The 63,550-nt window shown below is 37.2% G+C and overlaps 2 protein-coding genes across 2 annotated transcripts; both read left to right on the top strand.

Moving 5' to 3' along the window:
* Window positions 1-4,183: 4,183 nt before the first annotated feature.
* Window positions 4,184-16,746, top strand: LOC132545114 (periostin-like). Its single transcript, XM_060208787.1, has 6 exons — window positions 4,184-4,382; window positions 5,494-5,708; window positions 6,252-6,441; window positions 6,652-6,753; window positions 14,366-14,476; window positions 16,628-16,746. Exons 1-6 carry the CDS (start codon window positions 4,184-4,186, stop codon window positions 16,744-16,746), a joined length of 936 nt encoding a protein of 311 aa, XP_060064770.1.
* Window positions 16,747-24,712: 7,966 nt separating this feature from the next.
* On the top strand, window positions 24,713-56,388 carry LOC132544858 (uncharacterized). Its single transcript, XM_060208510.1, has 23 exons — window positions 24,713-24,814; window positions 25,583-25,651; window positions 25,974-26,065; window positions 27,213-27,305; window positions 31,978-32,091; window positions 37,602-37,871; window positions 38,428-38,554; window positions 39,240-39,441; window positions 39,707-39,942; window positions 41,234-41,566; window positions 41,695-41,955; window positions 42,341-42,473; window positions 44,091-44,285; window positions 47,335-47,371; window positions 47,735-47,809; window positions 48,255-48,409; window positions 49,816-50,008; window positions 50,295-50,414; window positions 50,752-50,906; window positions 53,182-53,295; window positions 54,271-54,388; window positions 54,756-54,849; window positions 55,052-56,388. The coding sequence occupies exons 1-23, from the start codon at window positions 24,750-24,752 to the stop codon at window positions 55,188-55,190; spliced, it is 3,390 nt and encodes a 1,129-aa protein (XP_060064493.1). The 5' UTR covers window positions 24,713-24,749; the 3' UTR covers window positions 55,191-56,388.
* Window positions 56,389-63,550: the final 7,162 nt, after the last annotated feature.

Genomic DNA, 63,550 nt, shown 5'->3' with positions numbered 1-63,550 from the left:
AGTACTGGTAACGAAACGTTGAAAAAACCGGACTGAGGTTAGGCCATTTTGTTGAATCTAATTAATGTCAAAGTCTTAATAAAAGTTGAAAAAAAAATGGATGATTATCCCATAAAAGCTGAAAAATAAAGGAAAAGCGTGTTTTGAGGACAAGTTTGCTAGTATAAGACCGAGTTTTACAACAAATATGACAATCATTATTTTTATTACCAAAACAAATATTTTTGTGCAGCGTAATGCATTATATTATGCATTCTAATGATCTGAATGCGATATTTATGAATTTACTATAATTTATAATGAAATTAATCTAACAATTCTTTAAAACTGTCAAAATCTGGATTAGTAGTACACAAGTATGTATCTATATATGACCCTGGTAGTGAAAGTAATATGTTGGCATATACCTTTTGTATTAATTGTGATGTAAGCCAATAAACATTACTTCTGCACTGATTTCCATGGTTTCCATTGTAAAGTCATGACGTCATGGCGTCATATGACGTGTGATGTCACCAAAACAAGAAAATACCAACACGTCAGCGTTATCATAATCCAAACTGAAGTTCAATTAAAATAGGGTAGCATATTACCAGAAGAAGGATCTACACGGAGACTTCTGACAAAGTACAAGGAGGAAAATATGACCAGGTGTTCCGGAAGAGTCATCTACTCGTTTAGTCGACGACACCTGCCTAGGGAGAATTTAATTACCCCTCTTATCATAGAGCTTGTCGCCGTTGTTTTCGTTGTAAGAAAATGCATAAGGGACTGATATGAAAAAGGCTGTCATGTCCTTGACTTCTAGTTCAGTTGGATATAATTGATGGGCGTGGTCAATAAAACGAAAAAGTAAATAGAAAGAATGTATTAGGATGTGTTATCAGCCCAATATTATAAAAATGCTTTTGTCAAAATGAAGAGCCAAAGTATCTTATTTAAGTAATAATGATAAACAGATTCTTACAGTCGTTTTCAAATTATATGAGATTTTCGGAGTATTTTTTACCAAACAAGAAGTTCGGTAACCTGCAAAAATGTTACAAATAAGAACGACAGCTCATTCAAGATCTTCGATACTTAAGAAACAGGGTTAATGTAAAAGGATTTCTGAAATCGCACTCAAATAAAAATGTGTTGTTTAATCGTTCTCACACAACATATCAGAATATTTTTGACGTTCGTGCAGAGTTACCTCCCCGCACGGAGCTTTCCTACTTGATTTTATTTTTATGTAAGCATGGCGGGTATTACGCGCACCTCACGGAAAGAAATTGCTTACAGGGGAACTGTGGTGAGTTCTTATGCGTAAGTAATAGTTCTTTTTGTATTATATTAATATTATTTAATTGATGAAATGGTGCTTGAGCTGTAGTTTTTAGAGATCGCGTAGTATCGTTGTAGAATTTTATGGAAGCGCACTGCAACCGGTGCAAGGGAAATTTTAACCCATTTAAACATGCCAAGAGAATCATTTAGCAAAAGTAATTTTAAATGTTAATTATTAACAGGGATAATATCAATTTTATTTTTATTTATTTATATATATTTGTTTATTTTTTATTTATCGAAAAACACATGAGGAATAAATAGATTCATATATACTATCAGTCTATAACTCCCATCGTCACACACTTACAGAGTATAGTCATGCATCATTTTCACCACTAAACACACAGCATTTTGAGTTGCACACTATATCTTAACTATCATAGACACTATGTAACACAATCACTCTAAACATATATTTATAACTTGCAGCCATACTAGCACTCCAGCATTGTTTCATATACAAACAACATCAGCATCTGACATCAACGTCATCATATACAATCATCATCCTCGTCACACATTAGCATCATCACATACCATCAGCATCATTATGGTCACCTATCAACATTAGCATCATCACACTTCAGCAGCATTACACATCCGCATTATCACATACCAAATCAGCATCGTCACACCTCAACATCATCATATATACCAACATCAGCAGCATCACACAGCAGCATCACACATCCTCATTATCAGCTTCTTCACACACTTTAACTTCCATGCATAAGGATGCTGCAGATTCTTAGACACAGTCAACATCATTATCTTCATCATCAAGCACACATAGACATGCTAATTTCAGTAATTTCTCCATAAACTAGTATGGACTCATAATAAGTGAGCAACTGACAGCTGTCACTATATCACTATAAGATAAATGTTCCTAGATATAATGAAATAGACAAATAAAAAACAAAACATGTGATGATTTTTTTTATAATTCTTTAAACAGCAGACAACTATTAGCTGTTAATAATAAATGTAAATCAATATCAGAAATACTGTCAGTTCTTACCATTGCTTGTGAAGTGATTGATTCTAAGGTGACCGATAAGGCCCATGGGCCTCTTGTTTCTAATCTTAAATTAATTTTTCAATGTATTTTTATGCACAATATGCGTACCTCAAGTGATTTTGCTTATTATTTTAGATTTATGATCTTTACATTTATTTACTTCTTTTTTTTGTTTGATATTTATGTATTTTATACATCCGTCAAATGACAGGACATATTATGGTATTCTCGTCTTCCATCCGTCCATCTTCCGTCCGTATGTCCCTCTGTTCGTTAACATTTCAATGTCCCAGCGATTTTGGAATTTATTAAGCCTTAACAAATTTCTTTTAACTTTCAATGCAAGCTTAAGTACAATCAAAGCTAGATTGAGTTTGATTTCCATGATTTTTGATCCACAACTTTTAGAGTTACGGCCCATTAATGTCTGTAACCTTTTCAATGTCGGTGCAATAACTTTGCAAAGTATTACGCAATTACCATTGAAACAAATGCAATATATTATATACAGCATAAATAGTGTAGGTGATAGTCAGACAAAATCACAGGCGTATTTCGTGACCTGAAACAGGCTCTTGTTTTTTTTTTTTTTTTTCGTGTGACAAATTAAAATGATTGTTCAATATATGAATATTGTCAGCATTCCATTATACCTTCATAGATCCCTATTAGGATAAACTGACGGGACAGAGCTTGTTTGTTACACTATCAGAATAATGTAAATCACTCATACTGGTGGAGGAATTACAGTGATTCTAGCATTAAGTTGTATGGTTGCCAATTTATTTGCAGATAAGTCAATACCATTATTACTATTGCAGCCATGGTCTTTTGATGGCGTCGTTAACTTCACCTTGTCAGAATATCCTAATGGGGCAATATTTTGTACATCATGTGAGAAAAAAAAGCATATTTACAAAATTAATAACCAGAAGTAGCAAAATCACAGGGACTTTTCGAAATTATTTTTATTATCTTAATTATCTAGACAAGCCATTGTGGCTACATATAAATATGCAAGTGTTTCTGACTTCGTTTTGAATAAAAAAATAGTTGTGGAGTGATGGCTTTTGATAATGGATATATGTATATCTAGTTTTGATATATGCTTTATTTGACAAGGAATGTCAATTTATTGTTGTTAATAAAGTTACTGTTTCAATTTTGTTACTTGCTTGGAAAATTAAACATGTGTCATTGGTCCGTTTTTCCTTGGCCCGGAACTATTTCTGAAGGCGTCTATTTGCATCAACACTGCATCGTCATGCCGGTAATTACGGGCTTAAAATAGATTTTCTGTTGACCAATTTCATTTGACAGATGGGATTAAATCCCTAATGCGTCATATCGAGCGTAATAGCTTATTGGATAAATATTTATAGCAACCTATATTGAACTTGGGGAAACCCGTTCGTCCGCCATGGTGTTTCACGTTGTAATAGCAGCAAGCTGCAAGATGAACTCGAGTAATTTTACGGATGTTTCCTTTGATTGCTTTTCATTATAACTACTGGAGCATGCATAAAACATCCTTGTGTCGTTGTCACGAAATGTAATAGATGTAGCAACAACCATTTGTACCTTAACTTTAATAAAAACATGCCAAATGTCGTATCTTTCTAATGGGAAGCCTGTTACGACGGAGATGTGAAGGGGACGTAACTCTTGGCGAACGACTACTATGTTCTGATATGAGTAGAAATGGAGTCTTCGCTTTGGTAACACTTCTTATCAGTCATACTTAAACTAGGTTATCTTTCTTGAGATGGGCTGATGAGCGATTGGTGACTGTAAAACTTGACTCAGAAAGCGACGTTGTTTTAACAAGAAATGTCAGGACAACGAGTAGAACGTATGGTAGTTTTGTCACTTGTTTTGCTTGTGATGAGATTAACTGGCGCACATGATGTAACCTCACCTGTGCGTAGAGTGACTGGTGATATCGTGACATCAGCACGGGCTCTGGGTGCGACAAAGTTTGTATCGTACCTGGTAGCCACAGGGCTAGACAAGACACTCGCAGGACCGGGTAAATATACCTCACACTGTTTTAATTAGCATAATTAAGGTAAAGGCAGAAGAGACATATGAAGGTAATGTCATAACATTAACATCCAAATTGTACCTAAGCCGGTAGATGCAGAAATAAGAGAGCTAGATATTTTATATACACCAACGATAATGGTTAATTCATTAATGTAAATATGTTTCCCATCTAAGGTATGACAGATGTGCTTTGGGTAACGATGTCTCTAATTAGTAGACATTTGGACCGAGTTGTAGAAAATTATACAAAAACAGATGTATTGTTGATTTCTAGAAGTTTCCTTTCCACTGTTTTTTTTTTATCTTGTTTAGCTTATGAGATCACGAGATCAAATGCAGAACGCGGTTAATATTGTAAACTTATACAAAACAAAATGTTAATACTGCAACTTACTATATTTTCTTCTAACAGTGACACCATTCAAAGAGTCTGATACAACTCTTGTGCATTCTACGTTCAAAAGGATTTCGACGTCATATATTAATCCACATAGTCATTCATTAAATCCGTAGACTGATAGGTAAACACTGCCAAATTTCTTCATGACAACTATAAAGAAGTTACTACATTTAAACTATGTCATTTACATAAGATAAATTTTACTACAATATTTTCCTATTCAATTGCTTATTTCTATGAAACTGAGGTATTGGTGCAAAATATTAATGCATTAAAAGGCATATAGAGAGTTGGTGATCCTGGTCACGTTGTGCATTCAAGTTATTTCGAAATAATTCGATTGTAAATTCAGAAACAATGAATTATAAATATATCACATGTGCCTTATTCATACTCTTTTAAGCGCTAAATAATTGAAGGATGAACAGGAAAAATACAACACACATTTGAATCAAAAATTAGAATTCAATACATTAGAGCTAAAAAACAAATTTAAGCCAATAACAAGTCTTTCGTTTGATAGATCCACGATTGATCTCTAATTTTGTCCTTCATTCCGTTTTCTACTTAATATTTTCATATCATTTTAGTGTAACATTTGGCCTTTCAAAAATGACTCGGGCATAGTGAATGTTACTGATATGATGAATGCCCTCCTATAACTACTAAGTGAATGAATTGTTACTATAACCAGGAACATTTACCGTTTTCCTGCCAACAAACGACGCCTTTGGCAATCTTTCTGATGATATGAAAAACAACTTTAACGATACGGAATTCGCCAGGTCGACACTTCTTTATCATATGACGTCAGGTCGACATTATATGTCCGACTTTCAAGACGAAGATGTTCTGATCAGCCTCGATCAGGATTTGCCAATCAGAATAAATATCTATCGAGGAGGCGAGGTAATTTTGATTCTTGCTTGGAAAATTAAACATGATATCCAGTACAGAGAATAGCTATAAAACTAATTTGTGAAATACTCACAACAATACGTCTGACTATGTCTCTATAAGAGATTGTGTGTTGATTAAAATGACTATATCTATCATATGAACATTTTGAAGTTCGATGTTTGCAATGCTTGTTTTAATCTATGTTTAGTACTTAATGCAATGCTATTTTTCGTCTTTCAAAAGCAGCAATTTCAAAACTTATCTAGATTTACAGCTATGGGTTCTCCCGACGAAGATAAATAAGTCATTTTAAATGATTTTATTATTTTGCGAGTTTCTTTTTCAAATGTACCTGTTGGAATATTTCATATACTCTGATTTGTGCATGTTTTTAGTTTTAAATTATCTGCTGCTCACATGACCTTGTTTCATTTCCCAGTAAAACCATTCGAGTCCGCATTCAACAATTTATCTTTTCAAACTATTCAGTTTAAAAGGTTAGGTAAGTTAACGTTAAATTAGTTTCTTTTGCCGTGTTGAATTGAACTTTAGGTTTTGACAGCTTCCGGAAGCGCTGTTGTCCATAGCAACATCAATGCCAGTAACGGAGTTTTACATGTTGTTGACCGCGTCATGGTGATGACCCCAGAGTTTGGCAGCGTTGCTGGTCTTCTAGGCTTTCCCATATTCCGCTATATGTATTACGGAATGATTGATGGGAATATGACTGGGCTTCTTTCAGGTTTGAATGCACTTTTACAAATAAATAAATGGAATTATTTCTAAAGATCGCAAATAAATAACATGCTAAAGCATTGTCTTTGAATTTGATTTTTTCATTCCTCTTTACACATCGCCTTCATAACATAAAATAATGCAAGGTATGTTTAAAAATATTATCAGAAATTCAAATATTCATCATATCTTTCGTTATAACCTGTTTCATTTAAAGGTGATGATCCTGTCACAGTGTTTGCTCCTAATGATGCAGCGTTCCAGAACCTGAAACCTGACCAAATGAAGAAATTATACAAGAATGCCACCGCAATCAGACGTGTGTAAAAATGAAAGCACAGAAGTATTCAAATTTTTAAATTATGCTGTGGTTGTTGTGGTGCTTGTGTGATCAGTCAGTGGTTGTTTTGGTGATTGTTTGATCAGTCAATGGTTGTTGTGGTGATTGTTTGATCAGTCAGTGGTTGTTGTGGTGATTGTTTGATCAGTCAGTGGTTGTTGTGGTGATCAGACAGTGGTTGTTGTGGTGATTGTTTGATCAGTCAGTGGTTGTTGTGGTGATTGTTTGATCAGACAGTGGTTGTTTTGGTGATTGTTTGATCAGTCAGTGGTTGTTTTGGTGCTTGTTTGATCAGACAGTGGTTGTTTTGGTGATTGTTTGATCAGTCAGTGGTTGTTTTGGTGATCAGACAGTGGTTGTTGTGGTGATTGTTTGATCAGTCAGTGGTTGTTTTGGTGATTGTTTGATCAGACAGTGATTGTTTTGGTGATCAGACAGTGGTTGTTGTGGTGATTGTTTGATCAGACAGTGGTTTTTTTGGTGCTTGTTTGATCAGTCAGTGGTTGTTTTGGTGATTGTTTGATCAGTCAGTGGTTGTTTTGGTGCTTGTTTGATCAGACAGTGGTTGTTGTGGTGATTGTTTGATCAGACAGTGGTTGTTGTGGTGATTGTTTGATCAGTCAGTGGTTGTTTTGGTGCTTGTTTGATCAGTCAGTGGTTGTTATGGTGATTGTTTGATCAGTCAGTGGTTGTTTTGGTGCTTGTTTGATCAGACAGTGGTTGTTTTGGTGATTGTTTGATCAGTCAGTGGTTGTTTTGGTGCTTGTTTGATCAGACAGTGATTGTTTTGGTGCTTGTTTGATCAGTCAGTGATTGTTTTGGTGATTGTTTGATCAGTCAGTGGTTGTTGTGGTGATTGTTTGATCAGACAGTGGTTGTTTTGGTGTGGTTGTTTTGGTGATTGTTTGATCAGTCAGTGGTTGTTTTGGTGCTTGTTTGATCAGTCAGTGGTTGTTGTGGTGCTTGTTTGATCAGTCAGTGGTTGTTGTGGTGCTTGTTTGATCAGTCAGTGGTTGTTGTGGTGATTGTTTGATCAGACAGTGGTTGTTTTGGTGATTGTTTGATCAGTCAGTGGTTGTTGTGGTGATTGTTTGATCAGTCAGTGGTTGTTTTGGTGATTGTTTGATGGTGATTGTTTGATCAGACAGTGGTTGTTGTGGTGATTGTTTGATCAGTCAGTGGTTTGTGGTGCTTGTTTGATCAGTCAGTGGTTGTTTTGGTGATTGTTTGATCAGTCAGTGGTTGTTTTGGTGCTTGTTTGATCAGACAGTGGTTGTTGTGGTGATTGTTTGATCAGACAGTGGTTGTTGTGGTGATTGTTTGATCAGTCAGTGGTTGTTTTGGTGCTTGTTTGATCAGTCAGTGGTTGTTATGGTGATTGTTTGATCAGTCAGTGGTTGTTTTGGTGCTTGTTTGATCAGTCAGTGGTTGTTTTGGTGCTTGTTTGATCAGACAGTGGTTGTTGTGGTGATTGTTTGATCAGACAGTGGTTGTTTTGGTGCTTGTTTGTTCAGTCAGTGGTTGTTGTGGTGATTGTTTGATCAGTCAGTGGTTGTTGTGGTGATTGTTTGATCAGTCAGTGGTTGTTGTGGTGATTGTTTGATCAGTCAGTGGTTGTTTTGGTGATTGTTTGATCAGTCAGTGATTGTTTTGGTAATTGTTTGATCAGTCAGTGGTTGTTTTGGTGATTGTTTGATCAGTCAGTGATTGTTTTGGTAATTGTTTGATCAGTCAGTGGTTGTTGTGGTGATTGTTTGATCAGTCAGTGGTTGTTGTGGTGATTGTTTGATCAGTCAGTGGTTGTTTTGGTGATTGTTTGATCAGTCAGTGGTTATTGTGGTGATTGTTTGATCAGACAGTGGTTGTTTTGGTGATTGTTTGATCAGTCAGTGGTTGTTTTGGTGATCAGACAGTGGTTGTTGTGGTGATTGTTTGATCAGTCAGTGGTTGTTTTGGTGATTGTTTGATCAGACAGTGGTTGTTTTGGTGATTGTTTGATCAGACAGTGGTTGTTTTGGTGCTTGTTTGATCAGTCAGTGATTGTTTTGGTGATTGTTTGATCAGTCAGTGGTTGTTTTGGTGATTGTTTGATCAGTCAGTGGTTGTTTTGGTGATTGTTTGATCAGTCAGTGGTTGTTGTGGTGATTGTTTGATCAGTCAGTGGTTGTTTTGGTGATTGTTTGATCAGTCAGTGGTTGTTTTGGTGATTGTTTGATCAGACAGTGATTGTTTTGGTGATTGTTTGATCAGTCAGTGGTTGTTTTGGTGCTTGTTTGATCAGTCAGTGATTGTTTTGGTGATTGTTTGATCAGACAGTGGTTGTTGTGGTGCTTGTTTGATCAGTCAGTGGTTGTTTTGGTGATTGTTTGATCAGTCAATGGTTGTTTTGGTGATTGTTTGATCAGACAGTGGTTGTTTTGGTGATTGTTTGATCAGTCAGTGGTTGTTGTGGTGATTGTTTGATCAGTCAGTGGTTGTTTTGGTGATTGTTTGATCAGTCAGTGGTTGTTTTGGTGATTGTTTGATCAGACAGTTGTTTTGGTGCTTGTTTGATCAGACAGTGGTTGTTTTGGTGCTTGTTTGATCAGTCAGTGGTTGTTTTGGTGATTGTTTGATCAGTCAGTGGTTGTTTTGGTGCTTGTTTGATCAGTCAGTGATTGTTTTGGTGATTGTTTGATCAGTCAGTGGTTGTTGTGGTGGTTGTTTGATCAGTCAGTGGTTGTTTTGGTGATTGTTTGATCAGTCAGTGATTGTTTTGGTGATTGTTTGATCAGTCAGTGGTTGTTGTGGTGATTGTTTGATCAGTCAGTGGTTGTTTTGGTGATTGTTTGATCAGACAGTGGTTGTTTTGGTAATTGTTTGATCAATGAATGGTTGTTTTGTTGATGGTTTGATGCGATCTTGGTTGACACAGACTTCAAATGCATATGAAAAGGCTTTAAATGTTTTTCTTCTTTGCTTACCTGTCTAAATTATCATTCTGTTCATACCCGAAATGTCTTATTTCTGTGTATGAATGGTAAAGGTAGTTGTTCACCAAAGTCCGTCAGTAAAACCACGGACATTGGGGAGAAGCATTGACACATGACGGGAGACTCCTCCAGTATCAGTATGTTTCTTTGAAATGGAGATGTACACTTATGTATTATTCTGTATATAATTATAGGGAAAGGCAGGAAATAATACCATGGGGCATTTGATGTATTTAGCTTCGAAATTATAATGGAAGGTGATATTCTTTATCGTCTTTCTGACATTACCGACAAACTCACTTAAAGCACAGGAGAGTAAATAGGAATATTCCACAAAGATCATCATATCGTAACACCAACACACACCCCGCCCTCTCCCCCACTCTCCCCCTCCCCCCACCCTTCACATTTCGATGACACATTTGATAATATTGATATCGATTATTTGTCTCCACAGGTAAGAGGGCCGTCATCTCTGGGTAAACGTCAGAATTCGTTTGCATATCGGGGATTAGATCATGAAAGTTATCTAATAAAAATGCGTTACATAACTATTATTTTAGAATATCACAGATTGCAGCATATATTCCATTTCTTTGTGCGATATGAAGCTGGACATGCTTAATACTCGTTAGTTTGCCTGTTAATTTCGTTGTTGTATACCTCGTTCTCATTTGAGAACGCGACTTGAATTGATCAAGGTTTACATGACGGGTGTCGTCGATGAAGCAGAAGACGCTTCCTCATCCGGACCACATGGTCTTATTTTTCTTTTACTTTCTGTATTTCATGTTTTAGTGTAGTTTGTTTTTTGATTATGATTATGTTGACATGTTGGTGTTGCTGTTTGTTTGGATGTTATATACTTATGATATACTTAGCTTGGGGTTTCATCGGTTTGTGCTTATTAGGCGGTTGTGGTTGATTGGTTAAGCGGTTGTTTGATGGTTTGTGGTTGTCTAGGCGGTTGTCTGATGGGTTGTGGTTGTCTAGGCGGTTGTTTGATGGGTTGTGGTTGTCTAGGCGGTTGTTTGATGGGTTGTGGTTGTCCAGGCGGTTGTTTGATTGGTTGTGGTTGTCTAGGCGGTTGTTTGATGGGTTGTGGTTGTCTAGGCGGTTGTTTGATTGGTTGTGGTTGTCTAGGCGGTTGTTTGATGGGTTGTGGTTGTCTAGGCGGTTGTTTGATGGGTTGTGGTTGTCTAGGCTGTTGTTTGATGGGTTGTGGTTGTCTAGGCGGTTGTTTGATTGGTTGCGGTTGTCTAGGCGGTTGTTTGATGGGTTGTGGTTGTCTAGGCGGCTGTTTGATTGGTTGTGGTTGACTAGGCAGTTGTTTGATGGGTTGTGGTTGTCTAGGCGGTTGTTTGATGGGTTGTGGTTGTCTATGCGGTTGTTTGATTGGTTGTGGTTGTCTAGGCGGCTGTTTGATTGGTTGTGGTTGACTAGGCAGTTGTTTGATTGGTTGTGGTTGACTAGGCGGTTGTTTGATTTGTTGTGGTTATCTAGGCGATTGTTTGATTGGTTGTGGTTGTCTAGGCGGTTGTTTGATTGGTTGTGGTTGTCTAGGCGGCTGTTTGATGGGTTGTGGTTGTCTAGGCGGTTGTTTGATTGGTTGTGGTTGTCTAGGCGGTTGTTTGATTGGTTGTGGTTGTCTAGGCGGCTGTTTGATGGGTTGTGGTTGTCTAGGCGGTTGTTTGATGGGTTGTGGTTGTCTAGGCGGTTGTTTGATGGGTTGTGGTTGTCTAGGCGGTTGTTTGATGGGTTGTGGTTGTCTAGGCGGCTGTTTGATGGGTTGTGGTTGTCTAGGCGGTTGTTTGATGGGTTGTGGTTGTCTAGGCGGTTGTTTGATGGGTTGTGGTTGTCTAGGCGGTTGTTTGATGGGTTGTGGTTGTCTAGGCGGTTGTTTGATTGGTTGTGGTTGTCTAGGCGGTTGTTTGATGGGTTGTGGTTGTCTAGGCGGTTGTTTGATGGGTTGTGGTTGTCTAGGCGGTTGTTTGATGGGTTGTGGTTGTCTAGGCGGTTGTTTGATGGGTTGTGGTTGTCTAGGCTGTTGTTTGATGGGTTGTGGTTGTCTAGGCGGTTGTTTGATTGGTTGTGGTTGTCTAGGCGGTTGTTTGATGGGTTGTTTGTCTAGGCGGCTGTTTGATTGGTTGTGGTTGACTAGGCAGTTGTTTGATGGGTTGTGGTTGTCTAGGCGGTTGTTTGATGGGTTGTGGTTGTCTAGGCGGTTGTTTGATGGGTTGTGGTTGTCTAGGCGGTTGTTTGATGGGTTGTGGTTGTCTAGGCGGTTGTTTGATGGGTTGTGGTTGTCTAGGCGGTTGTTTGATGGGTTGTGGTTGTGTAGGCTGTTGTTTGATGGGTTGTGGTTGTCTAGGCGGTTGTTTGATGGGTTGTGGTTATCTAGGCGGTTGTTTGATTGGTTGTGGTTGTCTAGGCGGTTGTTTGATGGGTTGTGGTTGTCTAGGCGGTTGTTTGATGGGTTGTGGTTGTCTAGGCGGCTGTTTGATTGGTTGTGGTTGAGTAGTCAGTTGTTTGATGGGTTGTGGTTGTCAGTTGTTTGATGGGTTGTGGTTGTCTAGGCGGTTGTTTGATTGGTTGTGGTTGTCTAGGCGGTTGTTTGATTTGGGTTGTCTAGTTGATGGGTTGTGGTTGTCTAGGCGGTGGTTGATCTAGGCGGTTGTTTGATTGGTTGTGGTTGTCTAGGCAGGTTGTTTGATATGGGTTGTGGTTGTCTAGGCGGTTGTTTGATTGGTTGTGGTTGTCTAGGCGGTTGTTTGATGGGTTGTGGTTGTCTAGGCGGTTGTTTGATGGGTTGTGGTTGTCTAGGCGGTTGTTTGATTGGTTGTGGTTGTCTAGGCGGTTGTTTGATGGGTTGTGGTTGTCTAGGCGGTTGTTTGATGGGTTGTGGTTGTCTAGGCGGTTGTTTGATGGGTTGTGGTTGACTAGGCTATTGTTTGATGGGTTGTGGTTGTCTAGGCGGTTGTTTGATGGGTTTTGGTTGTCTATGCGGTTGTTTGATTGGTTGTGGTTGTCTAGGCGGTTGTTTGATTGGTTGTGGTTGTCTAGGCGGCTGTTTGATTGGTTGTGGTTGACTAGGCAGTTGTTTGATTGGTTGTGGTTGTCTAGGCGGTTGTTTGATTGGTTGCGGTTGTCTAGGCGGTTGTTTGATGGGTTGTGGTTGTCTAGGCGGTTGTTTGATGGGTTGTGGTTGTCTAGGCGGTTGTTTGATGGGTTGTGGTTGTCTAGGCGGTTGTTTGATGGGTTGTGGTTGTCTAGGCGGTTGTTTGATGGGTTGTGGTTGTCTAGGCGGTTGTTTGATGGGTTGTGGTTGTCTAGGCGGTTGTTTGATTGGTTGTGGTTGTCTAGGCAGTTGTTTGATTGGTTGTGGTTGTCTAGGCGGTTGTTTGATTGGTTGTGGTTGTCTAGGCGGTTGTTTGATTGGTTGTGGTTGATGGGTTGTGGTTGTCAGTTGTTTGATTGGTTGTGGTTGTCTAGGCTGTTTGATTGGTTGTGGTTGACTAGGCAGTTGTTTGATGGGTTGTGGTTGTCTAGGCGGTTGTTTGATGGGTTGTGGTTGTCTAGGCGGTTGTTTGATGGGTTGTGGTTGTCTAGGCGGTTGTTTGATGGGTTGTGGTTGTCTAGGCGGTTGTTTGATGGGTTGTGGTTGTCTAGGCGGTTGTTTGATGGGTTGTGGTTGTCTAGGCGGTTGTTTGATGGGTTGTGGTTGTCTAGGCGGCTGTTTGATTGGTTGTGGTTGTCTAGGCGGTTGTTTGATTGGTTGTGGTTGTCTAGGCGGTTGTTTGATTTGTTGTGGTTGTCTAGGCGGTTGTTTGATTGGTTGTGGTTGTCTAGGCGGCTGTTTGATTGGTTGTGGTTGTCTAGGCGGTTGTTTGATGGGTTGTGGTTGTCTAGGCGGTTGTTTGATGGGTTGTGGTTGTCTAGGCGGCTGTTTGATGGGTTGTGGTTGTCTAGGCGGCTGTTTGATTGGTTGTGGTTGTCTAGGCAGTTGTTTGATGGGTTGTGGTTGTCTAGGCGGTTGTTTGATTGGTTGTGGTTGTCTAGGCGGCTGTTTGATTGGTTTTGGTTGTCTAGGCGATTGACTACATAGGTTTATTAGCCGGTTGTTTGACTGGATATGATTGACTATGTATTTTCATTGATCCCTGTATAACTTATACTCTGAGCTCTGGACTTGTTGATTGGGTTTGTTGTTAATTGTACTAGGTGATTGTTTCTCTGGGCAAATATTTTCATGGACCCTTCTTTATTTGGCGGATATTTGGTTGTCAGTGTGGCTTAGTTTCTGTGTTGGAGATGGTAATGACATTAACTATTTTGACAGTGGGATACGTGATAAACGCATTTGCTCCTCACTGTGACAATATCAGGATTTTTTGTTCTATTTAGGTTGGAGAAGCGAGCTTTGTTATTTACTATTTAAATCATACAGATAAATATTTTTGAAGTTTGACATCGTTTTGATACAAACATAAGATGTTTAATTACCGTAATCTGTCCGACAAATAAAGTGCTGATTACACTTATGACAACTAGGATCTTCCAATGTTTATTTCAATAATGTGTGATTTGATAATGCTTTTCTCGTGCCACTTTTTTCTAAGGAATGGTGAGGAACCATATTGTTCGTGGGACCTTCTTTACTGCAGGCATGTACGTGGGGGAACCATTGACAACCCTAGATGGACAAACGCTTCACGTAACAGTGGACAAAGGTATGTAAATTAATGTAACAGATGAACTTATCACACATCATCACATGTCGTAAGTTACAATTATGTATTACATGTACAAGTATATATACCTGATGATGAGGAAGGGAAAAGAACAAAGAAATGTTGAATATTACATAAGTAAAACTAAAGGTATATTGATTCATCGTTAAACTACTCCAATACCACCGATCACAAATACACCGGGGCCTCACGATGTTCACCGATCACAAAGAGACCGGGGCCTCGCGATGTTCACCGATCACAAATACAACGGGGCCTCGCGATGTTCACCGATCACAAATACAACGGGGCCTCGCGATGTTCACCGATCACAAATACAACAGAGCCTCGTGATGTTGTCCGACCACAAGATACCGCGGCCTTGTTATGTTGACCGACCACAAATACACTGGGGCCTCGCGATGTTCACAGATCACAAATACAACGGGGCCTAGCGATGTTCACCGACCACAAATACACTGGGGCCTCGCGATGTTCACAGATCACAAATACACCGGGGCCTCGCGATGTTCACCGACCACAAATACACTGGGGACTCGCGATGTTCACCGATCACAAATACACCGGGGCCTCGCGATGTTCACCGATCACAAGATACCGCGGCCTCGTGATGTTGACCGATCACAATTACACTGGGGCCTCCCGATGTTGACAGATCACAAATACAACAGAACCTCGTGATGTTGACCGATCACAAGATACCGCGGCCTTGTTATGTTCACCGACCACAAATACACTGGGGCCTCGCGATGTTTACAGATCACAAATACACTGGGGCCTCGCGATGTTCACCGATCACAAATACAACAGAACCTCGTGATGTTGACCGATCACAAGATACCGCGGCCTTGTTATGTTGACCGACCACAAATACACCAGGCCCTCGTGATGTTGGCCGATCACAAATACACTGGGGCCTCGCGATGTTGACAGATCACAAATACAACAGAACCTCGTGATGTTGACCGATCACAAATACACTGGGGCCTCGCGATGTTGATAGATCACAAATACAACAGAGCCTCGTGATGTTGGCCGATCACAAGATACCGCGGCCTTGTTATGTTGACCGACCACTAATACACTGGGGCCTCGCGATGTTTACAGATCACAAATACAACGGGGCCTTGCGATGTTCACCGATCACAAATACAACGAGGCCTCGCGATGTTCACCGATCACAAATACAACGGGGCCTCGCGATGTTCACCGATCACAAATACAACGGGGCCTCGCGATGTTCACCGATCACAAATACACCGGGGCCTCGCGATGTTCACCGATCACAAATACAACAGAACCTCGTGATGTTGACCGATCACAAATACACTGGGGCCTCGCGATGTTGATAGATCACAAATACAACAGAGCCTCGTGATGTTGATCGACCACAAATACACTGGGGCCTCGCGATGTTCACCGATCACAAATACAATGGGGCCTCGCGATGTTCACCAATCACAAATACAACGAGGCCTCGCGATGTTGATAGATCACAAATACAACGGGGCCTCGCGATGTTCACCGATCACAAATACAACGGGGCCTAGCGATGTTCACCGATCACAAGATACCGCGGCCTCGTGATGTTGACCGATCACCAGACACCAGGGCCTCGTGATGTTGACAGATCAAAAAGACACCGGGGCCTCGCGATGTTCACCGATCACAAGATACCAGGGCCTCGCGATGTTCACCGATCACAAAGGCACCGGGGCCACGCGAGGTTGGGTAATGTCTATTTCGTCAGCAGTTTCATATTCCAAACTCTGATTGGCTCTTACATTTTCATTCTTATGATGAATAAACGTTTTATGCTTTCACTTACCATAAAATGACGGGAAAACAAATGAACAACAATGCTCAGCTCTTCTCTATACTTATCCTTAAACAAAAACGTTGTTGACTTATGTTATATATAGGAAAGTGAGGAATCTCTTTGTTTCATTTCTGGGTGGATAGTCGAAACACAGAAATATAATGCTAATATCATTTCATACCAAAATTACATTTTCTGCTGACAATTTGTTTCACATGAATTTCATTACCAACTAACCACATAACAAAAACTAAAGTAGTAAGGAGATCCTTTTTAATTGGCTGTTATACTCCTCTCTGTTGTCCTGTCAGGAAACATCACCGTTGATGATGCTGCATTGGTCATACCTGACTGGACATGTACTAATGGAGTGGTTCACGTGACAGCGACTGTTTTTATGCCCCCTGGACTTCTGGAGTCTGACAGATAACGTTGTTAGTGTCAACCAATACACGTCCATAATAAAGCATTGGGATTACTTTTTTAGTTGTTTTTTTTTATTACATTGGAATAATTTAGTTATATGCCAAATCTATATTCAAGTTTTGATTTGTTTTTAATGCAATCTTTCATTGTCAGCAGGAAAGCACTACTAGCATGTTATCACGGACAAGAGTACAAAAATAATTTTGTGTAGAAACATCAGTATGACAAGTGCAGTTAATGAAATATGCTTAACCATTTGGAAAACATGCTCTTACTACCTTTTCACGTTTTCTAAAGGTATTTGTATTTTTTTTTTTATTATTTTGAATTAGTCCCGGCTGAATCAATATTGAGGTAGAATGATTACATATTTACATGCTGGCAATATATGGACGCTTTTGTTGCCACTGTGATTCTCCGATTGTTGTGATTTCTCCAGAGGATGTAGATCTACATCGGCGTTTCCTCTCAACAAGGGCAATGATCAACGGGCATTCCTAATGGCCCTAATGCAGCACGTATATGAACGCACTTCTTAAGAAAGCGGAAATTCAATATCATTGCATACTTCAAACCTCTCACAAATGAACTTATCTCAGCACTCATACCTGGACTTCTAAAATGACTTTTCTGTCTAATTAACCTGTAACCGTATGAGTGAGTGTACCGCGGAACTCTTGGTTTATCTATTTTAATGGAAAAACAGTTGTTTTCTTGTTTTCACATGAAGATGATTTGCTTTTGACAAAACAACCAGCTTAAGATAGGTACGATTTTATGTATTGCTTTTCCACATAAAAACTGTAAAGCTATTTCCTTTATCATAAAATCTCATTTAATACGGGCATGGTTTTGAAACAAAACCATTTAACAATTTAGTCATCATCATCATCATCATCATCATCATCATCATCAACGACAGCAACAGTCTCCTTATCGCTATCATTGATCTAATTATCGTCATTATACTATCATTCTGTGGATATATAAACAGAAAAGGTTCTGAGAGGATCTGGTTTACATGAATGTATGAATGCTTATTAATCGGACGACTCAAAAATTCCAGCGTCAGTGATAGAACAAAATATCAGATATAAGGAGAAGGGGTGGAGGTTCGGGGTAGGGGAGAGATCTCTTTTAGAGACAAGTGGGTGAAAACTGAACCTTTTTTAACACATGAGGCATTTTCACTCTCTAAAAAATCCAGATATGGTATATTTGCAGGAAAGGAGGGATAAGATGTTTTAAATTCTAGTGAAAAGGATGTGAAACTAAGTGGAAATAAATAAATTATAAATACATTGTTTTTATATTAAGTATGATTAAAAGTCATTATTTCATTTGTCTAATCGACTAAAACATTGATCACCTATTTGTTATTTTATTATCTCTTCTTTTCTGAAAGGTTTGTTACCATAGACCACTGTCCCTTTTATAGTAACATGAAAACCCATAAAGGGGTTTAGGTGTACAGTGGACTGTGAAAGCAAGTGATTTCTTACACCACACTTATTCATAGTGAGAGGTGTGCAATGGACTGTGACAGAAAGTGATTTCTTACCCCACACTTATTCACAGTGAGAGGTGTGCAGTGGACTGTGACAACAAGCGATATCTTACCCCCACTTATTCATAGTGAGAGGTGTGCAGTAAACTGTGACAGAAAGTGATTTCTTACCCCACACTTATTCATAGTGAGAGGTGTGCAGTGGACTGTGACAACAAGCGATATCTTACCCCACACTTATTCATAGCGAGAGGTGTGCAGTAAACTGTGACAGAAAGTGATTTCTTACCCCACACTTATTCATAGTGAGAGGTGTGCAATGGACTGTGAAAGCAAGAGATTTCTTACCCCATACTTATTCACAGTGAGAGGTGTGCAGTGGACTGTGACAACAAGCGATATCTTACCCCCCACTTATTCACAGTGAGAGGTGTGCAATGGACTGTGAAAGCAAGAGATTTCTTACCCCATACTTATTCACAGTGAGAGGTGTGCAGTGGACTGTGACAACAAGCGATATCTTACCCCACACTTATTCATAGCGAGAGGTGTGCAGTAAACTGTGACAGAAAGTGATTTCTTATCCCACACTTATTCATAGTGAGAGGTGTGCAATGGACTGTGAAAGCAAGTGATTTCTTACCCCATACTTATTCATAGGGAGAGGTGTGCAGTGGACTGTGACAGCAAGCGATTTCTTATCCCACGCTTATTCCTGGTGAGAGGTTTGAAATAAGCAGTAAGGTAAGTTTCTTTCTGTTTGTTTGATGTGAGAAGTTTCCAATCAGCCATGACATAATTTCCAGCTTCTAACCTATACTTAGTGTGACCTGTCCACATATACAGTCTTTGGGACTGAAACCTCTGTCTAAGGCTGGTCATACTCTCGATATTGCTAATCTGTGATCATACTTATTGTTGCTTTGCTAAAATGATTTGATATTTCCATACACATTTTTGTTTCGCCTGAGCTGATGGTCTTTGCTTTTTAGATATGGGACGTAAGATGAAAAACTTTGCATTGTTTTATTTGCCAGTTTCTCGTCGTCTTAATTTGCACATGCTCAAAAGAGTTACAAGGTTTATACCATAGCAAACAAATTGATGTCAAACTATATCAGAGACTTTAGTTGAACATGACTTTTGGCTATAGCATGTGATCTTGTGAGAATCTAAATAATTACATTGTATCGGTGACTTGTGCGCTTGTCTTCTGACATGATTCTCTACTTTTTAAATATTTAAACTGCGTGTTAATCAAACCAATGGGCAGTAAAATATTTCACACATCCATGTGAACGTATTTTGTGTAAATACATTTCACAGTATTCAACTTGGTAATTGGATGATAAACCAAATGATGTTTAAAGCAATGTCATTATTTTGAAAACAGTACCTGGTGGGTTTCAAAAAGAGATTTCATTTGACGGAACAGGGACTGAAAACAAGATTTACTTCCCTTTGACTGGTATAAGGCACAGCTACACCTGCAGTTGTTAAACATTAGCCTTTCAAAATATAATTTCAGGGTGCCATTTCTTATTATTTCACAGGTTGACATTATTATTATTAAAAGTGATACTTGGTCAATGTTCGACTTTTATTATAAGTTTATACAAGACATACCCGTGAAAAGCATTTTTCAATACATAGCCAGAGTACATTTAACTGCATCATTCAGCTGTTTCGTCTTTCTATGGGTGATCATACGGATTGTTGAAAGCTAAGAAACATCAGAACCGGTCGATATGAATGTTTAGAACCAGATGGGGACATTCACTAACTGATAAATTCTATAAACATCATTCGTTATATAATTTTCTCTATAAAGACATGTCAGGTAAATGTGTATATTCTGACCTGTGACACTATTCAAACGAAAATCATTTAGTTTTTGTTTAAGCTCGCATCTGCAACGTCATAAGCGTGATATACAAAAGTTTGTGGTTAAAACCATTGTCTTAGATTGGCCATAATCTGGGCTTGCTGCACTGTGATCTTACATAGTGTTGTTTTGCTACACTTATTTTATATTTCCATACATATGTTTGTAATAAAAGCTCACATGAGCTGATGTTCTTTGATTTTTCCATATGCGACTTTAGATAAAGTAACTTTTGTGTTACATGGCTGGTGTCGTCAATGAAACAGAAGACGCTTATTCTTCCGGGACAACTGGTCTTATTTTTTTATAATTTGTTTGTTAATGTTTTGCCGCATTCTTATTGAATCAGTTTATGCTTTTATTGCAATGTTGGTATTTTTCATGCCTTTTTTTGTTGTTGTTTTGCCTTTTGTTTTGTTTTTATTTTTAGTTTGTTTGTTTTATAATTATAGAAGTTTTATGTCAGTATCAGTGCGTTACATAAGTTTGAATATAAGTTTAAGACGTCACGCCATTTCTACATAAATGTTTTCTAAAATTCCTGTAATTCTGAACTTAATACCTTTGAAGTAAAGGTCACCACGCGTACTCATTGTCAATGCTCAATATTTATAATCAGTAAAAAACATAGCACATGCCAAGACAATGAAACTTTTCTAACGGTATACGTTTAATGTCAAATGCCATTAACATGATTCTTGTTAACTATGACGACCTATTCCATGCTTTCCAAAAATCAGGATGACGTGCAAGATCAGGGTTGTTGGTACCGCCCAATGTACGTTTCTTGCTTAAGCTGTCCCTCATCTATTTAACAGTGTCACTGGTTGGTTGAAAAGCAGATGTTACAAGGAAATAATTCATCGTATTTCCCATGTGGGCTGCGTGACTCCCTTGTGAGTCTGTGTCATATTTCCGCCAGACTTGTGGTTTTTCTTTTTTTTTAGCATCAACGACACATGGCCAAACAAAGAAACGATATCAGTTTATAAAGTCGCTGGAATTGATGTCATTAAGAGAATAGATTCAACAATTATCAATAAATGTGTCAGTAAACGTAACCTGTTTCAAAGAATTTCAGAACAAAATTGGCGAGAACCAAGTCGCAAAGCTGCCATATTTCCCGAAGGCCTTGTGAGTTGATATACCAGATAATCATTTTTAATGAATACTTATACACTGACACGAGTGGAAGATACATATGATGTATAAAGATTATATATATGTTGAAATTTCTAAGAAGGCTATGTGTGCATAACTGTACCCGGTATAGATACGCTGAACCTAGTTATTTATGCAGAAATAGTGTTTACATCATATTAGACAACACACTTTCATTCTGCCTGCAACCTTATTTGTTTGTTCCGATGAATAGAACTTGATAATTAGTGGATATTGTTTAATGTGTTTTGAAACTAGGGTTCAAACTATCTGTACTGTGTTCCTGGTAAGTGGTATATTAGCAAACGTTATTCTGTGTAATATTAAGATATTTAAAATGAAAAATGAAAACACTTGTTGATTTTTCATTACGACGATACTTACGTGCACTAAGGATCACGTGTCCTTAAGTGTCCTTAGCTAGCAGAGTCAGGACATCTATGGTGTATGAAAGTACCGAACACTTGATATCATTACAACATCCGTCCGTGTCAATTTCGTTATCATTTTATTTCTACACGCACAGCCTTTTCTCAAACATGTATACTCAATATTTAACTTTTGTTTTACACAAGCACAGACCGGAAATCATGAAATGTGGGATGACGGGTCCGTTATTGGAATAACCAAGCTGCTAAACACAAACACACCTACATACCTAGTAGACACAAACATACAGCTGTTTCGTCCTTCTAGGACTAATTAGCGACCAAGAAGTCAATAGAGGAATATCAAAAGTGATTGAAAGAAATGTCAAAATGTGTCGCCTCTGTATATCAGCAATCATTGCCAAGTAGAGAAACATTTTCCGAATGCTTTAGTATTTGACTGTGTAGTAGATAGAAAAAACTTCAAAGCAAATTTCAATAAATATCATGATTTTAGATTTTACATCCTGGAAAGATTAAGATCGTGTTCTTTTGATCAATGTCTTAAATAGGGTTAACTTACAATTACCTGACAGTGTTGACCGAAACTTGTAAGTTGACTGCGACTGAAATGTCATTTGTCATTTGTAAACAAACACGAACACTTAGGATACTAATCTGGTGGTTGTGGACTTTAAACCTGCCTAGTTTTCTTCCTGTTTTATGATAAATAGATGTTAGCAAACACTATATAGGATGATATTGTCCATCCCACTTTAATATTACATACACCTTGTAGACGATATATCCTAAAACTGTAACACTGAGATAACAGTCTTTATTTTGAATTCGTGTGTACAGCAGTTGCATTCGTTACTACGATACATTTTTGTTTATGTGTTATTTCTGTCCAAGATTTAAAAAGGAGTTAAGCAAATGGTACAGTTTGATACAATCAAATACAGTAGAGCCACACAATGAATTAAAATCTATAGCGGTTTCGTCCAAGGACTTAAAACATTTTGAAACCTCTGCGGCGAATAAGAATAATCAAGAAAATTATCGAAAGAAAACACTGTGTTGAGATGTGTCCAAGTGCCATTTTGCAATAGATGTTGCAAATTTCATATATCTGTTAATTTCAGTAGAACATTCAATACATGTACATTTATATATTCTGACCGTACCAACCATTCGAAAGGATTTGTGTAGCATTACATTCAAGGTCCCTTTTGAACTTATTCTTGTCAGAATCATGAAGTAACATAATTACCACCCAAACTGGTAGTATCTATTCTGTCATAAATATTTCTCTAATATTCCAATAGCTTTCACATTTTTAATTCATTACCTGACTGATGTTTATAATTGCTTATAATAGCATGGAGAGGTTTTCATATGCTAATTCTGTAGCATTTGTTTGGAAAATAACAATAAAATATTTTGAAATGGAAAGAAGGAACATGCAGGAAATGGCTAAACTCGTGGCACAATTCAGAATACACACAGATACTGGAGGTTCTCCGAACACCATCGCTGAAATGTCAACTAACAGTATCTACCAGCTACAATAATACATAATCTGTAGTCTTCCTTAATCAATGCCTATACAGTTTTGCTATTAAGAATCTAATACCAGGATACATTTTCAAGTTTGTGATACTCATAGAAATAGGTACTAATCCAATCGTATTGAAACGGAAGAGAAAAAGCAGGATAGAACAGTAACATGCCAGTGACATTCGATTTGCTCATTGCAACTTGACCCTGCTGTTCACTTATTCCCAGCTTGGGTAATGTTAGCCAACGGTTAATGAAAAAGTTCAAGTACAGAAAAGGCACTGAAAAGAGAGGACTTTCAAAGCAGAATTAACAGCCAATAAATATCCTTTTGACATGTCACTAACTGCTAATTATCTGCAATCACGTAGATGTTCAGTCACTTGCTAAAGATTCGACATTATCTAACCTACATAGCATCTTATTTTAGTATAAACATCGGCTGAAAGAATGAAAGGTCGTGTTACATGTAGTGGACGCAATACCCGTTAAATAAATAGATATTGAAAATTAAGAAATTAATTGAATTTTTGAGTAACTTGTAAGTAAGTACACCTCCCCATTTTTTTCTTTTTCCCCTCGTTTCAACCAATTTGTATTTTCTCAGTCGCCTCAAAAATGTAGTTTTGTGTAAGCTGATTTCGTGAGAAATAAGTCCCGTACAAAGGAGGGTAATATTATAAGGTTAATCGAATTTCTGGTTGACAATGTACTCAAGTGCGGCGGTTAGATCTTCCAAAAGAATTGTTGGCATATCTATGGAAGCGAACATTGACCCATTCTTGTTTTCCAATTAGGCTGAATTTATGAAGAAACTTATCAAAACAAGTAACAAAGACCTCTTATTTTTCATGCTTCTCATGTTTCCGAAAATCTAGAATATGTGATGAAGTAGGGCACACCAACAGAATACTGTATAATGCAATGTTACTATTCATCAATAGACATTTACTGTATCAGCACAGAATGATGTCGCCAAAAGTGTGAAAATACCATTCACTTGCGTGTACTATCGTCACCATCCAATTACGATGAAAGCTATACATGACCAACTACTAACCTTAAAGATATTAAAAACACCGTTGTAAGCCATTTTGTCTGCAAACTGTATTCATAACACTAGAAGTTTATCTGAAATGCCGGTTGTTGTTTAAATTAATTCATCTATATGGAGGTTGTCATAATTTGTACATTCTTGACAAAGGTGTTTTATAAACCAAGGTTTAAAATGGAAAACTCACTGAAAATCCATCGGTTTATGTGTCCGGTTTCACTTTTATAGCACGCATACTGATATCTGAATTGCGGTCGAGAGTTTAAGGAAAGCACTTAGGGAACAGGGAAACTTTATCATGTGACTTATCAAGTAAAAAAATCTTAAAAGGAGGCAACAGACTGCAGTCTGTCATTGTTACGTCGGCTGCGTTTTCACTGACGTTCAGTCGTTCATTGCTGCTCTAACCGTATTTCGACTGACCTGCACACTTTGATTGGTGTTCAAACAGCGCTTCTGTTTAACTCACAAGATGAGACTAGCCACAGTTTGCCTTGCTCTGGCAATCTTGGCTAAAGTAACCTATGCTTTAAGCGGGTAAGTTTATACTGACCGTTCGTGTTTGATTTTTACTTTAACTGCAAAAACGAAATTGATTATTACATATTTTCTTTTTTTCGGCAAATCATTTATGTCAGTAGTTACTTAAAGAACGTGATCATATTTGCCCTGTGAATAGACCGCCAGGATAGGGCACTTATTTCTTCTCATAAGCACTTTAAACAGCAAAAGACGGTTGGATTCAAACTGGCAATTCCTAGATGAATTAAGAATTAATCAGAGGATATATTTATGACGTCATTGTAACCTCAACGAGAACAAATAGATTTGATTGTAATATGATATAAAAGGAACTTCTTATTGTTCTTGAAATGAAAAAAAAATTCATTGTGGGGTGGCAATGATTGCTTTTCAAAATCAGTCGTGCATTACCAACTCATAATCTTCCAACGACGAAAAAATATCTGCATTGAACTGCATTTTATTAGCATTTCTTGACATCAGGCTTTGTTACACTTCTATCAGTATTCGCTTTGATGTTGTCATACGACCAAAAGATTATACTTTTGTCATGAACTCTTTATAGCATAAGGATGTATTGAACGTTTCTGTCTTTTTTACGAGGTAATCTTGTATAACTGTTTTATTTTCAATAACGCACCTTTTACCTCATTTACTAAAGAGTCATATTGTTTGTAAGACTGAGAACCTCTGCAACATATATTCTATTATCGAATTTACGTCATATGTATTGTAAAGCCTTCACTTATTTTCATCGTTGTTGATACGTTTTTTTCTCTACAGGCCTAATGTGTGCTCAAGGACTACTGTCCGTACCCGTAGCACGAAATACTGCTGCTTCTGGTTTCTCGGGTAAGACTTTTCGTTTTTTCAATCTACAATGTATTCTGTTGTGGGATTTATTACAGTCTCTTAATCGACGACTTGAATGCACTGCTTTAACGCATTCACTCGATTTGAATCTGTATAACTATATCAATAATATGGAGTAAAAACATTACCGCATGTTTATATAGTGACTTTTTAATGTTCGAACTAATAGATATCTTTATGTCAATGTCAGTAGTAAGCGATTCAGGTATAGTTTTCTAAATTGAATTAACTGTTGCTCATTTAAGCTTATCTCTGTTAAAATCAGAACCGTCAGATTTATCAAATATTTTCGTGATAAAAGGTGCTGGTTTTGGGAAACTCGTTCGATAAAGACATACCACAGAAAAGAGTACTGCTGTACTGGGTACCAAAGCTCCGGTGGACGATGTAAACGTGAGTATTTAATAAAAACATATCATCATGGTAAACCCATATGTTTAAGGGTTTTCTTTTTTTCTTGGGTTTTATGTTTATTTTCTGTCCTGGCAACAGCTAGTGTAATTTTAGTCTGTATATAAATCCGGAGTGATTCCATGTGTTGTGTGCGTTTACAGAAAACTGCGGCATGTCGGTGTAAGTCTCTTAGTGATAGTTTTGAACTGATTACCATAGAACCCCAGTAGGACACCCTACCATTTCTAAATACTACGGTATGTCTAATCAAAGGGAGATAATGCAAAGCCTTAAATGAAAAGTCGACAAAAATGCCAAAGAAGACTTAAGAAAAAAATTTCGGAAGGAAAACATCCTTCATGCAATATGGAGAGGCGATTACAATGTGAAAAAAATATCGGTACAACTCCAAGCTATTGTTAATGTAGACTATTGATGGGATTTCTATAAGATATTTATAGATATCCTGTGTGGATTTTATCAGAGGATCGACAAAGGATTGTTGGGTTGTTTTGTATTACACAGTTTTCCCCGGTACTTTCTACCTAATCTAGCAAGACACGTATATATATAGGGTGTTTTGTGTACGCTCATACGACGCCAGCAAAACTCTGCACGGTAGAAAAGGAAGAGGCGCTAGACATGACAATACAATGACGTAATCTTACATTAACGGGCAATCCTGACTGTTTTTATCATATTAGGACGTCTAACGCAACAACTCTGAATTGAAAAAAAAATCTGCTTGTTAACGGTGTCGGGTGCATCGGTTTGATTATATGTAATCCTAATTTTACCTAAATAAACATTGTCTTTTTTATACATTGACGTCCCGGAAATATTTACGGTTGTATTTTACTAATTATGTGTAGGTTAATTTGTTTTGTCAATTTTCGCAACTTTGATTAAATTCATAGGCATCATCATCATCATCATCATCATCATCATCATCATCATCATCATCATCATCATCATTATTTTTATTAATTTGTCCTGACGTGTCTGCGAGTACTAATCATAAAGTGTGTGTAATATTTAAGGATTTATCCTTCTGTGCCAACGAAATTCGGTTGATAGTTGCGACATTGCACACACACACACACATATATAAATATCTTACTAGAAGCAATTACATTACTTTTTTCAGCGTATTGTCCTGATGGGTGTGGAATGGGCACTTGTGTTGGCCCCTCACATTGTAACTGTGGTTCAGCGTACACAGGAAAGAACTGTGGAACACGTGAGTATTATTCTTTTTTTTTAAATGTAAGTCCAATGGTGTTTTATAGTGTTATAAACGTGTTGGATGTTTCTTCGTCCTTTAGTTACAACAGCTTTGAATCATAAGTTTCGTTATATACTAATAAGTTAACCAGACTGATGGATTATATTTGTTTCTTGTTTTCTCCTGCCAACCGTATTTATAGTACAACTTTGATGAAATGAAGTTGACATTGATAGGCTTAAAATTTTAAACCTATAATCTGTCCTTGTGACCTACCGTCACTGTCTTTAATGAGACAAAACATTTCATTAAATAACACTTTCTGTGTTAGCATGGTAACCCAGCTCAGAGACTGCAGCTTGTTATTTGTTGTACATGTCTTATAAACAAAAAACAACAGGGAAAAGAAATGTTGTCAAATGGTCATTTATTAAATGACAGGAACATTTCAAATACAACCATAATATCAATCACTGTTGTTATATAATATATAGATCTGAATGACATTAACTTCAGTCTATATGTACAACAAAAAGATGGGGTACAAATTATCGGGATACAAACATAAGTTTGAATTAAAAAAAAACCATGGATATATAAGCTGGCTCAAGACAAAATGTGGGAGTGTGGCATGGGTGGGACTTCGAAAGATATTAAACGTTATCACATCAGCAGAAAAATTATGAGGAGTGATGAAAATATGACGTGGTCAAAATCACGAAGAGGTGCGCGCCTCGCTGATTGGTCAATCCAGGCCCTGACCGCATAGCATCACGGCTACTGCCGCTGGTCACGTGAACAGCCCCTCTGACTGGTCAAGCTAAAACCGTGACCGCATAGCGAGTTGCCCTACACGGCCCTCTTAGCTAACACGTGCGCACACATAACATCCAAATAACAAGAGATACAAACTACATAGGGTAACAGATGGTCACCAGGTGGTCAGAGTTCAAGATCTTATTCCAAATAACAAAATCATGCAAGAGCCAACTTACGTAACATTATAATGTGAAGAACATCTGTAGGATTATGACAATTATACATATATATATATATACATGAATATATAAAGTAACCATCTAACACAAATGTATTTATTTCATGAAATAAATTTTATTTCACTTTGATACAAATTTACGTTAGCTTTTACGTTCCCTATTTGATAGTATGTTTCTTACATGTACACATGTGAGTAAGCTATGTGATGCATCCGCACGCTTCAAGGACGGATATATGCGATCATGTCAGAAGTATCACACTACTCTCTGCAACGGTCTGATAAAGACAGATTGCAAGTGACGAATAAGATATGCACTTCTAAGCTCGTTAAAATAAATTAAAACATGAGAAAAAGGATGCGAAAATAACAAAAATGTCTGTTATTCTGGAAAAAAATTACAGGATGTGAAAAGAAATTATCGTCTGTTACACATATGCTGACGAAGTGTCAGTATCGGTAATTTCAGTGATATAGTGCAAGCAGTGGATAGATGTACCAATGTTGATCTACTTACAACAACACAATTTTATCAGTCTCTAAACACATATCAGGGGAACGCACTTATCAGGATAAATACATTAATAAAAGCCGATGCACATGCTATACCACACGAGCATATGAAATGCAGGAAGGAGTAAAATCTGCTGACTAGTTGACATGCTGTGTCTTGGCATTATTATCAGCGATTAATAGCCAATTCTACAATCTTATCCTGCTTTGATAAGGGTTAGCTTAAAACATAAGGAAATTCAATAAAAAAGATCAATAAAGCTTTTCAAAGTATTTGGTCCAATGATATAGCTGTCACTGTGGAGCTTTATATATAGTCAGGGAATACATTTGTTAATATCTCCAAAGCGGATCAATATATGCTTACCAAATCGTATCCAATTAAAAAAAACAAACATAACAAAACAAACTATACATATATTTTTGCCCATCAATTGATTGTTAACATTGCTTATGAAATTAATTTTCTTTTGAAGGTACTTTATAAAAAATAGTATATCGATAACTTATTATAATTCTGTAATCTATATACAAAGTCATGTACTTGTTTTGTAATTATCAGATAAATATATATTGCTGTATTCATTCAATTATGATGCTTCTGTTCCTTCCCGTCTAGATTTTGATATTTCATAATATGTCAATATTGGTTCTCCTCGGTCGTTTTTAAATTTCAAACTTTAGGACCCTAGCATCACTATCGAATCCTAGAAGGACGAAACAGCTGTATGATGTAGCATCACTGTCGAATCCTAGAAGGACGAAACAGCTGTATGATGTAGCATCACTGTCGAATCCTAGAAGGACAAAACAGCTGTATGATGTAGCATCACTGTCAAATCCTAGAAGGACAAAACAGCTGTATGATGTAGCATCACTGTCGAATCCTAGAAGGACAAAACAGCTGTATGATGTAGCATCACTGTCAAATCCTAGAAGGACAAAACAGCTGTATGATGTAGCATCACTGTCGAATCCTAGAAGGACAAAACAGCTGTATGATGTAGCATCACTGTCAAATCCTAGAAGGACAAAACAGCTGTATGATGTAGCATCACTGTCGAATCCTAGAAGGACAAAACAGCTGTATGATGTAGCATTACTGTCAAATCCTAGAAGGACAAAACAGCTGTATGATGTAGCATCACTGTCGAATCCTAGAAGGACGAAACAGCTGTATGATGTAGCATCACTGTCGAATCCTAGAAGGACAAAACAGCTGTATGATTTAGCATTACTGTCGATTCCTAGAAGGACAAAACAGCTGTATGTTGTAGCATCACTGTCGAATCCTAGAAGGACAAAAAAGCTGTATGATGTAGCATCACTGTCGAATCCTAGAAGGACAAAACAGCTGTATGATGTAGCATCACTGTCGAATCCTAGAAGGACAAAACAGCTGTATGATGTAGCATCACTGTCGAATCCTAGAAGGACAAAACAGCTGTATGATGTAGCATCACTGTCAAATCCTAGAAGGACGAAACAGCTGTCTGATGTAGCATCACTGTCGAATCCTAGAAGGACAAAACAGCTGTATGATGTAGCATTACTGTCAAATCCTAGAAGGACAAAACAGCTGTATGATGTAGCATCACTGTCGAATCCTAGAAGGACGAAACAGCTGTATGATGTAGCATCACTGTCGAATCCTAGAAGGACGAAACAGCTGTCTGATGTAGCATCACTGTCGAATCCTAGAAGGACAAAACAGCTGTATGATGTAGCATCACTGTCAAATCCTAGAAGGACAAAACAGCTGTATGATGTAGCATCACTGTCGAATCCTAGAAGGACAAAACAGCTGTATGATGTAGCATCACTGTCGAATCCTAGAAGGACAAAACAGCTGTAAGATGTAGTTTACTTCATTGTTTGGCTCTACTGTATCTAGCCAAGAGTAATTTAATCAATTAATTGTCAGTTAGGATAATATATCATGTGACTGTATTAAATAGTTACGATTAACGTTGTAAGAGTTGTCCCATTTAAAAGAAGGGAAGTGGTGTTAAAAAGTTTTATTTTACAAATCGGTGTCTTGGCTGTGATAATGCAGTTGCTGGGCGGTTGCTTTGTTTCATTTACAACAAATTCCTTGTCTTTCGGGAGTATCAGCTGTAACACAGAAGAATCAAATATCGATATCAGATACATTAAAAACATCTCAATGAGAATCACACATTCAGCAGAGCCCCTTCAGGATGCAAGAAGTCGAAATTTCTAAAATACATCTTTTGGGGATGATGTTTTGAAAAAGTGCTTAAAAACAGAAGGAGAAATCTAGGAACCAATGGTAACCTTCTTATGAAAAGCTTTATAACTTTCTGATTCGACAGAGAAATATTAAAGGATAGTTTTGATAACCAGAAAAGAGGTTGTTGCTGAAAACAAAGTGTGATTTTCATAGTAGAACTCAACGGAAAGTGATCCATCAAGTCGGAGTGTATCTATTATCAATGGTTGTGGTGATAATTTGTGCAAACGTTTGTTGGAATATAACTACGAAGGTTTTTTTTTTTTTTTTTTTTTTGTTTTTTTTATATATATATTTTTAACATTGTTGTCGTTATTGACCAAATCACTACGTCAACAAAAAATACATGTTATTCAGGAAAAATAGGAATAGCATACCAATTATAACGGAAAAAGCAATGAAGCAACATATTGCTACAAATTACTTCCTGAAATCTGACCTTTCAAGAAAACATGACAAGAGACATCAACGAAATACCAACATGTCACGAAATCATAATTCAAACTCATATTCCATAACACTAGGGCTAAATTTAACTAAAGAAAGATTTACATGGTGACACATGAAAAAGTACGAGGAGAATAACACTAGGTGTTCCGGAAAAGTAAGCGTTTTCTGCTTCATCGACGCCCTCGTGATGTAAATCAATTCTAGTGTGTATATACGATGGGTGTGGTCAATAACAAAGGTTAGAATTCTGAAATATTCGCCATCGGACCTTCATACATCATAAAGTACATTATTTCTAGTCGTGATAATCTGCTAGGGTTAAACGTTAAATGAACTTGCCATAGAAACTTATCTTCATCTACTCTTAGACGTTGCTTGCCCCACAAGTTTTAGTGTGTGTATTTTGATGTCAGTTGTATTTGTTGTATCTTGGTTCTAACGCACTAACAAGCTTGTATCTATCTTTTGTAAAGCGCAATGTTCTTCCCGGTTCCCATGTTATCCTGGGATATGTTCCTACCCCAGTAATTGTCAATGTGCGGCAGCCTTTGGGAAGACACATGCCAACAGCAAAAAATGTCAGGAAAGTAAGTTTAAAGCAATCAAACATGTTTTTTTTATAATGATATATTGTTTACTCGTAAGAATGCAAATGATTGAGAAACAACGGCTTTAGTTAGTATTATTTTTATATATACGATACAAATAGATTTATCTCGAGTAAAGTGAAGGAATTTAATTATAATTAAATAACGTTTTGTGAACGGCATGGTAACTGTTTAATTTGTTTTCTATTTGCTGCATACAAGAAGGAAATATGAATAAGTTTAAATGTAGTCTGACGCAGTTTGTATTTAAGAAATAACCTATAGTAATACAGCTTTATTGTTATTGAGAGTCTATAATAATGAAAAGCATGTTAGTGGATTTCTCTGTAATGATTAAGATTTTAGACTGCGTGTTTGTCGCTGAGTGTTTATAATTATCAGTAGTGTGTGAGTGGTACATCTCTGTGATGATAATAGTGTGTAGACTAAGTGTTACTAGGTGGTATACTCTGTAATGATAATTGTGTGTAGGCTTAGTGTTACTAGGTGGTATACTCTGTAATGATAATAGTGTGTAGATTTAGTCCTTGTTACTAGGTGGTATACTCTGTAATGATAATAGTGTGTAGACTAAGTGTTACTAGGTGGTATACTCTGTAATGATAACAGTGTGTAGACTAAGTGTTGTAGACTAAGTGTTACTACTAGGTGGTATACTCTGTAATGATAACAGTGTGTAGACTAAGTGTTACTAGGTGGTATACTCTGTAATGATAACAGTGTGTAGACTAAGTGTTACTAGGTGGTATACTCTGTAATGATAACAGTGTGTAGACTAAGTGTTACTAGGTGGTATACTCTGTAATGATAACAGTGTGTAGACTAAGTGTTACTAGGTGGTATACTCTGTAATGATAACAGTGTGTAGACTAAGTGTTACTAGGTGGTATACTCTGTAATGATAACAGTGTGTAGACTAAGTGTTATAACAGTGTGTAGGTGGTATACTCTGTAATGATAACAGTGTGTAGACTAAGTGTTACTAGGTGTGTGTACTCTGTAATGATAACAGTGTGTAGACTAAGTGTTACTAGGTGTGTATACTCTGTAATGATAACAGTGTGTAGACTAATTGTTACTAGGTGGTATACTCTGTAATGATAACAGTGTGTAGACTAAGTGTTACTAGGTGGTATACTCTGTAATGATAACAGTGTGTAGACTAAGTGTTACTAGGTGGTATACTCTGTAATGATAACAGTGTGTAGACTAAGTGTTACTAGGTGGTATACTCTGTAATGATAACAGTGTGTAGACTAAGTGTTACTAGGTGGTATACTCTGTAATGATAACAGTGTGTAGACTAAGTGTTACTAGGTGGTATACTCTGTAATGATAACAGTGTGTAGACTAAGTGTTACTAGGTGGTATACTGTGTAATGATAACAGTGTGTAGACTTAGTCGGTCGTACTAGGGGGTATACTCTGTAATGATAACAGTGTGTAGACTTAGTGTTACTAGGTGGTATACTCTGTAATGATAACAGTGTGTAGACTTAGTGTTACTAGGTGGTATACTCTGTAATGATAATAGTGTGTAGTCTTAGTCCTTGTTACTAGGTGGTATACTCTGTAATGATAACAGTGTGTAGACTAAGTGTTACTAGGTGGTATACTCTGTAATGATAACAGTGTGTAGACTAAGTGTTACTAGGTGGTATACTCTGTAATGATAACAGTGTGTAGACTAAGTGTTACTAGGTGGTATACTCTGTAATGATAACAGGTGGTATACTCTGGAATGATAACAGTGTGTAGACTAAGTGTTACTAGGTGGTATACTCTGTAATGATAACAGTGTGTAGACTAAGTGTTACTAGGTGGTATACTCTGTAATGATAACAGTGTGTAGACTAAGTGTTACTAGGTGGTATACTCTGTAATGATAACAGTGTGTAGACTAAGTGTTACTAGGTGGTATACTCTGTAATGATAATAGTGTGTAGTCTTAGTCCTTGTTACTAGGTGGTATACTCTGTAATGATAATAGTGTGTAGACTAAGTGTTACTAGGTGGTAAACTCTGTAATGATAATAGTGTGTAGACTAAGTGTTATACTCTGTAATGATAACAGTGTGTAGACTAGGTGTTACTAATGATAACAGTGTGTAGTATACTCTTGTAATGATAACAGTGCAAGACTAAGTGTTACTAGGTGGTATACTCTGTAATGATAATAGTGTGTAGACTAAGTGTTACTAGGTGGTAAACTCTGTAATGATAATAGTGTGTAGACTTAGTCCTTGTTACTAGGTGGTATACTCTGTAATGATAATAGTGTAGACTAAGTGTTACTAGGTGGTATACTCTGTAATGATAACAGTGTGTAGACTAAGTGTTACTAGGTGGTATACTCTGTAATGATAACAGTGTGTAGACTAAGTGTTACTAGGTGGTATACTCTGTAATGATAACAGTGTGTAGACTAAGTGTTACTAGGTGGTATACTCTGTAATGATAACAGTGTGTAGACTAAGTGTTACTAGGTGGTATACTCTGTAATGATAACTAGTGTTACTAGGTGGTATACTCTGTAATGATAACAGTGTGTGTAGACTAAGTGTTACTAGGTGGTATACTCTGTAATGATAACAGTGTGTAGACTAGGTGGTATACTCTGTAATGATAACAGTGTGTAGACTAAGTGTTACTTGTTACTAGGTGGTATACTCTGTAATGATAACAGTGTGTAGACTAAGTGTTACTAGGTGGTATACTCTGTAATGATAACAGTGTGTAGACTAAGTGTTACTAGGTGGTATACTCTGTAATGATAACAGTGTGTAGACTAAGTGTTACTAGGTGGTATACTCTGTAATGATAACAGTGTGTAGACTAAGTGTTACTAGGTGGTATACTCTGTAATGATAATAGTGTGTAGACAGTGTGTAGACTAAGTGTTACTAGGTGGTATACTCTGTAATGATAATAGTGTGTAGACTTAGTCCTTGTTACTAGGTGGTATACTCTGTAATGATAACAGTGTGTAGACTAAGTGTTACTAGGTGGTATACTCTGTAATGATAACAGTGTGTAGACTAAGTGTTACTAGGTGTGTATACTCTGTAATGATAACAGTGTGTAGTGTGTTACTAGGTGGTATACTCTGTAATGATAACAGTGTGTAGACTAAGTGTTACTAGGTGGTATACTCTGTAATGATAACAGTGTGTAGTGTGTTAGACTCTGTAGATAACAGTGTGTAGACTAAGTGTTACTAGGTGGTATACTCTGTAATGATAACAGTGTGTAGACTAAGTGTTACTAGGTGGTATACTCTGTATGTGTACTCTGTAATGGTATACTCTGTAATGATAACAGTGTGTAGACTAAGTGTTACTAGGTGGTATACTCTGTAATGATAACAGTGTGTAGACTAAGTGTTACTAGGTGGTATACTCTGTAATGATAACAGTGTGTAGACTAAGTGTTACTAGTATACTCTGTAATGATAACAGTGTGTAGACTAAGTGTTACTAGGTGGTATACTCTGTAATGATAACAGTGTGTAGTGTGTGTGTAGGTGGTATACTCTGTAATGATAACAGTGTGTAGACTAAGTGTTACTAGGTGGTATACTCTGTAATGATAACAGTGTGTAGACTAAGTGTTACTAGGTGGTATACTCTGTAATGATAACAGTGTGTACTAACAGTGTGTAGGTGGTATACTCTGTAATGATAACAGTGTGTAGACTAAGTGTTACTAGGTGGTATACTCTGTAATGATAACAGTGTGTAGACTAAGTGTTACTAGGTGGTATACTCTGTAATGATAACAGTGTGTAGACTAAGTGTTACTAGGTGGTATACTCTGTAATGATAACAGTGTGTAGACTAAGTGTTACTAGGTGGTATACTCTGTAATGATAACAGTGTGTAGACTAAGTGTTACTAGGTGGTATACTCTGTAATGATAACAGTGTGTAGACTAAGTGTTACTAGGTGGTATACTCTGTAATGATAACAGTGTGTAGACTAAGTGTTACTAGGTGGTATACTCTGTAATGATAATAGTGTGTAGACTTAGTCCTTGTTACTAGGTGGTATACTCTGTAATGATAACAGTGTGTAGACTAAGTGTTACTAGGTGGTATACTCTGTAATGATAACAGTGTGTAGACTAAGTGTTACTAGGTGGTATACTCTCTAATGATAATTGTGTGTAGATTTAGTCCTTGTTACTAGGTGGTATACTCTGTAATGATAACAGTGTGTAGACTAAGTGTTACTAGGTGGTATACTCTGTAATGATAACAGTGTGTAGACTAAGTGTTACTAGGTGGTATACTCTGTAATGATAACAGTGTGTAGACTTAGTCCTTGTTACTAGGTGGTATACTCTGTAATGATAACAGTGTGTAGACTAAGTGTTACTAGGTGGTATACTCTGTAATGATAACAGTGTGTAGACTAAGTGTTACTAGGTGGTATACTCTGTAATGATAACAGTGTGTAGACTAAGTGTTACTAGGTGGTATACTCTGTAATGATAACAGTGTGTAGACTAGTTACTAGGTGGTATACTCTGTAATGATAACAGTGTGTAGACTAAGTGTTACTAGGTGGTATACTCTGTAATGATAACAGTGTGTAGACTAAGTGTTACTAGGTGGTATACTCTGTAATGATAACAGTGTGTAGACTAAGTGTTACTAGGTGGTATACTCTGTAATGATAATAGTGTGTAGACTAAGTGTTACTAGGTGGTATACTCTGTAATGATAACAGTGTGTAGACTAAGTGTTACTAGGTGGTATACTCTGTAATGATAACAGTGTGTAGACTAAGTGTTACTAGGTGGTATACTCTGTAATGATAACAGTGTGTACTAGGTGGTATACTCTGTAATGATAACAGTGTGTAGACTAAGTGTTACTAGGTGGTATACTCTGTAATGATAACAGTGTGTAGACTAAGTGTTACTAGGTGGTATACTCTGTAATGATAACAGTGTGTAGACTAAGTGTTACTAGGTGGTATACTCTAGTGGTAATGAATGAACAGTGTGTAGACTAAGTGTTACTAGGTGGTATACTCTGTAATGATAACAGTGTGTAGACTAAGTGTTACTAGGTGGTATACTCTGTAATGATAACAGTGTGTAGACTAAGTGTTACTAGGTGGTATACTCTGTAATGATAACAGTGTGTAGACTAAGTGTTACTAGGTGGTATACTCTGTAATGATAACAGTGTGTAGACTAAGTGTTACTAGGTGGTATACTCTGTAATGATAATAGTGTGTAGACTAAGTGTTACTAGGTGGTATACTCTGTAATGATAATAGTGTGTAGACTAAGTGTTACTAGGTGGTAAACTCTGTAATGATAATAGTGTGTAGACTAAGTGTTACTAGGTGGTGGTAACATATGTAACAATTAAACAAGTATTAATACTAAATAATGAAAAAGTTCTTAGAATATTATTATAGAAACATAAGATAAGTGATGCCCCATTGTTTATGTTATAATATTTGTTTACTTACTAGTTATCCCACGGCCGTCGGTGATGACAGGGAATGCTTTATTTGAATTTTATGACAAAGACCGAAAAGACATCATATACTCGTTGAGTTTGTTTGCTCCTGACAACGGCACAAACATTCTGACTTGGTGGTCAAACATCAGAAAGTTCAACAGATTCGAGTTAGAAATGGAAGCCTTTCTGGACCTTGGGAAGCTTCCTGAAAGGCCGTCATATGTGCTATCAAGCCATTTCGGAATCCTGAGTGCCGGTATCACCTACACACTTACTAAAGGTTAGCATATTACATGTTACACGTTACATATTTCCATTCATTATATTCTATATATCAAGGACAAAACCAAACAAATTACAATGTCCAGAGCCTGAAAGTTACCTATAAAAACAATGTCGGAACTAGAAATATGTCATGTTATATGTATCATTTCTACATAAAGAGATATAAATACACGGTTGATTTTGAAGTTGAACCATGATGTGAAACAACACGAAAATATCAATACATCAACATCATAATCCTAACGAAATTCAACAAAACTAGGGCGAAATATAAACAAAATTTCCAGAAAAAAGTACAAGGAGAATAAGGTCATGTGTTCCCGAAGAGTAAGCGTCTCCTACTTCATCAATCACATCCGTTAGGTAAATATTGACAAATAATCCAAGTAATTTATGTTACGTTCTCAAGGTATATAAGAAAGAAACCAACAAGCAAACTAAGTAACAACAAAGACGTCCAACTTCATATTGCGTACAGAAATAGAATATCAAAACATACCATTTCTTCATCATTGATGTCATCTGTTTACAATAATGTTTATGCTTTTCAGCAAGTGGTGTTGGAAACCAAACAGAACAGCTTCATTGTCGCACAGCAAATCAAGGGGTAGAATCCGGTGTACTGAGTTGTTCTATACCCGTGAAGTCCTTTTTATATCGCTTGGACAATGGCGATGTGTGAGTATCATACATGTAACAATATATTTGTTGTTAGTACTTTCAATCCTAATGTTAGAGTAAAGTAATGTAGAGACGGAAAATGAATTTAACTGCATTATATCGTCGTTTAGACCTTTTAGGGCTCGTCATTGATGTCAGGGCCGAAATCGTGAAACCTTGTCTTGCAGAGCTGCAAAAAGAGTCGCTTATACTTATCCCAGTTAAATTTAGCTCTTTCTGATATGTTACCTTATGTAAGACAATTGAATCACAAATTAAATTTCAATTCGCGCGTTTGAGTTACAATTTAATACCGAAATCGTTTGTACTGTTTTTTCTCCTTGATTTACAGATATTTTAAGACTAACATAGTCGATAATCAATGATAGTAGTAAGTTGCTCCTTGGTTTACAGATATTTTAAGACTAACATAGTCGATAATCAGTGACAGTAGAAATTTGCACCTTGATTTACAGATATTTTAAGACTAACATAGTCGATAATCAATGATAGTAGTAAGTTGCTCCTTGGTTTACAGATATTCTAAGAACAATATAGTCGATAATCAGTGATAGTAGAAACTTGCTCCTCGATTTACAGATATTCTAAGAATAATATAGTCGATAGTCAATGACAGAAGAAATTTACCGCTGAAGTGTGGCTGCTGCTAGAATTACGGATTGTTGTCTTGTTCTGTATTAAGGTTTACCGCGAGGTTTGAGGTGGAAAGTGGAGGATACATGAGACTTAAAGGTGGATCTAAAGACAACTTTGATGGCAAGACTGGTTTTAAGGAAATCAGAGTATTATTTGATTTCATACCGCCAGTCCACTGTCGGGATAATCATACATGTGGGACTGTCCATCACAAGCCGCCATTAGAGGTGGTCAAGGACATTACTAGGGTACATGTATTCATTAGTTGCTTTGTCGAGGAAAACTGGTTATTGCAACAGCCTCTACTGTGTTATGATATGGAATTTCTCAATCGTATGTATCGCTTCTTCGGCAGCATATAATATTGTAAGCAACTTCTTATTAACATTTTGTCAATAATTTAATTAAGATAGATATATCATAATAGATTTTATTACTTAAAATGCACGGAGATCCTTTCACTAATTAAAATGTCATATTACAACCTTTGTTTTGTGTATGTGTTATTAACAGGATCCAGTTACGCTGAAATGGTCGGGATGGGGTGACAGCCTTTCTAATTTGGATTCGTACATTCTTGAGGTGTTCAAACTGAGTGGTGGAGGTGTGTTCTTGTTGGAAAAGTTTCCGATGAAACCAACATTTGTAACAAAATTATCTTCATCCACAAATCAGTACACATACAAACCAGAGGAACCAGGAATGTACTCAGCAATCCTCGGTGTAAAGGATAGAGCTAACAACACTAGGTAAGAACAGAGTCAACACCACTTGGTAAGGAACCAGTCTACACCACTAGGTTAGGGCCCTGTCAACACCACTAGGTAAGGAACCAGTCAACACCACTAGGTAAGGACCCAGTCTACACCACTAGGTTAGGACCCTGTCAACACCACTAGGTTAGGGCCCTGTCAACACCACTAGGTAAGACCCCAGTCTACACCACTAGGTAAGGAACCAGTCAACACCACTAGGTTAGGGCCCTGTCAACACCACTAGGTAAGGAACCAGTCAACACCACTAGGTAAGGACCCAGTCTACACCACTAGGTTAGGACCCTGTCAACACCACTAGGTTAGGGCCCTGTCAACACCACTAGGTAAGACCCCAGTCAACACCACTAGGTTAGGACCCTGTCAACACCACTAGGTAAGGAACCAGTCAACATCACTAGGTAAGGAACCAGTCAACACCACTAGGTTAGGACCCAGTCTACACCACTAGGTTAGGACCCTGTCAACACCACTAGGTTAGGGCCCTGTCAACACCACTAGGTAAGACCCCAGTCTACACCACTAGGTAAGGAACCAGTCTACACCACTAGGTAAGGAACCAGTCTACACCACTAGGTAAGGACCTAGTTAACAGCGCTAGGTAGAGTTCTAATTGTTTCATATTCTATTACTGAAGATAAACTAAATCTGAATATTCACTTGGTGGTATTACCACATATATAACAATGAGTTATCAATAATTGACACAAGATACAGATCTCCATGTGTTATTCTTAATTTCAAGGACAACACTATAACATATCACTTTACTCGGTGCTATATACATTTTATTGCTACCAATATTTTTCTGAGCTTCCACAAATAAGTTAAATACATACAGTATCAACAACAAAAAACATGCAGTTTCAACAAAAACGTCTTCACAGTCGAGACATTGTGTGAATTTTAAGTCCGAGATGTGTCTTTCAAAATCTTGAAAACCAAAATTGGGTTTTTATATCGCATAACATATGCATGATGACATGAACATGACTAATAAGACAAATGAAAATTACGAAAATTATTGAATTATAAGGCTAGAGCACTTCCCTATTTTAATTATCACTTTTCATTCGATCACTTTAGACTCTAGGTGTCAAAACTTAGGCCCTTAACACCACTGACTAGCCCTCGAAGGACGAAACAGCTATATGGTGAAGTTTAATCCGTTGTATCTTGCTCTGAATTTTACATTTCACAAGCCATGCTAAGTAATGAACATTTTATACTTAATTTCTAAAACCCATTGTTTTATTGAAAATTACAGATATGTCCGTGAACTTTTTTTGTATGACGCCTCTTCAAATATCTCTTTGGAAACATCGTCTCCAGTGCACGTAGCAAGTGCATCACCGGAGTCAAATTACCAGTGGCAGATTCCAAACACACAAGGGAAGACTGCTATCGAGATTAATTGGAAAGGGCACTTTATCAACAAGGTTCATAGGGATGGTGGACTTTTGGCCGCAGTTAGAGATTACCCGCCTCAACTGAAGAACAAATACCTGGATACAGTCGAGAAGGCGGTCAGTAAAGAGCTAAAGAACCCTGACGCTAATAGAACCAGTGAGGCGATACCAAATATCGACAGCATTGTCAGGTAGTGAAATGTTTCACGTGCTTATTTATAAATTCTTTTATAAATTGATTTCAAGGCAATAATATTCTGGCGATTGTTGACGACACATGACTTCGATAAAGAGATTATATATAAGATTCTTGTTTTAGATTTGAAGTGAAGGTGGAGTCTTTTATAGAGGGTGCTGACCTGATACCCCCAACAGAGAACTGGCGAGACCTGAAGTTGGTAGATTCCATTGCCGTCAACGAGAGTGTTTCACAAGGGGATTGCGTCATCGCATGGGTACGAGCTTACGACACCATCGGCAACAACGCCACTAACTACGGAATGGTTTGTTTCGACGCGTCAGCTCCTTCTATCAGAGTGGATTCATTTGAACGGGATTTTGAGAATGAATTCTTCAGCAGGTACGGGTATTTTTTATTAATAGATTTCAAAGTCATATCTATGATTAGGAAATATACTATTCAAATTTGATAATGGAAAAACGTCAACAAGAGAGATAATTATCCATAAACATTTAAATTTTATTTCAAATGGATTTATAATCATGTTATGTTTAAAAGACAACACCATACAAAGGATCAATCATTTATATCACACAATGAAGTCCGCTTCTCTACAGTTGTGGAAAGAAAAGACACATCAGAAGATATAAAGAAATGGAGAGAAACGAAATATGGTTTAGAGTTCATTATTATGTACTTTTGCCAATAAGATAATGTTGTTGAAATTAACAGTGTAGCCAAAATCCTATTACCAATTAGTATATATATTTTCTTTATCGTGTAGATTAAAGTTCCGATCACTTGATCGTGACAGCGGCGTTGCTATGGTAAAATGGTCTTTCCAAGACAATGTAACACGTCAGAATGTAGAGATACCATACCGTGATAACATTCCAATTCCTGGAAAATTAGTAAACGTGAGTATTTGAGTTCAGCTTGTTCTTGGAAATGACAAGTTATCTGTTAACATTGTCATTATAGTGTTAATATTGCCAAGATGCATGTTAGCATTACCAAGATGCATGTTGACATTGCCAAGATGCATGTCAACATTGCCAAGATGCATGTGAACATTGCCAAGATGCATTTTCACACTGCCAAGATACCTGTTGACATTGCCAAGATGCCTGTTACCATTGCCAAGATGCCTGTTGACATTGCCAAAATGCCTGTTACCATGGCCAAGATACCTGTTGACATTGCCAAGATGCATGTGAGCATTGCCAAGATACCTGTTGACATTGCCAAGGTGCCTGTTAACATTGCCAAGGTGCCTGTTAACATTGCCAAGATACCTGTTGACATTGCCAAGGTGCATGTTAACATTGCCAAGATACCTGTTCACATTGCCAAGATGCATGTGAACATTACCAGGATGCATGTTGACATTGCAAAGATGCATGTGAACATTGTCATGATGCATGTGAACATTGTCAAGATGCCTGTTGACATTGCAAAGATGCATGTGAACATTGCCATGATGCATGTGAACATTGTCAAGATACCTGTTGACATTGCAAAGGTGCCTGTTAACATTGCCAAAATACCTGTTGACGTTGCCAAGATGCATGTGAACATTGCCAGGATGCATGTTGACATTGCAAAGATGCGTGTGAACATTGCTAAGATACCTGTTGACATTGCCAAGATGTATGTTAACATTGCCAAGACACCTGTTATAATTGCCACCTGCTGTTGGTGAGATATTGTAGCTTTCCTTAACGGCCATTATACATGTTACAATTACTACATATCATTGGGAAGTACGTTTCTCTTAAATACCAACACTGAAAATTCGTGGGAAAGATCCGAAATGATTATTGGTTGGTTGGTGATATAGGGGTTACGAGCTGATCATCTTCATAACTTCATTGCATCATCCAACAAGAGGCGAAACGGATAGGGAGTTTATGAGTCTTCAAACTACTTGCTCTAAAAGAGTGTTAATGAAACAAAAATGTGACAGGGCCATTCAATTGCTTACCTTACACTTTCGTTCCATTGTCACGAGACTTAATCATGTTCACATTTTTCTTGGCAATTAACAGACGATTTCGAAGCTCAATAATACCGATTTCAATCGTTGTTATTGTAAAAAAAGCATTGATACCAAACTGATGCATCTCTTTATACGTATCGTTAGGTCGTTTTGGGTCCGGGTGGAACAACTTTTGTAATTTATTAGTTCAAAATAGTTAATGTAAAATTTACATACATTAATTCTTAATCGCACTCTACTTACCTCGCCCAGTGATACCAGCCAATAAAAGGATTAAAATTGTTTACCAAGCGCTGCAGGGCGTATTAGATAGATGTATTTTTAAATGTCCGCACCAGGGGACTTCAATCATTGAGTAGTTTATCTTTTTAGTGAAGTATCTTGAGTCGTAAATATAATCACAATAGTCATACTAGTCATGCTTACAACATTTAAAATAACGAGCAGAAAAATATAGAAATATTGATAATATTCATAATCTATAAAAAAAAATGTTCAATATTGTTGAATAAAATGCATCTGTTTGTTACCGTAGAGCACGAGAGACAAATGCGACTTATCTGGAGACTGTAACTGCATCGAGACAGGAGAGTGTTTTTCTTCGGACTACCAATTTGATGTCGATCACTGTGTGCTATACAATCCTAGTATGGAGGATACGGAAACACATTACGTCATGATATTGACCGTCTTTAACCAAGCGATGCTCAATGCATCGACTGAATTTTTGGTGAGTTTTATTACGTTAATATACCCGCTTATGCTTAAAACGTTTGTGCAGAACATTTCATTTCCGGTAATGGATTGATTTGCTATACATTTTTCTGTGTGGATTTGCTTGTTTATAAACTTCAAAATAAATCTATAATCAAATAAGCTTGTATAAGCTTTTCATTAACATCATTTAAGTATTCGAGTTGGGTGATTCCCGATTTGCGAGTCGATTGTAAAAGCTTAAGCGCAGGAACTTGCTCGTGGATTAGGTTTTAGAACTTCGCTTTAAATGGTTTCATCGATATTTTTATCATTAATTTATTATGATGTACTTAAGCGAATAAGATAAAAAAAACTTTATATATATATATATTTTATGTATACATATATATTTATTGATACACTAATTACAACTAGTTATTACTAGAAATTGTTGTTAACAATTTTGCGGGCTTTTCACTTCTTTGGCGACAAGTTGACCGGAAGTTGACATCTATCCTGATACCAATACATTAGAAAGTTTCCTTGTTTGTTAATCTCTACAACATATCCAAAGATGAACTTTGAATCTTGAAACGTTAAGGAGATATAACTACATAATAACGAAGAAATACACTTTTTAAAGGTTCAAACTTATTTGACCCCTGTGAACTTGAATGTCGGTCAAGGTTATTCATATTTGCAAGCCTTATAATGTAACATCTGATGATCAATACATCCCCAATATTAGTTTTCTAGACCTTGTGAAACTTTACAAGAAGATTGTTGAACACTGGTACCCTATTTTGTATATTTGAATTTTGACCCCTTTCGGAAACCGGAAGTTGACATTTTGAGGTAAGTTTTTCTTATGACGATCAACAGGAAGTCTCCACAGAAGGTTTAAAATTAATTTTCATCATTGTATGCCTTCTAGAAATTGAGAAACTGTCATTTAACGATTTTGAAAGTGGGTCAAGGTCATTTATATTGTCAAACTTTGTTGCCAGTTACATATGCTTCATATATGTGAAATATAGAGCCTCTAGGCCTTTCAGAACTTGAGAAGAAGTTTTTCAAAGATTAGAACCCTTAATAGCACTTTTCAACTTTGACCCCTTACCGCAAACAACAAGTTGAATTTTGAGGTACGTTTCTCTTATATCAATCGACAGGAAATGTCCACAGAATATTTAACTTTGGACAGCTTAACAATGGAGAAATTACCATTTAACGATTTTTACATAATTGACCCCTGCGACCTTGAAAATGGGTCAAGGTCATTTATATGAACAAACTTGATAGATATTTAAACAGACAACTTACACATGAAATATGAAGACTCAAGGCTTTGCAGAACTTGAGAACAAGTTTGTCAAAGTTGGTAACTGAAAATAACACTTTTGAACTTTGACCCCTACCGAAAACCGGAAGTTGACCTTTGATCCCAGTTTTTTACTTGTGAAAAGTGTTTTTTTTTAAATTTACATAATATGATTAAAACTGAGGTCACTAGCTTAAACAGTTCTTGAGTTACGGCATTTTAGGTAAAATCGGAAATGACGTCATGGCGGCCATTTTGTTTTTCCGATGAATTTGTAAATGTCACTTAATGGTAGAAGACATCTGGGGAAATCTTCTCAGTATCAATTTGATAAAATATAGCCCATCAATATTGATCTAGAACGAGTTTTTCCTTTTTGTCGGCATTTTTCAAAGATCAAAGAAAATTTTCGCGTACAGCGGAAATGGCAAACGTTTCAGAAGAACTGAAAACACTAAATTTATTGGAAGGACATTCTGAATCGATCTGAAGAAGAAAATTTCAAGAAAATTCAAAATTGACAAAAAAAAAAAAAAAAAAAATCAAATTTTGAAATTTTTACCCCACAGCGAGCTTTTTTATTTGACATATTTTGTATTAATATGGCATGGAAAAAAGTTAGATATGGAAATTCTTTACAAATAATAATATTGTACAAACTCTGTACAATCAATGGTTTTCCAGATATTGCCGTTTTTAAGTTTTTAACTTATGACGTCATGGCGGCCATATTGGATTTTTGACCTACTTAAAAAAACGGCATCGACAACTTCATATATGTATCTAAAAACAGGTGACTAGACAGTATGTCTAGCTTTTACAATTTAAAAGATTACGAACCCACAAAATTGGAAGAAGAATAATAAGAATAAGAAACATAACAAAAACAATAGGTCTTTTCACCAGTTAGTGGAAAGCCCTAATAATTATGTTAACTAGTACGTAATATCGACGGTATGATCAAATATTGGTACTGGATCTTCTATATATATAATCTAGTACGTAATATCGACGGTATGGTCCAATAGTGGTAGTGGATCTTCTATATATAGAATCTACTACGTAATGTTGACGGTATAGTTCAATAGTGGTACTGGATCCGAACAAACAAATGTTCGTTGGATGCGTATTACTGGGATAGATATATGATCAATGAAGTAATAGCAACAGTACGGACAAGTGAATTGTCAAATTTTCGAGGCAACCTGCCCCTGCAACCTGCAACCAACCCTGCTTGTCCGTACTGTCGTTATACGTCATTAATCATATGTGTGTAGAGATAAAATCAACACGGTCATCCTCTAATGTTTATCTAACCGAGGCCTATTTACTAGTTAAACATCCACTTATAAATGTATATAATTCGTCTGTTTCGGTTATAACGAGAAAGTTTATGTTTTACTCGAACTCGATATATGATGAGTTTATTGTAGTTTTATTTGTTATATTTTGTTGGCACTACGTTATTACTTACAACGGTTGAAGACATCCTAATTAACTATGAAATCTTATTAATATCAATTTCTGAGGTTTTTTTTCAATAAATTAACTGGACGGTCGGATTGCGCAGTTGTCTTTCACCTAGTCGTTCGAAGTTCGATTTCGTGTGGGTTTTCCCCGAGTACTCTGGTTTCCTCCCACAGGAAGACCCTTCACGCACTTTCATCCGGGCCAACGAGAGGGATTAATATAAGTAGTAAACATTTGTTTACCATTTTTAAAAAATGATATTAAGTTCAACTTGTTACAAAATGTTTTGCAGATTGAGAACATTCAGGACCTCCGTGGCATGGACTTTTGTGAGTATCCAGTAACTCCATCCACGAAGTAGATATTCAAACAACATTTTTTTAACAGCACTATTAATTTGCTTAATCAAACATTATGTGTTAAAACTTCACGAACCACTACTTTGAAAAAATGGTTATTTTAATACCATTTATCAATCTATAAGTCAGGTATGTGGAAATAGTTCAAGATCTTAACGCTATCTTCTAATACTTAAATCAGATGCGAGGAATTTCTCAAGATCTTATTACTAACTGTTAATTTATAAATCAGGTGCTAGGAAATTGAAGATCTTATTACTATATGTTAAAAGATATAAATCATTTGCGAGGAATTCTCAAGATTGTAATACTATCTATTTTTTTATAAATCAGGTGCGAGGAAGTTTAAAACGCAAATTGTAGACTCCGGAGCACTCACAGCTGGGGGAATATCCGGGATTGCTATATGTAAGTTTTTTTTTTATTTTGCTTCCTCGACAGGAAAAAAATCAACACATTTTCATTCTTGTATCTGCATGAAGCAAATCAAATACTTGTGTGAATGAATATGCAAAGTCATTTTGTTTTGTATATATATTTTTTTGGGAGGACCTGATCAGAAAAAAATTGGCTGACAGTGGACCACCTTATTTATTGTTTAAATCAAATTTCACCTGTAGGCCCAAACTGTCTTGTCATACTGTTCGATTGATTTGAAAGACAACATTGCAAGAAGGTCCCGTTTTATTTTTAGAGAATTAGAAATAATCACAATTATTTTCCAAATGATTTTATTTCTTTATTTTTCAATTTTCAAAAGATGGAAACATATTTGTTTGTTTGTTTGGTTTTTTTTTTGTAAATATATATATATCAGGAGAGAGGGAATAAGCGTATTATATGTTCTCAACAGGTGCCGTCCTTGTTCTCGTTATTATAATCGCTGGGCTAATATTGCACAAGACTGGGCGTTTGCAATTAGTGAAAGAACGGAGCCAAGATACCATGCGTAATATTCGTCAGTCTGTCCGTCGAGGGCACAACTTTGATGTACTAAACAGCTACAAGGTACATGATCATTCAGTATCAGTTAGAAAGTTGTACAAACAACATACAAGTTAATTTCACCTTTTAATACCAATTTAGTTATATTTAGTTGTGATAAGCAATGAGTTAAACTGTGCCATACAGTTGTTTCATCCATCTAGAAATTTTGAACCTAGGGGTCGATTGACAGAGGGTTGATGAGGATGACATATATATGTATGGTCACCAGACTTACATAACTATTGTCTATGTAGACAGAGGGTTGATGAGGATGACATATATATGTATGGTCACCAGACTTACTTAACTATTGTCTATGTAGACAGAGGGTTGATGAGGATGACATATATATGTATGGTCACCAGACTTACATAACTATTGTCTATGTAGACAGGGGGTTGATGAGGATGACATATATATGTATGGTCACCAGACTTACATAACTATTGTCTATGTAGACAGGGGGTTGATGAGGATGACATATATATGTATGGTCACCAGACTTACTTAACTATTGTCTATGTAGACAGAGGGTTGATGAGGATGACATATATATGTATGGTCACCAGACTTACATAACTATTGTCTATGTAGACAGAGGGTTGATGTATGTATGAGGATGACATATATATGTATGGTCACCAAACTTACTTAACTATTGTCTATGTAGACAGAGGGTTGATGAGGATGGTATGGTTGTTTATGAGGTATGGTCACCAGACTTACTATATTGTTTATGTAGACATGGGTTGATGGATGACATATATATGTATGGTCACCAGACTTACTTAACTATTGTCTATGTAGACAGAGGGTTGATGAGGATGACATATATATGTATGGTCACCAGACTTACATAACTATTGTCTATGTAGACATAGGGTTGATGAGGATGACATATATATATGTATGGTCACCAGACTTACTTAACTATTGTCTATGTAGACAGGGGGATTTGATCAGGATGACATATATATGTATGGTCACCAGACTTACTTAACTATTGTCTATGTAGACAGGGGGTTGATGAGGATGACATATATATGTATGGTCACCAGACTTACTTAACTATTGTCTATGTAGACAGAGGGTTGATGAGGATGACATATATATGTATGGTCACCAGACTTACTTAACTATTGTTTATGCAGACAGGGGGATTTGATCAGGATGACATATATATGTATGGTCACCAAACTTACTTAACTATTGTCTATGTAGACAGAGGGTTGATGAGGATGACATATATATGTATGGTCACCAGGCTTACTTAACTATTGTTTATGCAGACAGGGGGATTTGATCAGGATGACATATATATGTATGGTCACCAGACTTACTTAACTATTGTTTATGTAGACAGGGGGTTGATGAGGATGACATATATATGTATGGTCACCAGACTTACTTAACTATTGTTTATGTAGACAGGGGGATTTGATCAGGATGACATATATATGTATGGCCATCAGACTTACGAACAACCCCCTGAGTGGGACATTCATCCAGCAGATTTGACAATCAACAATTTGATTTCCGTTGGAAAGTTTGCAAAGATATATGAGGCCGATCTCATTCAACGTGGGCAATTGATGAAAGTGGTTGCGAAAACGTTGAAAGGTTTGTTACAATCAGTACTTTATTATCGAGAATCTATGGTGTTATTTAACTGATACTGATGCGTCGGAGAAAAACACTTTTATAACATTTAATGTTTCATGACAAATCTATTAACGAGTCTGAATATCAAATATTTGGTAACTTTGAATACAAAATGGTTGTCATTGTTTTCATAACCCTCTGATGTTTTATGTTTTGATAAAATATTACGTATGAGGTAATGAAGGTGCACGAATTCTGTAAGAAATCAATATTACGTGAAGAAGATATATTTTATGTTCTCTAGACAATTACACCGAAGAAGACTCGGTCTTGATGGCTGCAAAGATAAACTTCTTCGGCACAAAGGTTGGACGGCATTCATGCATCCTAGAAATGATCGGAGCAATCATCAGTGATGATAAGAGTATGGTCATTTGAATTAAATATCAGAAAAAGACTGGTAGATTGTTAAACGAAGGATATATGTTATATCGTATTTATCTTTTACATATGGTACCTGGTGAAGGTTTAAAATACGTCTGCAGATAATTTCTCGCCAATATGAGAATAACGAAAATGATGTGTGTCGGATTTGATATAATATTGATTAAGATAAGTTACGCATGTATTTAAGGAAGCTGCCTACAAATCGTGGGTAAATAGTAAAGTTTCTAGTGATATTGTAACAACTACAAGCATTATTTAGTCTTAACTTATTATATCAAGTGTCTTTTGCTGAAATCGCTTACTCTTTATTCCAGTGGGACCAGTTATGGTATTGGAGCGCTGTGGTTACGGCTCGGTGAAAGACTGGCTCACAAATAACAAAGATCGCCCATCTGACTCTAGCATTGATTTCCTCTTCCGGTTTGTTTATTCCATTATACAGGGAATGGAGTATCTCGCCAGTCGAGAGGTATATAACTAATGATATATTTGCAATTTAAATGTATTTTTTGATAACGAAAATGAATAATTGCGACGTAACTGTTCATCTACTACTTTTTACATTTTAAAGAAAAAAAAAGGTGAATGATAGTGTAGTCTTATATGTGACCTCGTGATAGAACAGCTGTAGTCTTATCTGCGACATCGCGATATACCAAGTGTAGTCTTATCTGTGACATCGCGATAGAACAAGTGTATTTTATCTGTGACATCGCGATAGAACAAGTGTAGTCTTATCTGTGACATCGCGATAGAACAAGTGTAGTTTTATCTGTGACATCGCGATAGAACAAGTGTAGTCTTATATGTGACATCACGATAGAACAAGTGTAGTCTTATATGTGACATCGTGATAGAACAAGTGTAGTCTTATCTGTGACATCGCGATAGAACAAGTGTAGTCTTATCTGTGACATCGCGATAGAACAAGTGTAGTCTTATATGTGACATCACGATAGAACAAGTGTAGTCTTATATGTGACATCGTGATAGAACAAGTGTAGTCTTATCTGTGACATCGCGATAGAAAAGTTTAGTCTTATCTGTGACATCGCGATATCTGTGACATCGCGATAGAACAAGTGTAGTCTTATCTGTGACATCGCGATAGAACAAGTGTAGTCTTATCTGTGACATCGCGATATACCAAGTGTAGTCTTATCTGTGACATCGCGATATACCAAGTGTTGTCTTATCTGTGACATCGCGATATATCAAGTGTAGTCTTATCTGTGACATCGCGTTAGAACAGCTGTAGTCTTATCTGTGACATCGCGATATACCAAGTGTAGTTTTATCTGTGACATCGCGATAGAACAAGTGTAGTCTTATATGTGACATCACGATAGAACAAGTGTAGTCTTATATGTGACATCGTGATAGAACAGCTGTAGTCTTATCTGCGACATCGCGATATACCAAGTGTAGTCTTATCTGTGACATCGCGATATACCAAGTGTTGTCTTATCTGTGACATCGCGATAGAACAAGTGTTGTCTTATCTGTGACATCGCAGTATAACAAGTGTAGTTTTATCTGTGACATCGCGATAGAACAATTGTTGTCTTATCTGTGACATCGCGATAGAACAAGTGTAGTCTTATATGTGACATCGTGATAGAACAAGTGTAGTCTTATCTGTGACATCGCGTTAGAAAAAGTTTAGTCTTATCTGTGACATCGCGATATACCAAGTGTTGTCTTATCTGTGACATCGCGATATACCAAGTGTTGTCTTATCTGTGACATCGCGATATACCAAGTGTAGTCTTATCTGTGACATCGCGATAGAACAAGTGTAGTCTTATCTGTGACATCGCGATAGAACAAGTGTTGTCTTATCTGTGACATCGCGTTAGAACAGTATCTGTGACATCGCGATATACCAAGTGTAGTCTTATCTGTGACATCGCGATAGAACAAGTGTAGTCTTATATGTGACATCACGATAGAACAAGTGTAGTCTTATATGTGACATCGTGATAGAACAAGTGTAGTCTTATCTGTGACATCGCGTTAGAAAAAGTTTAGTCTTATCTGTGACATCGCGATATACCAAGTGTTGTCTTATCTGTGACATCGCGATATACCAAGTGTTGTCTTATCTGTGACATCGCGATATACCAAGTGTTGTCTTATCTGTGACATCGCGATATATCAAGTGTAGTCTTATCTGTGACATCACGATAGAACAAGTGTAGTCTTATATGTGACATCGTGATAGAACAAGTGTAGTCTTATATGTGACATCGCGATAGAACAAGTGTAGTCTTATCTGTGACATCGCGTTAGAAAAAGTTTAGTCTTATCTGTGACATCGCGATAGAACAAGTGTAGTCTGATCTGTGACATCGCGATAGAACAAGTGTTGTCTTATCTGTGACATCGCGATAGAACAAGTGTTGTCTTATCTGTGACATCGCTATAGAACAAGTGAAGTCTTATCTGTGATATCGCGATATAGAAAGTGAAGTCTTATCTGTGACATCGCGATATAGAAAGTGTAGTCTTATTGCGTCAAAGTATATTAGGTGCAACTTACTAAGTATACTTTTACAATAATCGGTACAATACTCGCGAGATGAGTATTTCCTGAACATAATTGTGATATTCTTTCATGCAAAAGAATGTATACTCCCTTCACTCTTATATTGTGTTCTGAAAGGTTAAGGTAAAGTTTAAATACTACATGTTATCAGTTTGGAATGACTCTACCAAAACTTTAATGGATGGCTTTCCGACAGATAATTCATATGCGCCTGGCAGCGAGAAACGTCTTGTTAACTGATAAACTAGAGCCCAAGATTGCCGGTTTTGGTCCACGCCATGGGGATGACGAAGAAGACGGCGACAAGAAAGTTTGTATATAGATGTATTTCTATTTGGGTTTTTGTTTGGTTTTTTTATCTACTTTTTATCTAAATATTTATTCTAGTTCAATGTAGCTTTATATTTTGGTGACTTAGTTCGCATTTTCCCCATCAATCTTCTGTAATGTTTGATGTAAACGTTTACTTCTGTAGATATCGTGCAGCTATAGAGTTGTAATAATTACCTATAAATAAGTTATATTTTGTTGTTTGCACTCAAAATTATGCTTTCCAATTCATCGTTTTCATTTCTTGATGAAAATATATCTAGCTCCGCCCACCTGATAATGATTGAAGGAGTCTATTGCAACACACCTCCTTGCAGCGGGTCTATCGAGACACCTTTCGTTACGAATGGAATCGTTCATTATTCTACAAACATACATCTAATGTGTATAGATCGCAGTCATTCCATAATGTTAACAAAAAAGGACTACAATAATATAAATATTAAAATTACTTACAATATTGATGCCGAAAAAGTTTTTTGAATACATGGAAATCTAGATAACAAGGATCACCTAGGAGTACCAATCATGTTGCATTTCATCCAGTCATCCCTTTAAAAAATCGCTACTCGCTATAATTCCACAGTACTGGTTCTAACTAATGATGTTAACTAACCACCTGCCAAGTATATGTTTTCGGAGCCCCTCCGTCCACTGTCTTACACTATACATTTTCATAAGGAATATGATGGGTCCTCTCATGAACAATTTTTAAGCGACTGAATGGTGCGCGAATTATCTGTTGATGATGTCACGCCACGCAAGCTTTAATGCGTAGCGATTCGTAAGAAAATAATTCTTCATTAAGTTATAAAATGTTTATATAATTATAAGCTTTGTAAAGCGTATATTTAGTCTCCATATCATAAATTCTTGCCAGTATGAAACTAAATGATATTTCCATCAAAGTTCAAGTAAATATACAGTCACATTAAAAACGTTCTATTTTTTCCAGGAACGCATTCCGGTTAAGTGGATAGCTCCGGAATGCCTTAGCTCCAGCAAAAATAAGGCGACGGAGAAATCTGATGTCTGGTCAAACGGTATCGTCATGTGGGAGATCTTTTCATTTGGTAAAAGATTTTTTTCATTCACTGAAATATTCTTCGTAACACCTGTCCTGTTTATTTCTATGTTACTGGATAAATATATTCTTTTCTATACATTTTGAGTATGATTATATTATCAAGTTGTTCTCAGGTTCCATTCGTAAAACATTAAAACAAATAACACTTTGTCGTGAATGTGCGATCCGATCAAAAAAGGGATATACTTGTATTGGCAAACAGCAAAAAATGTTTTCCACACATTTACAGCATCGAGAAAAGGTTTAGCAAACTGGAGTTAAAGTAACAGTGCCTGCGTAAAACGCAAATATAACGATTTGTTACTGTGGACATGCAGGCACCAAATATGGCCTTGATGAAATATATATTACAGGAGAAACCCCCTATCCTAAGATTAGATCGGCAGACCTGTCCCGTGCCCTTAAGAGAGGAGAGAGACTTGGCCGACCTGAATTCTGTGATGACACGTAAGTTAATTCTTATTTAAATTCATTTCATTTCTACAGATATAAATTCTCATTACTCAAAGCGTCTGAATATCATATTTTGTCAAAATTCCATGACTAAATAGAGCACTGGACTTTGAATTCAGATTATGACGTAGTATACAGATTTCATATTTCGTTTCCGCAAGCATCTTCCTAAAATAAACACCATATTCTATTTCAGCCATTACAAGATCATGCAAAATTCGTGGAAAATGAAACCTACAGAACGGCCGACTTTCCAAGAAATAAGGGAAGATATTGAAAAGATGTTCAGCGGCTCCGGTGATGATTACTATTATTCCAATTTCGCCAAACAATAAAAACTGTGGGGTTAGAATTTCGCCACTAGAACATTGTCACCTAGATGAATTATATGTGGAATGGGTTCCAAGAATATCAGACACAAGTGCATCATGTAACAATAAGAAAACGTACTGTATACTGGAATCATTTACTTTTTGTTGAATCCTCAGATTGCTGTAATAGATTTTAACTTTTTGTTATAGTTGTTAAACAGAAAAGAGGATAAGATAGGTATAATTCTGCTTTTTAATATTTCGTTTTAAAATGTTAAGCAAAAGGTTATAAATGTGTGTGTTATTGTATATCACCAGTCAAATGAGTGTCATAAACTTTCCTTCTAAGTTATATCCAATAATTGACCCTACCTGTTGGTGTTCAAATATCTGTATATGACCCTATATTATGGATTTCATTTGTCTGAGTGTAACCCTACCTGTTGGTGTTCAGTAATCTGAGTAAAACCCTACCTGTTGGTGTTCAGTTATCTGTATATGACCCTATATTATGGATTTCATTTGTCTGAGTGTAACCCTACCTGTTGGTGTTCAGTTATCTGCATATGACCCTATATCATGGATTTCATTTGTCTGAGTGTAACCCTACCTGTTGGTGTTCAGTAATCTGAGTGTAACCCTACCTGTTGGTGTTCAGTTATCTGAGTAAAACCCTACCTGTTGGTGTTCAGTAATCTGAGTAAAACCCTACCTGTTGGTGTTCAGTTATCTGTATATGACCCTATATCATGGATTTCATTTGTCTGAGTGTAACCCTACCTGTTGGTGTTCAGTTATCTGTATATGACCCTATATCATGGATTTCATTTGTCTGAGTGTAACCCTACCTGTTGGTGTTCAGTTATCTGAGTAAAACCCTACCTGTTGGTGTTCAGTTATCTGAGTAAAACCCTACCTGTTGGTGTTCAGTTATCTGAGTGTAACCCTACCTGTTGGTGTTCAGTTATCTGCATATGACCCTATATTATGGATTTCATTTGTCTGAGTGTAACCCTACCTGTTGGTGTTCAGTAATCTGAGTAAAACCCTACCTGTTGGTGTTCAGTTATCTGCATATGACCTTATATCATGGATTTCATTTGTCTGAGTGTAACCCTACCTGTTGGTGTTCAGTTATCTGCATATGACCTTATATTATGGCTTTCAGTTGTCTGAGTGTAACCCTACCTGTTGGTGTTCAGTAATCTGAGTAAAACCCTACCTGTTGGTGTTCCCTATATCTGGCTTAAAACCCTACCTGTTGGTGTTCAGTCTGAGTACCTGTTGGTGTTCAGTTATCTGTATATGACCCTATATCAAGGAGTTCATTTGTCTGAGTGAAAACCTTCCTGTTGGTGTTCAGTTATCTGAAAACCCTCTGAGTGTATATCAACCCTACCTGTTGGTGTTCAGTAATCTGAGTAAAACCCTACCTGTTGGTGTTCAGTTATCTGCATATGACCCTATATCATGGATTTCATTTGTCTGAGTGTAACCCTACCTGTTGGTGTTCAGTAATCTGAGTAAAACCCTACCTGTTGGTGTTCAGTTATCTGAGTAATTATGGATTTCATTTGTCTGAGTGTAACCCTACCTGTTGGTGTTCAGTTATCTGAGTAAAACCCTACCTGTTGGTGTTCAGTAATCTGAGTAAAACCCTACCTGTTGGTGTTCAAATATCTGTATATGACCTTATATTAGGGATTTCAGTTGTCTGAGTAAAACCCTACCTGTTGGTGTTCAGTAATCTGAGTAAAACCCTACCTGTTGGTGTTCAGTATACTGAGTAAAACCCTGCCTGTTGGTGTTCAGTTATCTGAGTAAAACCCTACCTGTTGGTGTTCAAATATCTGTATATGACCCTATATCATGGATTTCATTTGTCTGAGTAAAACCCTACCTGTTGGTGTTCAGTAATCTGAGTAAAACCCTACCTGTTGGTGTTCAGTTATCTGAGTAAAACCCTACCTGTTGGTGTTTGGTTATCTGAGTAAAACCCTACCTGTTGGTGTTTGGTTATCTGAGTAAAACCCTACCTGTTGGTGTTCAGTAATCTGAGTAAAACCCTACCTGTTGGTGTTCAAATATCTGTATATGACCTTATATTAGGGATTTCAGTTGTCTGAGTAAAACCCTACCTGTTGCCGTTCAACTGTTTGTTTGTGACCCTATATGTTGGCATTTATTTCTATGCATGTGACTTTACATGTTTGCGTTCAGTTGTTTGCTTGTGGCAAAACCTGTTAGCGTTCAGTTGTCCGCTCGTCGCCCTACCTGTTGGCGTTCAATTTTCTGAGTGTGACCTTACCACTTTGCGTTCATTTGTCTGTATGTGTCCCTACCTGTTGGCGTTCATTTCTATGCATGTGACTTTACATGTTTGCGTTCAATTGTTTACATGTGACCCTACCTGTTTACGTTCAATTGTTTACATGTGACCCTACCTGTTTACGTTCAATTGTTTACATGTGACCCTACCTGTTTACGTTCAATTGTTTACATGTGACCCTACCTGTTTACGTTCAATTGATACCTTCTTTGATGTTATTTTTGTTTCATTCTTTTTTTTTACCCTAAAAGTTTATTGCTCTAATAATAGTATATAATTGACAACTGAGATTTATTGTCTTGATTGTTCAGAATTAATGTTGATTTAAAATGGATCTTTTTTTCAACTTACACATATAACGATATGCTACCAATGTAACCCTACCTGTTGCATGTTTATAAAACTTCTGAGATCATGAACGCTTTTATTTCTTTAAAATTTTTCCAAAAAACTCGAAATAACGTTAATCGTAAATAAAATATTACCCAAAACGTCAAAGTCTGAAAGCAAAATATTTTACTACTATTGTAAGATCTTTATTTGAGAGATGCAGGGCGCGATCCCTGATGGATTTGGTAGGGCATGACATTTGTACCAGAGGTCATGGACGCGATTCCTGATGGATCTGGTGTAGCTTAAGATTAGTCCCAGAGGTCAAGGGCGTGATCTCTGATGGTAGAGCATATAATTAGTACCAGAGATCAAGAGCGTGACTCGTCACGAATCAGTTATTGTGAGATTAGTATCAGACATCAGGGCACGATCCCGTATGTATCTGGTATATCATGACATTAATACCAGAGATCCACGGCGCGATCCCTCACGGATCTGGAAGAGCATGTCGGTGAATGTATTAAGGAAGGTATTGATTAACATGAGTGTTATCTTCATAATGCAACAGACTGGGCATCTGTATGTCTACACATCTTTAGACCAAGAGTCTCGACTTCGCCCCCTCCTCTGTAAATCTGACTGATCCTTTTTATTCATGTAGGCCGAGTCTCGACTTCGCCCCCTCCTCTGTAAACCTGACTGACCCTTTTTATTTGTGTAGGCCGAGTCTCAACTTCGCCCCCTCCTCTGCAAAACTGACTGACCCTTTTTATTCATGTAGACTGAGTCTCGACTTTGTCCCCTCCTCTGTAAACCTGACTGACCCTTTTTATTCATGTAAACCAAGTCTCAGCTACGCCCCCTCCTCTGTAAATCTGACTGGCTCTCTTTATTCATGTAGGCCGAGTCTCGACTTCGCCCCCTCCTCTGTAAATCTGACTGGCCCTCTATATTCTTGTAGGCCGAGTCTCTACTTCGCCCCCTCCTCTGTAAATCTGACTGGCCCTTTTTATTCATGTAAACCAAGTCTCAACTACATCCCCTCCTCTGTAAATCTGACTGACCCTCTTTATTCAAGTAGGCCGAGTCTCGACTACGCCCCCTCCTCTGTAAATCTGACTGGCCCTCTTTATTCAAGTAGGCCGAGTCTTGACTTCGCGCCCTCCTCTGTAAATCTGACTGGCCTTCTATATTCTTGTAGGCCGAGTCTCGACTTCGCCCCCTCCTTTGTAAACCTAACTGACCCTTTTTATTCATGTAGGCCGAGTCTCGACTTCGCCCCCTCCTCTGTAAATCTGACTGACCCTTTTATCATTGTAGACCAGCAGTCTTGATTTCGTCACCTCCTCTGTAAATCTGAGTGACCCTCTATATTCTTGTAGGCCGAGTCTCGACTTCGCCCCCTCCTCTGTAAACCTGACTGACCCTTTTATCATTGTAGACCAGCAGTCTTGATTTCGTCACCTCCTCTGTAAATCTGAGTGACCCTCTATATTCTTGTAGGCCGAGTCTCGACTTCGCCCCCTCCTCTGTAAACCTGACTGACCCTTTTATCATTGTAGACCAGCAGTCTTGATTTCGTCACCTCCTCTGTAAATCTGAGTGACCCTCTATATTCTTGTAGGCCGAGTCTCGACTTCGTCACCTCCTCTGTAAACCTGACTGACCCTTTTATCATTGTAGACCAGCAGTCTTGATTTCGTCACCTCCTCTGTAAACCTGACTGACCCATCTGTATTTCCTCAGACTGACAGTCTCGTCTTAGCCTCGTCAACTTTAAACCTTACCGATCTATACATTTCCATAGATCGACTGTTTTAATCCCAAATATTTCAATATCCAGTTTTATCTTCCTTGTTTACTGCTGAGTTGATAAAGTTTAAAACAGATCATTTATCTATCTGTCTTCTGATATTTAAACCAGATAGACATTCTATAATGGAAACAAATTGAATAAAGTTGAAGAAAATGCATTGGAAATATTTTCGAACGAGCTCTTTGATTTGCATTGGTTTATGATTTCGAATACTTCAATATTCCCCATACATTAATTGAGTTTATTTTTCTCCGTTACTGGATTTTTGGTAATTATGTTATAACATTATTTCATTTTTTGCATAATAATATGTTATTGAAGCAGAAATTCTACCTTATACTGTCAAAGCTTTACTTTGTATTTGCTCAAATATATGCTTAAATCTAAATGATGTACATATATATTCCAATAAATATATTTCTTCTGAAACAGAAATCTAGTGTTTTCTATGAACATTCATTAATAAAGTATATAAGCTGTTGGGTTTCTATCTTCGTTTAAGTAACACGTCGTAGAAAGACATTTGAAATGTAAATGTGTTCTTTTTTTTTTTTTAGAATTTCCTGTTTCATTTAAAGCGATATTTCATATATTGCATTCACTGAAGGAATGTATCATTGTTTCCATTGATAATATGCATTAAACTGTATCACACAGCTGTTTTGTTTGCATTAAATTGTTGTAACAAAGTCATGGGCATTTAACTGATTATGTAGTGGACTAATTGACTTCTAATAATTATTGGGGTTATTTGGTTTTAGAAGTAATGCTATGTTAGAAACCTGTATATTTATGTTCGGGAATAGGGCAATGTTATCGTGGGGGAGGATTAACGTTACGGCTGTGCTATCTCACATTATCAATAGTCTTGCCGGTAGACTATTGATAGGGGAGGTACAAGCTGGAAGAGAGAATTACCGAACAGATTGGAATTATACCATAAGGATCTCAGGTAAACACTAACACAAGATAATCAGGTACCCGACACACGGGGCAGTTAGTGATTGGATACATCTAGTTTACAGAGAGGATAAAAGACAGGGTTTTATAGTACAGAGGGGGGAGTGGAGAAGAGTAACAGTAAGAGGAGAGTCGAGTAAGGTACGAGTTGGGAGTTGGGGAGTTATCACTACCAGCTAAGAGTTGGGCTGTGATGAGAAACCCTGAGTGCCTATGATGGTGCCTCGGGACAGACGACGCCAAGAGGCCAGTAATGTCAGACATTAGAAAGTTGTACTTGATTAACTTACAGAGAGTACTAGGCCATTGTAACAGAAGACACTATACGATCACGATGCGTTTGTATATAGAACTTTGATGCTGTTGATAAACTATGTTATCAAATATGAAGCAAGAGTTCACGCCTTGTTGTGTTACAATTGTATCACACAGCTGTTTCGTCATTAAAGGCTTCGTCAATTATGCTAAGGGTCTAAATCGTTATAAATAAAGAGTAAACTTGGAAAAATCTAAATTCGTTAAAATGCATATCAAAACCCAGAAGGGGATATATTAAACGATTTATTAGAATTTGTAATTATAAGCATGAAATGTCACTGAATATTTGATGTTTTTTGGAGTTTAGTTTGCAAACTTAATCACTAATTCTGTCATATTTTTCATACAAGTATATTCTACTCAACAACAAGCCTAAGTATCATTGCTTGTGTCTTCAACACTTATATGATAATTTCATACAAGTTTGAGAATACATAACAGGTGTTGAAATAGATATATCCTTAATAAACTGACTTTTTCTCTATTTCGAACTACTTATGTTTTAAATATAATCTACTGATATCAAATGCTGTATTGTAAGTCTACAATTACATAATTTACCGATTAAACCCACTTACACGTTTGACTATGAAACATATACAATGTCATCCGTGTAGGGTCGATCAGCATTTGTATCGTGATCAGTACACTTATACTTACGATAACAATTATATGCTGAAGTGGACAGATATAAGCAGGCGAGTTTTTGTGTAACAGGGAAACATACCACCAATACCTCCTGACAGAGCCAAGCACCTGATAAGTAGATCATCAAACATCTTATCTTACTCACTTTTACATGATAAACAAGTTTCCAAACAAGGAAGATATTGTGTGACGAATTTGTAACATTTCCACGAATTATTGAAATGTTTCCTTTATATCACGAGTAGATTCACGATTTTCAGTAACTCGTGTGTAAACATCCTGTTTGTTTGTGATTCTCAGGCTAACATTGATAAGCACAATAAAAGGAAATACAGAATAACCATTACTAGATAATACAGATATATACTAACACGAAAAAGAAACGCCGGGTACACTAAATATACTACAAATGATTTATTGCTTGGCCTAGAATAATGACACTCGGTCAGGTTGATGTGTTGTTCGCGGTCACCACAGGCACTCGAGGCCAGGATATTATTTTTTAAACATTGATTTTTGTTTTAGCACTCATGACTGACGTTATTTAAACGAAATATCAGCAGAATTCAAGTTTATGTGCTGGTTGACCGGCACATAAACTTGAATTATGCTGATATTTCGTTTAAATAACGTCAGTCATGAGTGCTAAAACAAAAATCAATGTTTAAAAAATAATATCCTGGCCTAATACTATTTTTAATGACCGTGGACCTCGGATTTGTCAACCGGCACATAAACTTGAATTCTGCTGATATTTCGTTTAAATAACGTCAGTCATGAGTGCTAAAACAAAAATCAATGTTTAAAAAATAATATCCTGGCCTCGAGTGCCTGTGGCGGTCACTGGGTACACGTGTTTAAAATCACACAATACCTGACCTCCGCGCTCCGTGCGAGGCACGTGCCAAAATACAAGAATTTCGTGCAGGGGAAGGTCATTGAGTTCGCCAATGGAAATTTTCAGTCTATTTGATACTGTTCAAGTATTCGGATTGATTTTGATTCGAATTAAGCAATTTACATCCATGCCACGATTGATGGAAGTCCAGGGGGGACAGGCTATAGGAATGCTTTTGCAGGGTCAGGGCCAACTTCAGGCTGCTGCACATTTTGGTGTGCATATTCGGACAATTCAACGTCTTGTCCAACGTGTGCGAGTGACGGGGAGGGTCATCGACCGACCGCGAAGTGGACGTCCGCGCGTCACGACGCCACATCAGGATCGGTTTATAAGACTTTCTCACTTACGTAATCGCCATCTCACAGCTACCGAAACTGCAAATAACACTATAGGCAGTCATAACCGCCATATTCATCCTGATACGGTTCGAAACCGATTACGCGTCAATGGCCTAAGAGCCCGACGTCCCTATGTTGGTCTGCCCCTAACTCCTGCGCGTCGCCAACGCCGATTGGCTTGGTTACAAGCACACTCGCCCAGAAATTTTCCTATGAGGCAATGGAGACGGGTATTCTTCACTGACGAATCCCGGTTCACTCTCTACCGTTCGGACGGGCGACGTCGTTTATATCGACGTCGAGGGGAACGTTACACCGACGAGTGCGTCGCACGGAACCCGATATTCCAGCAAGACAATGCCCGGCCCCATGTCGCTAGAGTTTGTCAGCAATTTCTTGCCAACAATAACGTAATCCCAATCGATTGGCCAGCATTCAGTCCAGATTTGTCTCCCAATTGAGCATTTGTGGGACGAATTGGATAGGAGAGTTAGGAGACGTCCAAATGCCCCCACTAATCTGGTCCAGCTCACACGTGCCTTGCATGAAGAATGGAATAACATCCCCATTGCAAGGGTTAACACCCTGATGAATTCCATGCGTAGAAGAATCAGGGCTGCGACAGCTGCGCATGGAGAAAACACAATATACTGAAATGTCCGGCCGTGTTGCGCAATACAAGTAGGGTCATCGCTAAAAGGGGGATATTTTTGGCATAATTAGCATTGATAATCGATAGAA

Source organism: Ylistrum balloti, unplaced genomic scaffold (genome assembly GCF_031769215.1).
Source record: "Ylistrum balloti isolate Yb309-2 unplaced genomic scaffold, AGI_CSIRO_Ybal_v1 Utg369592, whole genome shotgun sequence".
In the NCBI taxonomy this organism is placed as follows: domain Eukaryota; kingdom Metazoa; phylum Mollusca; class Bivalvia; order Pectinida; family Pectinidae; genus Ylistrum; species Ylistrum balloti.
The sequence above is the reverse complement of the archived record's forward strand: the minus strand, read 5'-3'. Positions and strand labels throughout refer to the sequence as shown.

Coding starts and splice junctions, on each gene's coding strand:
- LOC132545114 (XM_060208787.1), top strand. CDS start 4,184: ATGTCAGGACAACGAGTAGAACGTATGGTAGTTTTGTCACTTGTTTTG. Junction 6,442..6,651: donor TATGACTGGGCTTCTTTCAG/GTTTGAATGCAC, acceptor TTTCATTTAAAG/GTGATGATCCTGTCACAGTG. Junction 6,754..14,365: donor GAATGCCACCGCAATCAGAC/GTGTGTAAAAAT, acceptor CTTTTTTCTAAG/GAATGGTGAGGAACCATATT.
- LOC132544858 (XM_060208510.1), top strand. CDS start 24,750: ATGAGACTAGCCACAGTTTGCCTTGCTCTGGCAATCTTGGCTAAAGTA. Junction 39,442..39,706: donor TGGTCAAGGACATTACTAGG/GTACATGTATTC, acceptor TGTTATTAACAG/GATCCAGTTACGCTGAAATG. Junction 41,956..42,340: donor GAGAATGAATTCTTCAGCAG/GTACGGGTATTT, acceptor TTTATCGTGTAG/ATTAAAGTTCCGATCACTTG.